Consider the following 60,948-nt stretch of genomic DNA (forward strand, 5'->3'; position numbering starts at 1 on the left):
ACCTTGTGTCTGTGCTTCTTCTTAGACATGTGTACTTGGGAGTTTAGCAGGGTTCATACTCACGCCTCATCACCTCCATTGAGCCATAGACATCTTGAATTATATAGAAGAGTGAAGGGAGCTCGAATTTATGGAGCATCTTGAGTGGATGCTGTGGTGCTCCGCCAAAATCCCACCTTCAGGCAGACGGCTCACACATCCCCCCAGCTGCTGGGGGTACTGCCTGCCAACAGCCTGCAGCTGTGTCCCTCCCCAGGACTTGCCCTTAGCAGATGGAAGCTGCCTCGCCCACACTTACACCTCCTCCCTGGAGACAGGAAGTCAGTGCAAGGCAAAAAAGGACAAAGGCCTGGCACCCGGGACTCAGGATGTCTCCAAAGGGCCATCAGTTCTGGAGCTTCCTATGGGATGGGATGGGCCCTTTGTTGCAGGTCAGCTGCTCCCTCAAGCAACCCTGCCTCCCCCGTAGGACTTCCTCTGAGAGCATTCCCCAGCACAACTCTGCATGCCAATCGCAGAATCTTAGAGTCTGTTTCCTGGAGAGTCTGAGCTCTATACACCTTCTACCTGCCAGGCACCACGCTAGGTACTTGGTATGCATAGACTCATCTAATCCTCACCAAATTCAAAAGGTGAGCCTACTTCTTGAGTATAGATGAAGCTCCTAAGACTCACAGAAGGTGGCTAATATACCAAAAACCACCCAGATGCTAAGTGCAGTGACACAATTAAAATCCAGGCCTGTCTGACCCCAAAGTTCTTTCCATCACACTATGAAAGCAGGACCACAAATCCTTCTTTTTCATTGAGGTGCAACTGATATATAACATTATATTTATTCCACGTATACAATGTAACAATTCAATATTTGTATCACTGCAAAGTGATTAGCATGGCAAGTTTATTTAACATTCCCATATTTACATTTTTTTTTCTTGTGATGAGATCTGCTCTCATAGTAACTGTCAAATATACAATACGATGTTGTTAACCCTAGTTACCAGACTGTTACACTACATCCTCCCCAGGACTTACTTATTCTATAATGGGAATTTTATACCTTTTGAATATGACTTATCTTTCTTTATCATTTCTGCATCTATTATGATACCAAATAAATATTTGCCAAGGAAATAGTTAAAATGGAGATTTGAAAATTCTGGAGGGTAGGAACTATTACTTAAGTATGTGTAACATCTCCCCTATAGCTCAGTGCCATGCTGGGTATCTGGCTCACCCAACACTGCCAAATGCACTGATGACTTCTATAGATCAAAGAAGCATGGGATAGAGTCCTAGAATAGTATTTTAGTCTTTTTTTAAAATACTAACTGTCCTACAGTCTAGTTTCCTTTTATATTTGCTCATTTTATTTTAAGTCAGGGGTCTGTGCTGTAGGCTTTTATCTGGATACCAAGTTAACATGTACTCCTCACCCTTTTCTGTGCTTTAGGGCCAGAGAGCACTTGTTCAAATGTGGACAGCTTGCCAAGATGCTCCACTGTCTTCATCCGTACCCTCCTCCACAGCTCTAAGACCTGTTTTGTTCCTACACACAAGTGCCTTATATACAGAGTTTAAGCACATCTCAGAAGGCAGTACTCAGGAGCACACCTATGGCTGTACCTACTTCTGATTTTCATCCTTGTAGATCAGTTAGCTCATCCTTCCAATTCTCACAGAGGAAGAATCTACACCAAACCTGGATTCTGCTTTCTATATCAAGTTTTATTAGATCACGACTCAATGTGCATGGTGTACACATGTGCAGTGCCTTAAATTATGAAGTGATGTTGGGAGAACATCTTCAATGAAGCTCTGTCTGGGGCCACCTCTACCCCAGGATACTATTAGGTCTGGGGCAGTCTTGCCTATATATGTGGGCAATATTAAGTGGCTCTCTAACATGGATGTGTGCATCCACTTTGCCAGCTAATGAGGCAGACAAGAAACTGAAGAATACCTGATAACTCCCAAGGAAGGGACTCATGTACTGCTGACCCCAGGAGTGATAATATGTGATGTGCTGATGTGTTTATTCAAAATAATTTCCCACTAATGTGGGTTCTGCATAACATGAACAGAAAGACAGAGTTTCTCTGGAATCTCAGGTTGTGAGATTTTTTTTTTTTCATCTATCTACAAAATGAACCACACTCCTGTCTTAATGAAAATGCTACTCAATTACTATGATTTTATTAACAAGACAAGTGTAGCTATTTAGTGTGTAACAATGCAAGAGTTATAATTCCAAGGGGATTGTCAGATGCTAATTCTAAATTCAGAATGCAATGCAAAAGTTTTATTCGCCTCTTCCCTGAAAAGAATACTTCTACTCTGTGCTGGAAAAATATTTGGATTTGGTGCCTGGGTGATTAGTCTTAAAGGTTGCTGTAGTCATCAGCACATTATAAACCTCTGAAGAATTCAACAACTGAAGATATTGAAAACTAAACCTTGATCTTGGTTTTTGCCCACATGAAGCAAGTAGATCCAAAAACAGTACATTATGTGCCCGAGACGTTCCTCCCTTCTCCACTTGGGTCATCATATATTAGGATGTAGGATGGGACTTCAACTGTCTCAGAATCTAGGCTTAATTCCCAAAGACGCATTGCAGGTTCCCCCAAACACAGGTTAGGCCTGAGCCAAGGCAAGAGGAGAAATTTTTAACTGGATGTGAAATTAAAATTTCCAACATAACCGAACTGGACTGTTTAATAACTGAAAGTGAATCTTAGTTATCTAAATAGGACTCTTTCTAAACGTGAAAGTGACTTGAGGACACAAGATCTCTCAGAGAACCTACAAAGAAGCAGTGAAAGGGATATTCGCCCAAAGATATCAGGAGGTGAGGTTGAGAAAAAAGCAAGCTATTTCCTGCATGTACCCTGTTAAGTTTAGTGCATTTAATGTACAAGTTACAGAAATAAACCAGATCCAGGTCAATATTATAGAAATTTCCTAAGTAAGAAATGTGTGTAGAGCAGAGAGCTAGGCACACAGGGGGGGGATAAAAGATGAGAAATTCTATCAGTTATAATTAAAAGTGGAAACATATGGAAATATTTAAAAATATAGATTATAGACTCTAGATAGAAAGTCTAGATAAGAAGGGCCACTCACCTGTCCATGTCTCTCAGGGCCCTGGATCTGTCCCTCTTTGCCCCAGGACCAGCATGACCCCACTTGTGCTGGGCACCCATGTGAGGGGGTCATAGTGACCTGAGAGATCTGAACACCAGCCCTGTTCAAAGCCCCTGCTGGCTGGAGCCAGAGACTTGGAGTTCCCAGCTCATGAGTGGATGGGTTCACTTGGAGTCACCTCTTCTTTCCACCTTGGTTTGTTTGGAATCTAAGTGACACAGTTTTAAGAGAAGAAAGAAGAAAGAAAAGAAAGAAAGAAAGAAAGAAAGAAAGAAAGAAAGAAAGAAAGAAAGAAAGAAAGAAAGAAAGAGAAAGAAAGAAAGAAAGAAAGAAAGAAAGAAAGAAGAAAGAAAGAAAGAAAGAAAGAAAGAAAGAAAGAAAGAAAGAAAGAATTAAAAGAAAAGAAGAACGGTTTCTTTTGACAAAGTTTTGTTATATTTCTGGCTGAAAGAGGCAGTCTGAGAAGTGTAGATGCCAGAAAACATTGAAATTTTTGTAGGATTCAGTGATTTACAAGACAGTAATAAACATCTTAATCTGTCTAGTTCCTGAAAATCTAGGATGAAACACAAGATAGGAAGAAATAACTGTCATAATAAAAAGACAAAGCAATGTGGGTTCCCAGAAAAGAATTTCAGAAACTTTCAGGAGGGAAAGGCATTTGATCTTGACCTTGAAGGATTTTAGCAAATAGAATAGAGTAGATAGAACAATGAGAAAACTAAGTTTGTAATGGGCTCATTTGTCTTCATAATGACCCGGTTGAATGAAATCCTTATTGTTTATAGCACACAGTCCACGGGATCTATTGACATGTGACTACTCAGTAAATCTCTCTAATACATAGAAAATATCAGTTAAAACTAAAGTCATTGCTGGTATATTTCAGTTTCCCCATTAGATGTTCACTGTGTCTGGGAATTCAGCTTGTTTCCTCCCTGCCACAGAACATTCTGGAATAGGTGTAGCCAAGGATCAGAGCAGCTGGATCTAGGCTCTCAATAGATCTTGGAGAAATTAGATTTGTTTCATCTCATATTTCAAGCCACCACCAAGTCATTTTGCAGTCACTCCTCCCTTCTCTATTCTAATCCTCTGACTTAGATTCCCGCCATTCTTTCCCGAATTCTGCTGTCTTTTTTGGAGATCTTTCTCCTGAAATCTGTGAAACTTATCTGCAGTTACGATGAGTGCCACGAAGGATTTGACAGAGAAATCTAATAAGATTGTAAACTCCTAGAGACAGAGGCCTTTCCTATTTAACTCCAATGCAGAGTTCCTAGTGCGTTGCTGGAACATGTGTTTAACAAAGGTTTTCAAATTAATTAAGATTAAAACTCCACTGCCGAATGGAAATGATTAATTGTGGTAACTAAGAAAAGACTATACAGGATGTATTTCAGCAAAAAGAGCTTGGTACATGCCGAATAATTATTAGGATGATACGAAGTAAGCAGAGACTGTTTTAGGGTCTGCAAAGTTGTGTTGGCCATCCCACAAGGTCAGAGCACCTCATAAAAATGATTGATGCTTTCTGCCTTCCGCTGTGCTGACAGCCCTCATCTCACACTGCAGTTTATGGTTCCTGACCCTGCATTCCGCCGCCGACCTGGAAGGGCCGTGTTTCTGCGAGCCAGCTCCGATAAGCCACCTGAAATCTTCCCTGGGAGGCAGCAGGCAGCGGACAGAAGGGGGCCGCTTGGGCCAGCTGGCCCTCCCCTGCGCCTTCCCCAAACTTCCCCAGATTCGATCATGATGTCTGCAACGGACAACAGCGCTAATCTCTTCAGGAACACCCCAGAACGCAGAGCTCATCTGTGCTTCTAGGCTGGATTTTGCAGAAAATAGGAGATGGCACCCAACCCCCTCTGGCGTGCCAAGAGTGTGGCTGGTCTATGTGATACCCAGGCAGCTGGCACGCACTGGCGCTCTCTGGGGCCACTGCAGAGGCTGTGAATCGGCTTGGTCTCCCCCAGAGTAGCCGGGGGATTGGAATCTGCATTACAATATGTGCTCTGATGCTGTGGGGAAGGATGTTACACTTTGTACGGGATGCCACTGGGCACGCAGGCCAGCATCTCTAAGATTTGTGGTTCAACATTCACCCCTAGGTCGATAGTCCAGAAACCTGCCTGAAGTCGGGAGCACCAACCACGGGCGGTGCGTCAGAGCTGTGTGATGGTCAGACTTTTCCCTGCCACTAGAGAAGGCCCCAAATGTGCCCAAGGAGTCGTATACCCCATTTGTAAAATGGAAGACACCTTGCTAATTGACAGGCCTGTGATGGTGTGGCACTTTAAATTACCTTGGCATTAATTGCCTGGACAGGTTGTTCACTCAAATTGCCCTGGCTCGCTAATAACCTGAGCGGGCTGGTGTTTTAAATGACCATGGCACTAATGGCCCAGGCTGGCTGCTATTTCACATCGTCCTGGCACTAATGGCCTGGAAAGGGGGCTTGCTTTGCAGATTAACGAGTGTCCTCCAAATGGGAAAGGATTATGGAAAAAGAAAGAAAAACAAGCATTTGCAAGGGAAATAAGAAAGAAGTTTTTACTTCTCCTCTTGCTAAGCATTAGGCATTCTGTGAATAGGTCTGGAGAGCTACGGCTCCTCCGGAAGATTACACCGCCACCTTCCTTTTCACTTCCCAAACCAACCACAGGCCACCATGACTTTAACATTTTAAAATTAAATTTAAAAGATTTATCTACAGTTCACTGAAGAAGAACTAGCACCTCCTCTGCCCTACCCAGAGTTCTCCACTTTAATTTCTGTTCATTCCTACAACCCCTCTCCCACTCATCCCCAAATCACCTGTTCACCAAGCATTGATTGACTAAGCAGTCAGCTTCCATGAACAAGGCCCCTGTGAAGTCTTTGGAGAGAGAAATATGGAACATGGACCCCACTTCTAGGAGCTCCCTTTAAGTCAGGGAAATGGAGAGCTCTTTGCCAATAATTGCATTGCAATGCAATTAGCTCTGTGACAGTGGTGCCTTGGATGCTAAGGGAGCATGGCACTGAGACTGAGAGTCTGCAGCTGAGATGAGCTGGAGAAGCTTCACACAGAGGTGAGTCTGAAGAAGACAATAGGAGATATTCCTCAAGACAAGAAGTGAGGGGAGACATGCCTTGTGAGAAAAGAGAGACAGGCACAAATGCAAAATTCATGAAAAAGCCTAGCTCAAATTGTACGTAGGGCAGGGGCAAGGCTGGAAAGGTGTAGGCTGGAGCAAGCATGCAGAAGCCTCAGGAAAAAAGGGAGGGGTTTGAGAAATATTCCCGAGATGGAGTCTCTTTGAAACTGAGCAGTGGCTGCAAATGGGCTTTGAGGAGAAGGAGAGGTGGGAGAGGGCTTCTGGCTCCCAGTATTGATAACTGGGCACGTGATGCTACCCTTCACAGACACGGGTTTGTGGAAAGGAACTGGCTGGGGTGCAGGAGGAGGGATGTTGGAATGAGTTCTTTTTGAAAGATACTGATTCTCTGTTCCTCTCTGTCAACTGCATCTAACCCAACCCACTACTTACAGGTGCAGGAAGTAAACACAATATTGGAGGTGCTGGGAGAGATGCTCTTGTCACAGAGCCTCTCCTTGGGTGTCATCTAGAGGAACTCTCCATTCAGTGGGAGTGGGTCTTCAGGTGAATCAGTTCAGAAGGGTTGGTCCCCACAGTTAACAAGAATCAGACAACATATCCAACAGCAATCCCCTCCCGTCCCCTTTGTGTTCCATTCTAGCTCATTTTCATGGCAATCCGAACTTGCAGTGGCTCTCAGGGGATGGTTTAATGATAGGATTTTTTTCTCTTTCTCTTTTCCCCACAATCAGGTGAGTAATAGAAAGAGGAGTGGTTTTAAGAAGGACAGGGTATCTGTGCAAGATTAACTGTTACTGAAAATCTAAATGCTGCCAATGTGTTTTGACAAGTGAAGCAGAAGTTTAGAAATTCTTTTGCACATCTGCAAGATTGACTGAATAAGTGGAGAGAGTGATTGGATGAAAACAAGTAGCTCCTACAGAGTCAACTGAATTGAATGGAATCGATCTGAATTGAGAACCGACCATTTGCAAAGCCCTATTCTAGGGGCTGGGGGGGGGGGTGTACAGAAATGAACAAAGTGTGGCCCCCGCTGTCAAGGAATTTAATGTCCCAGGCTGGGTTACAAGCTCTACGCATTGTATTTAAAGCTGCTTCTAACAGGAGAAAGAGCCCTTCACAATGACCAGCCTCTCCAAAGTGTGACACAAACGTTTCCCTTTGTAGAAAACACAGCTCCTTTTGGAAGAAAAGTTGTTCTTTCATCTGACCATCAATAGACATGGCGTTTGCTAAGTACAGGGTGCCTTGCTGGGCACAGAGGGGGGTTTAAGATGGTCAGCCATGGGTCCTGCCCTCCAAGGTTTTACTTGTGAACATCTAAAGCCCCTTAATGTCAGAGGAAAGGCATAGCAACTTCAATATTTTTGTTAAAATAAACTCTCCTAGGATGACTTTTAATCCAGATAATGATTCTTAACAACAACTTATGTAGTTTAGGAGCTGGCACGGAGCCTAGAAGTCTCCCCTAATCTCACATCCATTTATTAAGAGCAGATCCAGAGAGATTGGTCTGCCCAACAACACACAGGTGGTCAGTGGCAGATCCAGAACCTTGACCTCATCTAGCCCTTGTTCTCTGTAGTTTATCTCTTGTATCGACAGATGCAACAATACAGAAGCAAAATTTAAACACAGACAGAGAGAGACCCAAGAGCACCCTAGGTAATGAGAAATTCTTGGCATCTCTAGGTAGGCTCCTTCCTTCAGGAAAAGAGATTTGCAACACTCTCACTTAAGGACATGTCTTTGCCAAGTTCATTAATAACATTCATAGATACGAAAAGAGAAAGTCTTCCAGCAAAGGTAAGAAGTATGAGACCCTATAAAGTTGCATTAGTGTCAAAACCAAGGAGAAGGCAAATAATTACAACTAGCAGCCACAGATTTTTCTTCCAACACAACTTGGAGATGAAGAATGGATGTGTTTTTCCTTATGAAATCTATAAGGCATGAGCTTTCATTTTACCCCCTTTCACTTTCCCAGCCCTGATGGTCCTTCCAGACCCTGCTCACCTTCAGCTCCTTCAGGACACCTTCCCTGACCCCTCTGGACCTTATCAATGGGCTTAAGAGATGATACAGTTAGATCAGGAAGGAAAAGATTATGATAACGAAGCAAGTTTTCTACTTAAAAAAATTCTCTCACATTTCTTTGAGTCCTTACTGTAGTCCTGAGGTCATTAGAGTAGTGTTATTGTCCCATTTTACAGACAAAGACATTGAGGCTCCATGATAGAGATGGAGTTAAGCCTCAAACCCAGGCATTCTATCTCTAAGTCTGGTGTTCTTTCCTTTGTGTTGCTCTGTCCTCTCCTTCACTCAATTTCTGTGACTTCAGGCATGTCTTCTGCATTGCCTTTTTTTTTCAGTTCTTTGTATTGCTGTAAAATACATATAAAATTTACCATCCTAACCATTTTTAAGTGTATAATTCGATGGTATTAAATACACTCATGATGTGCAACCACCACCACTATCCATCTCCGGAACTCTTTTCATCTTATAAAACTGAAACCCTGTCCCCTTGAAACACTAACTCCTCTTGCCCCAAACCCCTGGCAACCACCATCCTACTTTCTACTTCTGCAATTTTGACTACTCTAAAGTACCTCATAGAAACAGAAATATACAGTATTTGTCTTTTTGTCACTAGCTTTTTTCATTTAGCGTAATGTCCTCAAGCTTCATCCATGTTGTAGCCCATTCAAAATCACCTTCCCATTTAAGGCAGGATAATATTCCAATGTTTGTATGTACCACATTTTGTTTCTAGGAATTTGTGCATTTCTTATCCATTCATCCACCAATGGACTTTTGAGTTGTCTTCACGTTTTAGCTATTATGACTAATGTTTCTATGAACATGGCTATACAATTATCTCTTCAAGACCCTGCTTTCAATCCTTTTAAATATATACCCAGAAGTGGGATTGCTGGATCATATGATAATTCTATTTTTAACTGTTCAAGGAACCTCCATATTGTTTTCCATAGTGTCTGTACCTTTTTTACATTCCCAATAGCACTGCACGAGGGTTCCAGTTTCTCCACATCCTCGCTAATATGTATTTTGTTTGTTTGTTTGTTTTTAATAGTGGCCCTCCAGAAGGGAGGCCTCAGCTCATAGTTTTACTTTGCATTTCCCTGATGATTAGTGATGTAGAGCACCTTTTCATGTATTCATTGCCCATCCCCATATCTTCTTTGGAGAAATGTCCATCCAAATCTTTTACCCATTTTTAAAATCAAGTTGAATGCTTTGCTGCTTTTGAGTTTTAGGACTTTTCTGATAGTCTGGATATTAAGCATTTATTAGACCTGAGATTTGCAAATATTTTCTCCCATTCTGATGGTTGCCTTTTTATTCTGTTGATAGTGTCTTTTAAGACACAAAATATTTTGATTTTTATAAAGTGCAGTGTGTCTATTTTTTTCTTTTGTTCCTGTGCTTTGGTGTCATATTTAAAAATATCATTACCAGACCCAATGTTGTGATGCTTTTGCCCCATGTTGACTTCTAAAAGTTCTATTAAGTCTCACATTTAGGTCTCTGACAGATTTTGAGTTAATTTTGGTATATCATGTTAGACAAGGTCCAACTTAATTCTTTTGCATGTGAGTGCAAGAATGAAGGTCCAAATTCATTCTTTTGCATCCCACTATCATTTGTTGAGAAAACTATCCTTTACCCATTGAAGAGTCTTAGCATCCTTGTCAAAAATCATTTGGCCATATACACAAGCATTTATTCTTAGATTCTCTATTCTATTCCATTGGTCTCTATATCAGTTTATGCCAGTACCATACTGTTTGGTTTGTTGTAGCTTTGCAGTAAGTTTTAAAATCTAGAAGTGTGAGTTCTCCAGCTTTTCAGGATCATTTTGGCTGTTCAGGGTCCCTTGAGATTCCAAATGAATTTTGAGATTTTTTTTTTCTATTTCTTGACAAAAAAAAAATCATTGAGATTTTGATAGAGATAGCATTGAATCTGTAGACTGCTTGGGATAGTATTGGCATTTTAACAATATTAAGCTTTATAATCCTTAATGAACATGGGATACATTTATATTTACTTATATCTTCTTTAATTGCTTTCAGCAGTATTTTGAAATTTTCATTGCACAAATCTTTTACCCCCTTGATTAATTTCTAATTATTCTATTCCTTTTAATGCTATTGTAAATGAAATTGTTTTCATAATTTCATTTTCAGATTGTTCATGGTTAATGCTTAGAAATACAACTGATTTTATGGGGTGCCTGGGTGGCTCAATGGGTTAAGCATCTAACTCTTGGTTTTGGCTCAGGTCATGATCTCAGGGTCTTGAGATTGAGCCTGGCACCAAGCTCCATGCTTAGCAGGGAGTCTGCTTGAATTTCTCTCTCTCCCTCTCCCTCCCCCTGTATCCCTCTTCCTACTTGTGCTCACATGTGCTCTCTCTTAACTAAAGAATAAATAAAAATATTTGAAAAAAAAAGAAATACAACTGGTTTTTACTTATTGTCTTTGTATCCTGTTACTTTGCTTGATTTAGTTATTCATTAAAACTTTTTTGTGGACTCTAAGAATTTTTACATATAAGATCATATTATCTGCAAACAGAGGTAATTTTACTCATTTTCTGATTTGGATTTGTTTTATTTTTCTTTCTTGCTTAATTGCTCTGGCTAAAACTTTCAGTGCTCTGTTGAATAAAAGTGACAAAGCAGACATCCTTGCCCTGTTCCCGATCATAGGAAAAACTCCGTCTTTTATCACTGACTGTGAGGTTTACTGTGGGATTTTCATACATGGCTTTCAATATGTTGAGGTAGTTTCCTTTTATTCTTTGTTTTTATCACAGAAAAGTGTAGAATTTTCTCAAATTCTTTTTCTGCATCAGTTAAGATGATCTTTTTATCCCCTTCCATAATGTGGTGTATTATATTGATTGGTTTTTGTATGTTAAATTGTCCTTGCATTCCAGGAATAAATCACACTTGGTCATGGTTTAGAATCCTTTGAATATTCTGCTGAATTCAGTTTGCTAGTATTTTGTTGAGGATTTTTGCATCTGTGCTCATAAGGGATATTAGCCTGTGGTTTTCCTTCCCTGCAGTCTCTTTGTCTGGCTTTAGTATAGGGGTAATGCTGGTCTCATAGAATGAGTTAGAAAGCATTCCTTTCTCTTCATTTTGTGGAAAATGATTGGTATTAGTTCTTCTTTGAATGTTTAGCAGAATTCACCAGTGAAGTCTTCAAGTCCTTTATTTGCTCTGAGATTTTGGATTCCTTCTTCTTCATTCTCCTATAGGTCTATTCAGATTTCCTATTTCTTCATGATTCCGTCTTGGTAGGTTTTGTTTCTAGGAATTTGTCCATTTCATAAGGTTATTCTTTGTTAGCATATAGTTAGTTGTTCATAGAACACTCCTATAATCATTTTATTCCTATAAAATCTATAGTAATGTCCTACTTTCATTCTTGATTTTAGTTATTTGTGTCTTCTTTCTTTCTTTTTCTTAGTTCATCTGGCTAAAGATTTGTCAATGCTATTAATCTTTTCAAAGAACCAACTTATGGCTCATTGATTTTTTTCTATTGTTTTTCATTCTCTATTTAATTTACCTTTTCTCTAATCTTTGTCTTTCCCTTTCTTCTGCTAGCTTTGGATTTAATTTGTTCTTCTCTTTCTAGTTCCTTAAATTATAAAATTAGGCTGTTTATTTGAGATCTTTCTTGCTTTTAATGTAAGCACTTAGAGCTATAAGTTTCCCCCTTGGCACTGCTTTTGCCATGTCTCATAAGTTGTGGTATATTACATTTTCATTTTAATTCTTCTATAAGTATTTTCTAACTTCACTGTGATTTCTTCTTTGATCCATTGGGTTTCTTTAAGTGCTCATTGTCCAATTTGTACAATTTTGTGAATTTTCCAGTTTTATTTCTGTTACTGATTCTGAGCTATCTCATTGTGGTTGGAGAAGTTACTTTGTATGATATTTTAATTTATTGAAACTTGTGGCCTAACATATGGTCTATTATGGAAAATGTTCTATATGCATTTGAGAAGAATGTGTATACTGTTCTTAGGTAGAGTGTTTTGTAGATGTCTCTCAGCTCTAGTTGGTGTATTGTAAGTCCCCTATTTTCTTATTTATCATCTGCCTGATTGTTTTATCCATTGTTCAGAGTGGAATAGTGAAGTCTCCAACTATTACTGTGGGACTGTCTGTTTCTCCCTTCAAAGGCTGTCAGTTTTTGCTTCATATATGGTCTATAGTTAGGTGTACAAGTATTTGTAATTCTTATATCTTCTTGCTATATTGAAACTTACTGATACATAATTTCCTCCTTTGTCTCTTGTAACTTTTTTTGACTTAGTCTATTTTGTTTGAATGCATTTTAATTTATTATTATTCTCATGCATCTTCTCTCCAAAATTAACTATGATCTATGAAATGCAGTTTTTTTGTATCACCAATATTTGTCATTGAATGAATAAGTGAACAAAGTACAAATGCAAACAGCTTTACATACAGAAGGCAACAATACATGAAAAAGCAATAGTGGGAAAACATAAGAGTCAGCAAATAGCTCAGAGATCTTGAAATTTAGGACTTGTGATCCTATTTGAATATATCAGTATATCATTTGTGTGAGTAAGCTATTTAACCGCTTTTAAAAATAATCAGTTCTTCAAGACACACAAACAGGCATACTCAATTGAATTTTCCATGTATGACTGTTTGAAGCATCTTCTTCTAAGTAGAAAAGAATGCTTTTGAAACAAAGTATTTCAGAAATTATATAGGCCAGATGGAAGCCATTGAGATGTCAGGCTATCCTTGTCTATTGTGTTCCCCAGTTGGTATTGGTTTGTTAGTGAAATAGTTGTATAACTTTAAAAAGAAAAAAAAAACTTTGTAATACTTCTTAGTAATGGGCTCAGCCAGCCCCCAAAGTGACTTCTGGAACATCAAATTAGCTTTTGTGATAAATATTGCCGTGAAACCAGTAATTAGTTTCTAATGATCCTGCATTTTTCATCGGCTGTAAAGCCATAAACAGATGAAGATTTTGGCTCCTTGGCAAACTCTTTTTGACACAGATACCTGGGAAAAGAAAAAAGAAAGATCTTTTGTGGTGCCCCAGGCCATAGAAATCTGGCAAGGAGCTCCTGTGCTTCCCCTCTGGAATGCACAGCAATTTATCCACCAATATTTTTAACTCCCTCCAAAATTGTGACTGTAAGCATTGCAGGTCAAGCTAATGAGTGAGTTTTTTTTTTTTCTAACTCAGTCCTAAGGAAAAATAAAAAGGAGTGTCAGGCCTGTAGATGATTCTTTGGCCTGCAAAAAAAAAAAAAAAGCTAAAGTGATAAACAGTAAACAGTAAGCCCTATGAAAGCAAGAGAAGAAAGTCCTGTTCCTTACTTAGATTTCATTTGATAAATTGGGATTTATCATAAGGACTTATTTGCTCATCTCATTCAAAAAAAAATTGGAGGATATTTTATATCCTAAACACCAGCCTAGTTGCTAGTATGCAAGCCTGAATCACATACTGTCCTGGCTCTTGCAAAGCTTATAATTTAGTTTTTGAGTGATGAGGTAGGAGAGAGGGATAAATAAAGCAATTGATGCAATATGTCCTGCATCATTATAGAAATTTCTCCAAGCACAGAGACAGAAGGAAAGAGCTACAATCTTTGCTATGAATGTTAGGAAAATTATAATGAGAAAGTGAATTTACCATTGAAATCACCTTAATGGATGAATAGGAATATTTAGGCAACAGAAATTAAGGTGAACAAAAATAAGATTGAAGGACACATTGTGAAACGGAATAGAAGTGCTTCTGGTGGCACGAGCAGGGGATGTCCATAAAAGTGACAGCAGGTAAGTTGCATAATGGGTTTCTGTAGTATCCATCCAGCATAAAGACTGACCAGTTGGTATTCCAGGATAAATATTAATGAGAACTCTATAAGCAGTCTGAGAACCAGTCACTAAGAACAGAGTCAACTCGGGCTTTGCTTTTAACAAGTAGGATATTCCAAATTCCTACTAACATCCCACTCAGAAATCTCTTTTTAGCTTTACATTCTCACCAGCATAAGTCTTGGCAATCCAGGAAAAACCACGAAAAAAAAAAAAAAAAAAACCACTGAATACAAACCAAGGGATGCTAAGTATATTTTTCCTTCTAACCTGTTCTGCTTTTTGACGTGGCATTTAATCTCTCTGAATTGCAAATTCTGCATCTATAATATGAGTGAGACCAACAGTTCTTCTTCTGGATCCCCTGATGAGCTCCAGAGGGTTCGTGGACACCCTGAAATGATATACAAAATCTTATGTGTATATACAGGTGCACGTCTTCCTGGGAGAAAACATGTAGTCTTTATGAGTTTTTCAAAGGCTTGATGACCACAAAAAACAAAACAAACAAACAAAAGACACTGAATTAAATGACCTTTAACTTCAGCTCAAAAGTTCCCTAGTTCTCTGAGCCTGTGTTCCATAGAAACTTAGTTGTAGGCCAGCATATCATCAACTTCTATAAAACAAGTAAACTAGTCATTTTTTAAAATTGTGCCATAACATATGAGAGCCTATCAATCATTTGTGAGGTAATGGGTTCTTAAACCAAATAACTTGCTGAAAACCACACAAAGATAGGCCGATGCTGCAATTTATCATCTGTACCAGTACATTTTTGAGGCGAAAGAGACACTATATGATTGGATTCCAGAGCAATATGCTTACACGATGGATGTCCGAGGCAAACCAAACTGCTCCTTCCCATGCAAAAAGCAAATACAGGCAACCAACCAAGTACTGATCCAACTCAAAATTTAAGTTAGTTCTAGAGCTTCGGATGACTTCCTTCCCAAGATGAAGTTTACATTGGCTGTAATGCTCCCTGAGATTGATCGATTGTGAAACTTATTCCATTTTTGGAACAACCAGAAATTGAAGACCTTTAACAGAAGGACGTGAAGGTGGCAGATAGGAGCTGGAGAGACATCCCCTGGAGAACACTAGCAGGCCTCCATGCTCCATCTCACAGGATGACAGCACTTTCTCCTGATCACCTCAAGCGTTCAGGATTTATCTGTAAGTTTTGGAAATCAGATTCACTACTGGATCCAGAAGTGACTGGCCTCAAGTGCAAAAGTCAAGATTCACAGAAGAAACTCAAAGGGACGATAAATAATATAAGAAAAATTACCCTCATTTGTGATCAGGAAAATGCACATTAAAGCAAAAAGTGATACCACTTTTGCTAATAAGTAGGCAAAACAAAATATTAGTAATAGTTAACACTGGAAAGAGGAGTATAATGTCTTAAATCCATATACCTCTGTATTTTGAAACTAATTATATTACTGCATTTTGTAATTTTAGAAAACTAAGTTAAAAATAAATGCAATGAAACAGAAATTAAGAATAGAGGAAAGCAAAAGAGAAAATAAAGGAAGAAGTAGGGGAAAACAGAGAGAAGGGGCAGAATCTTTGGAAAATATGAGCAGAGAGAAATTGCCAGTGACACAATAGTCATAGAATCCTTATGAACATGAACATATACAATCCAATTTGAAGTATTTTCATGCCTCTGATATAAACCTCTCCTTCAGGAAAGTCTGACACTCACAAAGATTTTGTGCAGTTGTTCTTGAAGCAGTGGGAGTAGGGGGAAAGGAGAAGCTCCAGACTGGGGACTCCAGCAGGATCAAGATTCAGGGAGAGGCAAAAGCTCAGAGCTAGAGTGACCATGAAAACCCAGGCTCCTGGGGATTTACAGAAATCTTGAGGAAAGCTTTGCAATCACCACAGAACATAGGAGAGGACATTTGTGGCAATTTCAAATCTCAAAAACCCAAATGAACCCAACTGATATCTTAGTGACATAGTGATATAAGAACTTCAGGAGTCCCTGTTTCACATTGTCTCTGTCAGGATTTCATTCATCTCTGTTCTAATCCACTATGTATTGAAGTTCTTTTTAATTCTCGGAGGGTGATTTTATTTCCACGCCCTTGGGCTGTGCTTCCCAATTGTCCCAATGCACCAGTCGTAGGCAGGGAATGCAAACGTTTGCCGTAATTAATAGCTCTTATTATCTTGTTTCCTGTAAGGCCAAAATCAATGGCAAATTAATAAAGTCACTTAAGGTACATATCTCACTGGTACCATCAGTTATTATGTGGATCTTTGAATTTTGCAAATAGAAACAATACCTGATGTTAACATAGCATCTCATGGAAGAGTTTGCCATGCACTTCAACATAGTAATTTGGTATATTTCTAAGTTGATATGTGACAGGATTGTACTCCAAGTACAACACAGGATACTAGAAGTATAAAGAGAATGCACCACTGTGAACCTGCTTGAAAGCAGGCAACAATCCACAGCTGGAGAAATAACATCCACCTAGATCAGGGTGTTACAGCACAGTAGATGATCCAAGGGGCCAGGAACACAGCTTAGCGGGGCCAATCTTATTTAGGCTGGGCTGGCTGATGTTCCTTGTCTTGGATACTCTCCACTAGCTCCCATCAGGCCCACTCCTTTCTCCCCTCTTTACTGTACCCCTCTAGGCTAACCCTTACAAACTGTATCACCCAGGCTCACATAATGTCTGGTTCCTGGTAAGGTTCCTATGAGAGGCACACTCAGGATACTGGTGAGAAAGGGAAGGGGGTACAGAGAGGGGCCTGGGTATTTCTTGTCTGTTCCCTCTCTCCTTTGACAGTACAGCCTTGGCAAAGGCTCTATCTCTTCTCTGTGGCTTCTCTCCATGGCTCGACACCATATATCCTCCTATCCCTTCACACCTCAGGGTGGTAAGGGCTTCCAGCCATCTCTAATCTCTGGTATCTCCACCTGTAATTGGTTCTTTTTTAACTGTGCACATCTAGGTAGTGTTTATACTAACCCTATTCAATCAAGCATCTGAGTAGAAATCTCGACAGACTTTGCTCCATCTATGCTGAGACAAAGATCCATTTCTCACCTGTGCTCTCTATCTGTCATGAGTTAGCAGGAAGTAGTGATCAGGGTCTAAGGCTGATGGACACTCTGACTTCTCTGTATGAGGCCTCCATAAATGAGAGGTGGAGCTGAAAGATCTAAAACACCCTGGCCAGGAAGCAACACATGCAGTTTCTCTTTACAGTCCATTCACTACTAAAAGTCATGTTTCTGGCTCCACCTGACTACAGGTAGCTGGAAAATGTGGGAGTGTATATGGGTATTTGGTAAGCAATAAATGTCCCCCAACCCAAGGCCAAAGAAAGGAGTGGGCATTCCCATTCTGGGGAGGGTGCAGTAGTGATTTAAAGCAAATCTTCAGGGATTTGGAGAAATGCGGTTTCAGAAATCTACAATATTGTAACAGTGTTTGTGAGCACATGTTTTCATGTGCTCATAAGAGATATAAGATAACTCCAGCTGTGATATGTCAATAACTGGTAATGATAGCTTCTACAAAACCATTTTCCAGACCTGTGGGTTCTGTAGATTTTGAATTTTTGAAGATGATACTAGAAGTTGCTTAATATTGCAGGGAGGCTTTCCGTCTCAAAAATAAACATCCCTTACTTCATAATTTTGCTTGGGAATAGCCCTGATTATATTCTTCCAGTTATTATTCTCACCAACCACTACAACTCTTTGGGGGGTGATAACCCTGGGTAGAGACAGGTATAGTAGGCCTGAGATGACTTTATGTAATGGAGAAACTATCCCCATAGACTCATATCTTCTCTCTAACCCCCAAGGAACCACCTAAAGGAAAAGAATCGAGTTCACTCTGTTTTCCCCAAAACAAGAGATTTTAGTTCAGTTTAGCAATTACAATTACAGATCTCAAATATTCATGCAGTTGTTCAGTAAATATTTATTGAGCTTCTATTAGATGTCAAATGCCAGGCAAAGCTGTAGATACTGAAAATACAGCAGGAAACAGGCAAACACAGTCCTCCTCAACCTGCTCTCCTGGGAAAAACACGGGCATTAAATAATGAATCACGCAGTAAGTTTTTTGTGTCACAGATGTGACAAAACCTATAAGAAGAATTGCAAGAATGGGGCGAGAAACTTAAGAGGGCCGACCCAAGATCAGGAGTTTAGAAAGAGGTTGTGGAATAGGGTACTTGGTGACTGGTGACTACCAGCCTGGAATGAAACCTTGTTGTTCAGTGAGGCTGGGAAGGGGGGGAAGAGGGAGGAGTTGGGGGTGGTCTCATCTCTCCAGGGTTTCTAATGTAGAAAACACACACCTTTGGCGTGAAAAGCCTTGGCCTTGTCGGTTAGCTACTAGAGTTTCCCAAGCTGGAAAAAACCATTCTAGCAACTTCATGGCCAAAGTCTGACAAATAGACCCCTTGACCAGTGTGGGAAGTGGTCCTGCTTGAACTAAAGGGTCCCATCTCCACTTGGGCAGGCCCACCACGCCGGACCAGCCAGCAGGGTGGCCCACTGGAAATTGATTTGCCTGAGAGACCAGGTCCCCAGGCAGCTGAAGAGCCCCAGATGGAAGAGGGGCTCAGACAGACAAGTCCTTTTTTTCTTTTGGCCTGAGAGTAAATCTTCTATTCTTCTAAGAGAGAGGTGAGTACTTAGCAGACAGGAGAATAAGAAATAAAAAGCGAAAGGTTTACTTTCTACCAAAATCCTTAGGGTCCCCATAGACCCATGTATGGCAAAGCATCCTACAAAAAGAGAGAGGCCGCATGCCCTTCTAAGGCAGGGAGAGGACACAGCACAGCCGGGGCATCGCGACGACCTGCGGTGGCAGTGCCCAGCAGTCACGGCGGAGCCCACGGCACCGGGGCTCCACCAGGGCAACTCACCTGCTGCTCGAGTCGTTGACAAGGCAGGTCCATACTCCTTGGCAGGCAGCAGAAGTCTCAGCAGCCGATATCAACGAAGGGGGCCAGAGCAGATGAGAAAAAAAATTGATGGACACCACCTGGTAGCTGACAGTAGTTATTCATGAGCACATGAGCGAAACCCCCTGAGAACTCCCAGGAATAATTTGAAGGGACTTTGTGAGGCACTGGATAACCTGCAATAATAAGCAATAGTAAGGGAAGCGAATGCCAGCAAAACACGGGTAATTAGTAGATAAGAGAGTAGATGACAATTTCTTTTGGTAACTTCACAAAGCACCTCTGGGTCAGAACTGTGGAGTGATAGGGTCTCAGCTATCCAAATTCCTCTTACAAGGACAAATTGGCAAGCCAACACTTTCGAATCAATTTTTGGAGGGTGTCGGGGGAAATTTTCTACTGTAGAGGCAGAAAAAGCCCCATGACAGAGAAACCAGTCAAGAATCTAAAAAGAGTGAGTGTGTTGGGGGCCAGGGGAGACTATAGAATCAACCATAAAAAAGGTCAGATGCCAGAATTTAAGGAAAGGAGAAAAGTCAGGGAATAAAGACAATGAACTCTAGGAGACCCGTTTTCAACCTGCTCCTGGGTTTGGTAGGAAGACTGGAAATGGGAAGAAAGGCTGAAAGACAAAGGAATTGGGAGGAGCTGGATGCTCTTCAAGCAGACAGACCTGCAGGCACTGGGATGAGCCAGACCAAGGTGTGAGGAGACCGGAAGATAGCAAGATGCCAAGTTGGCTGAACACAGATCCCTGCAGAGACCTCAGAGGCAAACGGGGCCAGATTGCTACAGAGGAGCTTAAAGAAATAGCAGGATTATATGGAGACAAGGGTTGGGGGGGTGGGGAGAGAGATTTTAAAGAAAACTTCCCAGGAAAGGAGCTTTCCCTGTAAAAGCTCAGCTGAGACCTTTCAAACCTGGCCTGACCCCGAGGGCACGTGAGATAGGGATCCCGGGCCCCTTCCCACCATCCCCAACCCCCTCAGCCCCTGCCTTGCGCACAGCGCTAGGCTCACTGCCCTTCGAGGGTCAGAGTTCTTGCAGGAAGGCAACAGAAACCAACTCAGGCCCAGTTAAGCACAAAGTTGTGGTTTTCAGACACCGGTTAGTGTTCACAGAAACACCGAAACACCTGAAGTCAAACCAGATTTGGGGGACGATGTCCAAACTCCTACCACGGAACACTTCCAAGGGGAGCTCTGCTGGCGCCACCGGGTCCAGACGCTGGGGCAGGTCCCTCCAAGGCTCCAGGCTGCTGGCCACGAGCACCACTGCCCCGACGTCCCAGAACCAGAGAGAGGGTCTCCAAGGCCCCCCTAACTCCAGACTAGGCCATGTCGGTGTCCTAGCCCCCGGGGAACCCGGGAGAACCAGTGTTTGGCACTTTCCACTTCCACTGGCTCCTCTGCCTGCCAGGAAGATCCACGAGGTGGTGGCCCCCCAAACAGAGGAGGATCCTTCAGACAGCGAGGGGCCGACTGAGGAGGGCCTGGCCTGTTAGCACCGGGCCTGATCACGAGCAGCCTCACCGCGACAGGAAAGATCGCGTCCGTCCTGTCATTTAGGGTGGCCCAGCTCCGCACACCTCCTCCCCACCTATTCAGCCCCTGGTGCTGCGCGCTTCTGCTCCTCTTCCCCGCTGCAGGGCTTCGAGGGAGGCCTGAGTAGCAGCTGAGCAGTGCTGCCCACAGTCGCCAGGAGGAAGCAGGAGAGGGCGAGGGAGGGCAAGGGAGGGCGAGGGAGGGCAGGGGGGAAGAAGCTGTCTCTCCTCTGTGCCCAGGAGGGCCTGTGGCTTCTGCCCTCCCTAGCTTGAAGGGGAGGAAACAGGCTCTGTGAACATTCCCCAAAGTACAACTGTCCATCTGTTACACTTGGATGTAATGGGGGTGTTCTTTTTTTTTTTTCTTTAATCATTTTGCTACATTTTACTGGTAGCTTCCATGCTGTTTAAGCAGGTAATCATCTATTCCTTAAAAACCCTGGCACGATCTATCAGAGAGTCTGCTTGGCTTTCTAATGAGTGATCATAATAGCTTGTGCTTGCTGGTGGCTCCTTTTTTGTTTTGTTTTGTTTTGTTTTGTTTTCAGATTTACCAAGGTCTGATTTAATTGCCATAAACAAGGAAAAACAAGATCAAATTAACAGATGAAATCATAGGCTTTGGAGCTGATACATATTAATGAGCTCTTACTTTTGTGATCTGGCTAATAATGACCGCACACCTTGATAAAATTAGCCGAAAGGAAAACAAAGATACCAAGGCACTGCGTACTTGGATGCTTCCAGGCTGGGAAGCCCCCCATGCAGAGAGCAGCTTCCTGGGTGAGCCAGAGGGAGCGGGAGCAGGGCCTGCGGGACCTACCGGCACCCTTGCCCCCTCCTGAGCCCGCCGGAGGCGCCGGCGTTGCCCACTCCCCAGGCCGCCCAAGAAGCCGAGCAGACCCCCTTGGCAGTGCCCCAGTCTGAGAAATCAGACACAATATAAGCCACTCCTCGGTGGAATTCTCCTCAGTCCTTTTAACAGGCTTGCAGTATTTTACATCCGTAGGAAACCCACCTTTGAATTAGTGGTTTTGTTCTCTGAATTGTGCTTTGTATCTGCTCTAATCAAATTCCCTCTCACCCAGATAAGCATTAAATGTGGATCACATCAGAGGCGAACACTTGCAACTCCCTGCCCGCTCCTCGCGGAGAGGAGAACTTGCCTTTGTTATGGAAATGTTTCTCCGGAGCGAGCCTTGGCGGGGAGGCCGCACAGCCGCACGCACCCTTTCCGCCCCTGTCTGGCCGCACCGCTTCCAGCCCCGCCACTGCAGCTACAGAAACACACGCCATCGGATTTGTCAGCTAGCACCTGGGGGGTGGCACTGGGAAGCGGTGAAGGATGCCAGCTTGGAGTCTGAGAATTGGGGTCCCCCTCTCTGTCCTACCACCTACAGCTGGGCATCTCAGCTAAGTCCTGCAACGTCACTAAGCCTCACTTTCTCCATCTGTACAATGGAGGTGATCGATATGTTTGCCTTCAAGGGCCGTTGACAACTGGATGAGTTAACATCCCTAAAGCACAGGGAACGGTTCTTAACACATAATAAGTACTTAAAATTTTCTGATTTTTACTGCACATGGTTTTTCTCCATTTTATCATTATCTCTAAATAAGCATTCTTGACATAGGTTTATACATTCAGGTGACGCCGTACAGTGGTGGTTTGCAAGTGGGGTCCTCATACTAGCATCATTAGTGTCTTATTAGAGAACTGGCTAGAAAAACAAATTCTCAGGATGCCTGGGTGGCTCAGTGGTTGAGCTTCTGCCTTCAGCTCAGGGCGTCCGTCATCCCGGAGTCCAGGGGTAGAGTCTCGAATCCAGCTCCCCACATGGAGCCTGCCAACCTCTCTGCATCTCTCCCTGTGTCATTCATGAATAAATAAATAAAATCTTAAAGAAAGAAAGAAGAAAGAAAGAAAAAAAGAAAGAAAGAAAGAAAGAAAGAAAGAAAGAAAGAAAGAAAGAAAGAAAAAAAAAAGAAAGAAAGAAAGAAGAAAGAAAGACAAAAGAAAGAGAAAGAAAGAAAGAGAAAGAAAGAAAAGAAAAGAAAAGAGAAAAGAAAAGAAAAGAAAAGAAAAGAAAAGAAAAGAAAAGAAAAGAAAAGAAAAGGCAAAATCTCAGGTTCTCCTACTCCAGGGGTTGGGTCCAGAAACCTACATTTTCACAAACTTGTGGGTCACTGGGGCACATACTCTAGTTTGAGAGCCATTAGTACAAGGAGAGTATGGTACAGGGAACTTCACTTAGAGGAAATGTTACCCTATAAATTTCACCAAAGATCTACTTTTTAATTTGTTGGCTATTTCTATTTCTGTTTCTGTTTCTGTTTCTGTTTCTATTCCTATTTATTGGGTTGGCATTTACAGAACTGACTTCAGTTGGCATATAATGAGAATGATAGCAAGCATGAAAATGAAATGAGCCATATTCTACTTCCCTTACATCTGAGCCTTTCCAAAACCAAGTTTCAGAGACAGTTAAAACTGTGCGTTCCATTTTGGTACCAAAGAAGAGAATCACTGAATCACAGCTCCAGCAGACCAGGGAAGTCTTGGGATAAATCAAAAAGACAGGAATCTATCTTCTCTTGACTCTGTTGGGATTTGGAACAGACAAAGAAGAAAAGGCTATGAAAAATGTAAATCTTTTTGTCCCAAAAGTTCCACAATACTAATGATAAACATGGGAGCAACTGCAATTTTTTTATTTTTATTTTTATTTTTTTAACTGCAATTTTTTAAAATGATAAAACTACATTCTAAGGTCATAGACCTTTTGTGGGGTCTATGTGCACAAAAGATCGGTATTTATAAATTTGCCAGTCAGGGTTCAAAATACAAAAGTTCATGCTTTCTTATTAGGACCCATAATACTTTAGGTTCAACAGAGGAAAATTTGCAAGTTACAGTCATGAGAACTAGCATTTTGCCCTAAGCCATGATTTTGATCTAAATATGCTCTAATTTTAAGAGTCTTTTGTTTTAGAGATTGTGTTATTATTACTGTTAAGATAATAAGTGAAGATTTGTCTTAATAATTAGGCAAAATTAATGCTTTCTTCTATTCCCAGAAAGTGCCATGGAGCCTGAGGCAGCCGGTGCCACTCTGGGGCTATCCGCAGATTTTACATCTTGAATTACTTGTACCCAACACTTGTAGCAAAAGTTCCTTTCAAGGAAGTTTGGCAACAATTATGTTCCCTGGCCAGGGCCTGACATCTGTCAATTCTATTACACTGTATGAGCTGTGACTGCTTTATGGAAGCAAATTGTGGCAACAGGAATGGGTCACATTACCGCATAGTCCCATCTCTTAGATTTAGAAGCCTTTAAAGATTAGAATTTCTCTGGCTTGCAGAACAATGTGCACGAAAACTAGGTAGGAATTACATAAAAGTCATTTTTCCCTCCACCTATATGTTAGCTGAAAGTTGTTTTTTTGTTTTGTTTTGTTTTGTTTTGTTTCCTACTGGTGGTTTCAGCCTGTACCAGGACTATTGTTTGAAATTTAATTTCTCTCTACGTATTTTGGGATTTCTTTTCATTGCAATTTTTAGTATTCTAACGATATTAGCATAGTTAGGGTCCCCAGACAATATCCTGAATACATAAATTAGTTCATGGCTAGGCTCTTAGTAACTGGGAAATCCTGTTGGTTTGGCTTCAGTTATTAAAATAATGACAACGACAAGAGTCAGTGATGGCATAGCCATGAGTCACTGGGTAGCTAGATTCTCTCCTGTCTCTAGGAGGGCAGGGAAATTAGAACAAGGTTCTAGAAGATTGATAGATAGGTCATTTAGGCCTATTTAGGCCTTGATCAAGGACCCAGTTAGTGAAGAACAGTGGAAAGCAAAGCAAGAGTGAACAGTGATGAGACATTAATGATAAACACCAGAATCTCAGGCAGGGCTATAGACTGTGTCCTTCCACAGGTTGATTTAAGAGGTGGGAAAACATGTCACTGGTCTCACAACCTTCCCCTTCCTCCCCGTGTTAGCTGTTTCCTTCTCTTTATTAGACACAAGAAGCAGAAAATGCTGCAGTTATGTATGGGGATGGTGGAATCAGGGAGACATGGATCAAGATCTTGGTTTGTACTGTCATTTATAGTTATGCCACGTTGGGAAAGTCTCTTAACTTCTCCAGGCTTCCATTTGTCATCAGTCCAGGTAAGAATTTGATGAGTGTCATCTTGGCACAGAGTAGGCACTCGGTACCATGCTTCCTCTTCCACCAAGCCCTGCTCTCAGGTTATGAATAAAGTGGGCAACACTAGCAGAGAGGCTGAGCAGAGAGTTGCTGATCGCTTCTTTGTCTCTACCCATAACCTTCTTGTATGCTTTTCTGATTACTTTTGTTTCTCTTCTTTTCTTTCCTGCATCATGATGGTTGGGTTAGGCAGCATAATGCCCCCCCCCCCCAAAAAAATGTCCATGTCCTAATGCCCAAAAGTCTCGAATATGTTACCTTACATGGTGAAAGAAATTTACAGATGTGACTAAACTGAAGATTTTGAGACTGAGACATTATCCCGGGTTATCTGGGTGGGCCCCATGAAATCACAAGTGTCCTTATAAAAGGGAAACGGGAGCGTCAAGGTCAAGGAAGGAGATGTGATAGCAGAAGCAGAGAGAGATTTGAAGATACTATGCTACTGGCTTTGAAAATGCAGGAAGGGACCACATGTCTAAGAATGTGGGAAACCTCTGGAAGGAGGAAGAGGCAAGGGAGTGGATTCTCCCCCGAGAGCCTCCAAAAGGAAGGCAGCCAGGTCAACATCTCACTTTTATCCAAATGAAACCCATTTTGGACTTTTGGCCTCTAAAACCGTAAGATAATAAACTTGGATTGTTTTGAGCCAAAAAGTGTGCAGTAACTTGTTACAGCAGCAATAGGAAACTAATACGATGTATGCTGTTGTATAATTCGACATTGCAGTAAAAAAAGCTACAAAGAGAAACAACTCTCCACCCAGTATAACTGACAGACTGATTTGTTAATTCCAGCAGTTCTGTACACTGCTCCAGTTTGGCCTTCAAAGAAGATGTATTGAAAGGAAATTTTTATTTAAAAGTGAGTGTGATTCACTTGGGAGAAGTAATCATGTATTAGAGGGGAGAACTAATTGCCTGGGATTCATTTTAAATATGGGGGAGGAGGGTTGAGTTGATCTTACATCTTGGTTTTTAAATCATTTTCAACGATTAGATTGTGGTGTTCATGGAGGAATTTACCAGAACATAGTCAACCCCTATCATTCAGCCTTCACACAGTATGCTGGAATGGGTTGAAAAAAGTCCAACAGAGCAAGCAAGCTGAGGAGAATCCTCTGGATTTCAGGCTACCACTTAGTCCCCAAGTTCCCCTGTGATGCTACAGGGTAGCATCACAATGCAACTGCCTAGTTGCTCTATGTTAAGGTTCAATCTCGCTCTCAAGATGTTTTTGCCTCATTTTGAACTCCTCTTTACTCTTCTGCCTGGCTCAGTCACCTGATCTCCACATATTTTCATTATTTACTGATGCTTTCTTTTTCAGTTTTGTTTTTTTTTTTTTTTTTGTGGAGTGGCAGAGGGGAGCCTTGCCAGAGACAGAATCTAGGACCCTCTGACTAGGTCTAAAATATCAAATCCAAAGATTGAAAACTGAGCCCTGAGTAACAGATTTAATCCCTAAATAACTGGCCAGATTTTGTTCTCACCAAAAAAGGGAAAAAATTAACCCACAAACCTCAGAGTTGGAGACCCATTTTCCTCTACCAGAAACAACTACAAGCTACCAATTTATAGCCCATAAAAATACATTATATAGATTACAACCGATCCCACCTATCAGGGTGCCCACTGCCTGGTGGGATCTTGGCCAAAATGGTCGGAGTTTTTGTAAAATCCCCTGCAAAAGCAGTGACTCACAACTTGGACGAAATGGGCTTAGGTCCACTAGCAAACCTCAAGGAAGGGGATGATGTTACACTCCTTTCTTTAACAAATATGCAGTAAGTGCCCATTATGCCTTGTGGGGAGACATTTTGGGGAACAAGTCACATCTGGAGACTCTGTGTCTTGAAAGTCTTCTCCATTCTTGATCCTCATTCCTCAAACTCCCAAGATAAGCAACCTTCCTCACAGTTCACTCCCCTGGCCAATCTTGTCTTGTGTGAGAGCACCTCCCAGTCATTTCACAAACATGTTCCAAGTCCAGGGAAACCTTTCTTCCTCCCAGAGATGAGGGAGCTGAAAGGGCCCCCAGTCCCTAAAGGGAGTGTGAGGAGCCTGAGCCCTTCCACCTGCCCCCCGGGGAGGGCATCTCTCCCAGCACCCATTCTGCTGGTCGTTGCAGCTCCCCTCCACACCCAGCCCACTGCAGGATTCCAAAAACAGATCCACTCGGAGTCTGTGCAGATTCACCCAGTCCTGGAAGAGGTTCTGGGCACGTGGAAGACAGCCTGGCTTCAGAAATGTCTTGCAGACTGTAGCTGTTAGGGCTTTCACATCAAGAAACAAGGGGGGAAGGGAAATTAAAAAAAAAAAAAGGTTGGGGTAGGTGGGGCCTGGATGGGATTTGTTCAAGACCAGATTTAAAACATTCTGCTCTTTTTGAAACAACTTACTTTGTAATCATTGCCTTGGCGTCTGGCCCTCTCTCATTTAACCTCGTCTGCCTGACTTTAAATTCATGGAACAGATTTTCACTGCCTTGGACTCCAAGCAGTTGGCTGGTAGAGTGTTCTTGGATGTTACCAAAAAAAGGCATTTGATACCATTAATCATATTGCCATATGTAATAAATTGGCCGCCTATGGTACATCGCCTAAAATTGTCACATGGTTCCAATCAGAGCTCTGCCAACTGAAAGGGGTTACTGGAAATTCTGACTCTCCCTTTCAAGCACGCCTGCTCTGGGTTCCACGGCCCCTCCTGCTCGCGCCGCACATTAATGACCTGCTGGCTCATCGCATGCACAAAGGCCAGTCCTTAGGAGGACGCACGTGTCCGGGGGTGCCACTCTATGTGGGCAACAACCTGCGTGGTATCCAAGTCACATCCTGACAGTCTGTCTTTGACAGCCAGATGACTTGAAGGTCAATCCGACATCACTTAATTTGCTGTTTTCAATCTGCCTCTACCCCGATTCTTTGTCAACCTTCTTCCCAGGCCTCTCCCCTAACTTTCTGCATCTATTGGATTTAGGGGAGCAGTGTCCCCCCAGCGGGAATGCTGTTGTCCTCATCTTGGCCCACGGGAGGGGTGCCTGCCCCACTGCGGTGGGGATGCTCTAAATCCACTTGGGAACAATGGTTTCAGCACCCGGGAAGAGGAGGTGGACGGACTGGAAAGTGTTGGGAGTATCCTGCAGCCACCACTCGCGGCCTTAATGAGTTACATTTGCCCATTAGGTTTTCCTTTCTTTGTTTTTGCTCCTCTTTTCCCTCTGGCGTCTTCAGGCTGATTTACGGTAAATAATAAGGAACTAAACATTTTCCCCAAAATCAGACCGTTGTTCCCCTTGGTTTTGAAACTTTGAAAGGCCTTTATGAAATGTTTTGGAATTCAACCCCAATTTGGGGTGGGGGGGGGATGGAAAATCCTGTGCGCATGTTTTAGATAAAATTTGTGTGAGTATACAAGATGTTTTGCCTGTGTGCGAGCATACGTGCACATGTGCCCCTTCTTTGTGCACATCTGTATGTGCAGATTCCAGCTGGGGCCAGGTACTGAAATCCTGAAATACAGTTTTTGTCTCATTTCCAGCAGCTCTAAAGCAGGAAGTACAGGAAATCTTAGTCACCACCACCCCCAACCCCCAACTCCTGAAAAAAAGTTCTGTTCTCGTGAAATTTGCAGGCTGATCTTTGCAGACCCCAGAGGTTCAGGCAGTTTGGGTAAGGTTCATATAAACATCCCTGTCACCATCTGAAACCCATAAATAAGGCCATTGTGGGGGGCGGGGGGTGAACCAAGTTTCCTCCCTTTTTCACACCACATCTACATCTTTTATCTTCAGTAAGACATTGTTCAGCGGAGTAGGAGAGCATTTGGGGAGAGGCTGAGCAAAAAGTTAATAGGTGGCCTTAAAAACAAGAGCTCCAAGTGAAACACAGAGCTAGTAGTGTGCTCCTATTCACAGAAACCCAACCCAGGTTCCAAAGTGCCTGTGAGAAAGGGAAGGTCTGGCATCCCCGCTGCTTTGACCAAGTGCCGGCCAGATCAAGACCAAGGCTCTGTTGATCTTGGTCTTTTCCCATATAGGTGGTACAGTGCACATGTAACAAGTTTGACCTCTGCTTCAGAGGAAAACAAACAATAAAAGGGAACTAAATAGCAATTTCTGAAGAGTTAGTGGTTACTTATATATCCCCTGAATTGGCAATACTCTGGGGACACATGAAAATGCAGCAATACACCCAACTGCACAAAGAATCCCCCCAGTCATTGGCTGTAGCAAAAAGTTTAAGTCTAAATATTCATCACTTATATATTCTGGCCTTTGTTACAGATCTCCGGTTTGAAGATACAAAATGACTGGCTTTCTCTATTAATTGGTTGTGTTTTGGACTGACAAGGAGATTCTTGCACAGCCCTAGATGTACTTACACAGAATTAATCAGATTTGGCACTCTATGGTGTCACACTTTACAAGAACTCAAAGCTCTTGCAGACGCCCTTCCCTTCTCCTCACGTAATCAATATTTATTGAGCATGTGGTGAAACCGGGGGTGGGGGATGGAGATGAAATCTTCTCTGCCCTGGAAAATCACTGATAGAGTTTAGTTCAAACACACACACATAGAGTTGCATCCTGTAATTGAATGTGTTTTGTGTGTTTTTACTTGTCCCAAAATTCATTTGAACGTATATTTTGTTTTTAAGTTTACAGTATTGCAGGAGCCATGCGCTTTCTCTGACCTACTCTACAAGCACCTCTCTTGTTGGGGTCATTTGTATCTATGGCCAGTGGGCTACGGTCATTGCTGATGGGACCATTCAGGCTGAACACTTGATGAGAGGGAACAGGAGTATGCATGGCTGAAAGGGAGATGAAAGAGTAGTCAAGGCAATCCACGAGGAGGACCCTCATGGACATCGGTGTCATACGTGGCTAGTGGCTAGCTCTTACCTTTTTCCTCCAACTGTTTGGTGAAGCAGTTGTCAGGAAGCCAAAGAGAATGACACAGCCTTTTTGCCGATTCAAGTGTTAAGTAAGGAAATTGAGTGGGTCATATTAAGTGGCCTATAGCTGAAGCTGGGTGTGCCAGTCATTTGTTCTGGGATCGGAGCAAAAACTGAAAGCTAAGAAAGGCTTTAACAAACCTTAGTGCTAAAGGATCATATCATGATCCAAGAAGAAACCGTAAGCCAAGACAAATTTCAGGAGGACCTGGAAGGAGCACCCTAATAAAGCAAAGGTCGGGAAATGTTTTCTATAAAAGGCAAGATAGCAAATACCGTAGGCTTTGCGACCACTTATGGTCTCTGTCACATAGTGGGGTGTGCGTGTATGTTTTACAGTCTCTTAAAAATATACAAGTCATCTTCAACTTGAGAGTGCTCCAAAGACAGGACACACACTGCATATGGCTGGTAAGCCAGATTTGCCCAGCAGGTAGTAGTATGCCAACCCTGTAAACTTCTATTTAACAAACATTTGTTGTGCACCTATTATGTGTTAGGCATTGCACCAAGAGTAGAACTATCTAGATAAATGGTTTAGCCCTGTCATCAAGAAGCCTTTAATTTTATATGCTTTAGCAATTCAGCAAAGTGTAGAGTTAGCTTCAACTAAAATTCAACTGGCACCGCCATGTAATTAGTTTCTCATCTTAATCATGGTTTAATCATCTTGGTAGCTCTATCACCTGGCACATAGAAGATGCTCAAAAAACATGTTAAAAGTACACCAAATTTTTACCTATAGAAGCTTGCTCTATGCAGTTTTTAACTATAATGCATGGCAATATTATTTAAGAAAGTTTTGTGTTTTTTTATCGAAGAGTTTACTAAAGCATTGTCTCTTCTAAGTTGTTTCTTCCTTTACGTACCTTTTACTTATCCCAGATCTTAAGTCACTAGAATAAACATGCGTTTCCATACGCAACATACCTACACAGACCTAGGTAATAGAGCTTTCCTAAAGTACAAATTTAATATTTTTTTTACCAGTTCCAAACTTTCAATTCACTATTTAGAAGCCTACAAGAAACAAAATTCAGCACGTGATTATTTTTTATTCAATTGCAAGATTGCAAGAATAGACTGTTTCCTTACAAAATATACTCATCATTCACAGATGTAGATGTGAACTTGTTATGCCAAGATGAGACAGATGTGGTTCTATCCACTTGGGGACAGGTGCTTCATTTATTCCTTCTCTGACGTTCTTCTTTTCTTTATATAGATTTCTGTTTCTGACCTATATCACTTTCCTTCCACTGAGGAACTTCTTTTTAACATTTCTTGTAGGACAGACCTACCGGTGATAAATTCCTTTGGTTTTTGTTTGTCAGAGAACATCTTTATTTCTCCTTCAGTTTGAAGGACAACTTTGTGGGATGCAGAGTTCTAGGCCGGTAGTCTGTTCATTTTAACATCTTAAATATTTTATTCCACTGTCTTCTTGAAGGCATGCATGGTTTCTGATGAGAAGTCCACTGTATTTATTATCCTTCTTCCTCTATATGTACAATGCTTTTTCCCCCCTCTCACTTCTTTCAAGATTTTTCTGCCTTTGATTTTTGGAAATCTGAATGATATGCCTAGGTGTAGATTTTTTGGAAAATACTGATTCTTGCTCTCTGAACTGCCTGGATCTATGGTTTGGTGTCTATCATTAATTTTGGAAAGTTCTCATTATCACTGCATATTCTTTTCTATTCTATTCCCTCATGCTTCTCCTTGATATTTTATACCCTTGAAACTTATCTCACAGTTCGTGGATGGTCCATTTGGGTCCCCTCCCCCCATTCCCTTTTCCATTTGCATTTCTTTATCCCCCTGCTCACTGATTCTTGCCTAGGTTGTGTTGAGTCTCCTGATGAACGCTTTGAAGGCATTCTTTATTTCTTTTATAGTATTTCTAATTTCTAACATTTCTTTTTTATTCTATCTTAGCAATTCCATCTCTTTGCTTACATTACCCATCCTTTCTTGTATGTTGCTTACTTTTTTTCCACTAGTGCCCTTAACATATTAATCACAGCTATTTAAATTCCCTGTCTGATAATTTCAACATCTGTGTCATATCTAAATCCAGTTCTGAGGACTGCTCTGTCTCTTCAGGCTATGTTTCCACTTGCTTTTTGGCATGCCTTGTAATTTTCTGTTGAAAGCAGAAAATGTGGTATTAGGTAATAAGAACTGAGGTTGATAAGCCTTCAGTGTGAGGGTCTATTTTAATCAGGCTGGGAGTTAGACTGTTTAGTGCCATAAATGTCAGAAATTCAGATTTCTCTAGTGTCCTTGTTTTGGTCTTTCTTCCAGACTTTGGGCTTCCCTATGTACTCCTTCTCAGAGAGTCTGTATCTTACAGCTTTCTCAACTGCAGGCCACTGTTATTATATTGGAGTCTGTTGGTATGGTGGCAAGGAGTGGAAAGGGGAAACATTCTATAATCTTACAACCAAATCTAAGTGCTTGTGTTTGTGTCTTGGGGCTATGACCTTCACTAGTGACTTTCCAGTGGTGTAACTTCTTTCCACCTGATCTTTTCTCCCTCTCCTGGATGTGCCATCCTCAATCTACCTCCTTGAAACTCTGACATCTGTTGACTCTATTCCTCACTCCCACTCCCTTCGGTAAAACAGGAAGTCTACAGGATGCTGGAATGGGAGGAATGCCCTTTCCTTGACTGGGATAAAATGTTGCTAAAGTCCTTCCCTCTGAAGTATAGGCCTTTATCATGGAGAAATCTCTTGGTGTATGTCTCAATGATTATTTTTCCTCTCCCCATGCCAAAGCCATGAGGGGATCTTTCTCAGATCTTCACCATGGAAATCTGGTGAGGTCCTTAGAGGTGACATTCACAAAAGTGTGGAGTCCCTTAAGACTGAGTCCTCAGGAATTTGTCACTCTCAGGCTAATCTACACTCAGCCTCCTGCAATTCATCAAAATTACTATTTCAGTGTTCTTGACAGTTCATGGTTCCAGCAACTTTGGGAACAAGTCAACAGATCTCAGCTGTATCTCCCTGGAGCTGTGCGTCTTTCCAGGTTTCAGAATGGAGGATTTTCTTGCAACCTCATCTTTCTGTTGAGCACAAGAGATGTCATTGCTTTGCAGTGTGGTCCAGCTTTTTTCTTGGTGTCAGGATGGGATTGGCAAATTCCAGGCTCTTCATGTCGCATCTTAAACCAGAAATAACAAAATGTTTTCATGAATAGATGTATGAGCAAATAAATAAAAGTAAAAACCCCATCTTCAAATCAGTCTCAAGGTTTGACTTTTCTATGACAACTACAGACCAGGACTGAAGTACCAGTGCCAACAAATTGCAGGAAATTGTCTAAGAAGCAAGCAACTATAGTCTCAAAATGGCGTAGAGAAATTACAAACTTTTTATACATTTCTTATACTCATCTTTACATATAAGAGGATTCAGTGGGATGATTGCATTGATGTGTGACTTCAACTCCTACATCTACTTAGTTATAATTTTTCTATACTCAGAAAGTACATCATCCTCATCACCAAGCAATTATGAAGAACCTATGATGTTCTAGAGTTATTGGATATTCACAAAAGATGTGATCAGTGAGTCAGGGACTAGAATGTCAGCTAGAGATGAAGAAGGTATGAATAAAGAGATTAAGTAACAGAAATTTGTATAAAAATAATGGATTTTCATGTATTGCTGGAGGATGCACATTGATTCCATGGCATGTGCAATATTTTAAATACTTATATAGTTAATTTATTGAAGTACGACTTTATAATTAAATATTAATTAAAAATAAATAACTCAAGGCACTATGTGTTAAGTACCAAATGAGTGGTAGAGGAAATTGCAGCACAAGATCGAAGGAGCTGTATATATGCAGTAGGTAGCTGGGTACGAGTCATCATCCCCCGTTTGCAGGACCCAAACATAATTTTGTTACATTAACTGGCACTACTTAATCTCAGTTTCAGCTGAGCTCCTCCCCACCAAATATATGTCATATTATAAAGTGAGGTTTGAGACCATCCAAGCAAGACTTTATGTGATCCTTTGCTGATTGCTACTTACAGTTAAGAAAAGAAATTAAAGAGGCCAAGAAAAAATGTGATTAAAAGAACCCCAAACATCCTTATCTTTCCACCAAGAGGAAGGTATAGAAGGTTATCTGGCTTTTACCTGAATAGGTGTTATAATAGGATCTCCAGCAGCTTAATATGTCCATGCAAAGAGTTCAAGGACCTATTGGGATAATGTCTAATTAATGCCTGGAAAATCTAAAGTCTGAAGACTCACAGTTTAGTGTTCTACCAATATGAGATCGTCATATTTTGCAGATTGCCTGCAAAGTTGTAGTGACATCAAGCAGGGGTTAACATGGGATTCCTAGGGCTTAAGGAAAGAACCATAAGCAACTTAGAAAATATGTGTTCCCTACATGAGAGAAACAGAGATAATTCTTAAGAACACCCTATGAATGTGTTCTGATACAAAGGGCCAACTTGAAACATTACCAATTCCAGGGATTGCCTCTGCCACCTCATAACAAGTACATAACTTTGCACTTATTCCTTCCACCTGGGATGCCTCTCCACCAGGTATCTATTAGCTAACATCCTCATCCTTTTTGGGTCTTTAATCAAAAGACATCCTATCAGTGAGGACTTATAAGGCGACATTGCCTAAAGGTGCTGATACTTTATGTTCCTTTTCCCTACTAGATTTTTCCTGTTAGCCCTTACTAAATGTTGCACTTAGACATTTGTTTTATTGCTTTTCTTGTCCACTAGATTGTAAGCTCTACAAGTGCAAGAATTTTTGTCTATGTTGTTTACTACTATATCTTCAGGACCTAGAATATCACCTAACACACAGTAAGCATTCAATAAATATTTACTGACTGACTGACTGACTGAATGAATGAATGGAGAAGTAAACAAATTGACAAGGTCTATGAGAGACAAAAGTAAATGACTTTCTGAATATTCTCCATGAGTATTCTTTATTTAATATGCTTGATTATGCTAGCTTCTGATAACCTTGTGGTGCTTAGAATGGTATATTACACATAGATCAAAAAGTGTAGGTAACTGGAAATGTCAGGAACACTTCTTGTGGGAGCTGGAATTCAAACTAGGTCTTAATTGATAGGAACTGAGAGACACAAAAAAAGGTCTTTGAACAAGAGTAAAGAATCAAGAATGTCTATGAACTATGAATAGATTCATTTGTCTAAACAGAGGATTGTGTAGAGGAAATAAGCCTTTGGAAGGATACAGAGGGTATGCAGCCACAGATGACAGAAGGCCCTAATGCTATCCTAAACCTATGTGTGGAGCTAGCCTTTGCACGTAGGTATGAACTGGCTTCAAGTTAACAGAACATGTCAGAGATAAATGAGTCGAGGCTGAGGATCAGACTATGGACCAGAGACATTGAGACCTCTTGTAGGATCCTAGCCAATGTGGGGTTGTCTGGTGACCAATGAAGGCATCTGTGAGGTCCATCATGAGATTGGGTAAGGAATTGGAATAAACACACTATATGGTCCTTGCCTCTCCAATATTTTATGACTGTGGTTTTGCTTTCAAGCAGAATCTTTCAGGGCTTGGAGAAAGGTGTTGTCCTGGGAACCCTGCTGCATTCTAACAGCCTTTGAGACTCCCAGCCTTTGACTGGCCAAGGCCAGGGAAGCCAGTCATTGCATTGTTCATAGGAAGAAGAAGGTAAAAGACCTTACCTTCTTTCTGCTTTGGGCCGGCTTACCACTGTGTCTATTTGCATTTGCTTCTGTGACTTTTGCTTAGATGTCAGCTTTACTGTTGACCAATAAGTTCTTTTACACCCTGACTCAAGACAGTTTTCTCAGTTCCAAAGTTTTCTGTAGTCTTTGACCAAGATCATCATTACATTCTGCTCATGTTAGGGTAGGACCACTTAGCTTGACCTTGCATTTTCTTCTCAATCCTTCCTTGACTCATGCATAAATGGACTTTTTGTCCTCATCTTTAATTGACTGCTGCTTATAGTCAAGCTTACCATCATTTTTTTTTAAGATTTTATTTATTTATTTGAGTGAGAGAGCGTGCAAGCACAAGCTGGAGGAGAGGCAGAGGGAGAGAGAAAGAGAGAAACAGACTCTCCACTGATCAGGGAGCCCAATGTGGGGTTGGATTCCAGGCCCTTGGGATTATGACCTGAGCCAAAGGCAGATGCTTAACTGACTAAGCCACCCAGGTGCCCTTACCATCATTTCTGATGAGTCTAGGCCTGTCTGAGAATTTTCACTTGTTAAGTGAGACTCATTGTTTTGTTTTCTAATTCTTTTGGCCAAAATCTACATTGACCAGACCCCGTTTATTCTCTTTTCAACAATTATCCTTTATAGGCCTTGTCACAATTATAGATGTTTGTTATAATACAAATATATTTATCTGTATGTGTATTTAATAGCTATGTGTTCCCTAGTCTATAAGTAACATGAGGTCAGAAGAATGGCTCTTTCGTTTACCACTATGTGCTGAGCACCTAGAACAGTGTCTAGACCCTCAAATATTCAATAAAAAATGTGTTATTGAATATATTCCCTAAAGGATAAATATCCCTTTTACCTCCTTTACCTAAACAGGTTGTTTATTTTATGGCCCTCTTCCTACCTCTGCCAGCCTATTCCTTGCTTATGTACACTCCCACTTCTTAAAATTTGACTACAACACAAAAGGTAAATAATTATAGCATAAATCATAAATAAATGTTTTTTTAACAGAAAAGGGAAAAATGTAAAAAGTATCATTTTTAACCACCACAGATCCTTCACCACTTTCCAAATATAGTCCATCAAGAGAAGGACCCAGAACATTCCTTGAATAGTGTTCTGAAGCTCACTGAGCGTGGACTGGGATAGCTGGAAAGAAGAGGGGAGGCTCCTAAATCCAGATCCTCTCAGAAAAAAGGCACTGGGGCATCTGGGCGGCTCAGTGGTTGTGTCTGCCTTTGGCTCAGATCATGATCCTGGATTCCTGGGATCGAGCCCCACATCGCTTCCCCTTAGGGAGCCTGCTTCTCCCCTGCCTATGTCTCTGCCTCTCTCTGTCTCTCATGAATAAATAAATAAAATCTTTTTAAAAAGGAAAAGAAAAGAAAAAGGCACAGCCCTTGATGGTCTTTCCCTCTGGGATCTTCAGACCACCAAAAAAGAGGGCTCTTCTTTCTGCCTGGAGTTGTTATATATTTAATAATTGTCTTAGGGGTCTGAGGAATTCATAACTCATCTTGAATCTCATGTCCTAGCACATGGTTGGTGTGGAAATTCATTTCTCCTGTGGACACATGAATTACTTCAAGGCCCCTGAAGTTGGCAATCTGTCTATAATCTCTTTAAATCCCTTTCCTGCTTTATCAGAAATGGGTAAGAACTGTATGTGTGTCACCTTCTTTCTGACTGAATAGTTCTTAGTTCCCGCAACTAGCAGTATTTCTCAGCTGCCTGGGCACTAACAGCACATAAACTTGGGCCGAACTAAGACCAGGTCTCCCAGGTTAAGAGATCAACTTCTCACACCTTCGGAATGTCTGATTCTGACTCATGTAGGGGCTCTGTTCATTCTTCTCAGTTTGAGAGCAACATACCTACAGCTCTTTCATGTAACGTTCTGTATTTTTTTTTAAAGATTTTATTTATTCATGAGAGACACAGGCAGAGGCACAGGCAGAGGGAGAAGCAGGCTCACCACGGGGAGCCCAATATGGGACTTGATCCCAGGACCCTGGGATCACAGCCTGAGCCAAAAGCAGGTGCTCAACCACTGAACCAGGCAGGCATCCCTAAAGTTCTGTATTTTTAAGTGCTATTGGATTCCTTCTCATTTCTATGTTGCATGTTTACTGAAAACTTAATAAATTACTGACACAAATTCTAGGGAGGATTTCTTCCTCAGACTGGTGTATGGCAATGACGATTCTGATACCTGTGCCTCTCCACCAGAGTTTCTGATGTAACTGGTGCATAGTCAAGTCCAGGCATCAGAACAGCTTAGAAAGTATCCAGGTGATTCTAACAGAGGAGAGAACTGTTGATCTAGAGAGGGACATCTCAAAATTTAACATATATGAGATTCACCTGGAAATCTTTTGAAACTGCAGCCCCAGTAGGGGTCTTGGGTAGAGCCTGAGGCTCTACATTTCTAACAAGCTTCCAAGTGATGCCAGTATTTCTAATCCACAGACCACATTCAAGTAACATGGTTCATTGAATAAGATATAACTATTTAAATTTAAATATGAAGTTTTATTACTCTATGAAGTAAAATTAAATGAAAGTAAAATTGCAGATCCTCAGTCATATTAGCCACATTTCAAGTGCTCAGCAGCCACATGTAGCTAATGGCTCTTGTCCTGAACAGGGCTGAGTAAAAAAAAAAAAATTCTGTCATAGAAGGGTCTATTGGACAGTGCCACTCTAGCCTCTTCATTTTCTTGTACTTCAGTTTGCAAGAGATTACATTGGCCAAGCCTATGGCTCCTGTGTTTCTGTAGCACCTGAGAGCTTTAGTAGCACATGTATTTTGTATGCATTTTTGCTTTGGACTTTTAAAGGCAAACTTCTTCCCTAAGAGAGTGGGAGGCCCTAGAAAGCTTTGATTTCAAGACCAGCTTTGGGCCTCAGTAGTTGATTTGTAATATGACTGTTTTTGTTGCTGCTGCTGTTTTAGTTAAGGCAAACTTTATTAAAGATTCGAGTGAGTTAATTTACCCTCTCTGGTTATTTTTAAACTCTTTTTAAGGAAGCCTTAAAAAAGTTTTTTTTTTTTTGACAATTTCTTTTACCAACCTCTTTTACTGACATTGCCTGAAAGCCAACTTTGTCATGGTATCTGTTTATTGTCTGTGCGCTCAGGTATAGCCACCTGCCCACCCTTCCTTTAATCCATTCAACTCTAGCAGGACAGAAGACCTGCAGCCCTGCGCTGCTCAGATGCTTGGGGAGTTACAGAAGAAACAGCCATGGCACTTCCCCCTCACCGAGTTCATAATTGAATAGAGGACCTATGATGAGACAAGTAAAACTCAAAATCTCATTAAGTTGCTAGCAGTGGCTAGCGAGTGGTAACACATTAAAACATTAAACCAGATTAGTTTCTCATATTAGCCACCTATCACTGAGCAAAGGGCAGCGGCCAATAAAATGGTACACGGGAGAGGTAGAATTAATGGAGGGAGAGGAGGCCACAGTAAGGTCAGGGGCAGGCTGAGACAGGAAAGGGCGGCACACCGACTAGGGTGCGGCCCTTCTGGGGAAACAACTTGGGGAAGGCAGGGGGCCTCAGGGGGGGGACAGGACACGGTGGGGGGTGGGGGCATGAAAGAAGCAATGAGGCAAAATGGGAAGCCAATGGAAGCGATTGACAGACTTCAGTTGTTTCAGAATTTTTTTTAAGATTTTATTTATTTATTTTAAAGAGAGAGAGACAGCACGTGGGTTGAGGCAGAGGGAGAGAATCTCAAGCAGACTCCACCCTGAGCACGGAGCCGATCTCACCCCTGAGATCATGACCCTGAACCCAAAGCAGTGGCTGGACGCTTAACCACCGGAGCCACCCCAGTGCCCTAACTGGTTCACAATTCTATAGAAAGCCATAGCCCTATGTTTACTGTACCCTCATCAGGGCAATCATACCCTAGGATGGAGAGGATGTGAGTGTGAGGAAGGAGCCAAGGATGCAGATGGGTCTGAAAGAGTGGTCTTTGTCCTGCTGCCTCCTGAGCCCACTCTGAAAGAAGGATCGGCCTGAACAAGGAAAGTAGTAAGAGAGACTTTAAGTCTCTACAGTGCAGGGCCGACAGGACTGGACTGGAAGGACTGGAGAGTCCATTCTATTTCCAGCGTGACCCGGCGGTCTTGCGGTGTTCGTGGTGCCTGGGCACCACCCCTGTGCCTGCTTCCTACAGAGTGGCTCCATTTCTGTCTGTTTACCTATCAGCTTCCAGATACCACTGATCAACACACTGTATTTGTTAGAATCCTCCCAGCCATTGCCTCAGAGCCTCTCCTAACCCTTAAACCCTTACATTCATCTTAGAAATTAAAAAGTGTGAGAGAGGAGGAGGTGGAGGGAGGGAGGTATGCGGGTGGAGAGAGAGAGCACACACACTATGGCCCACCTGGGGCAGAAGAGGAAGAGACTGGACGTCTCCACTACACCAAGCCACAGAGAGCCCTTTCCCAGAACTCATACTTGTTAATGAGACGGGGTCATGAAGATCACCCACCCAGCTTTGCACAGGAAGCTTATAAAGAAAGTTGATGGATCAAAACTTGTACATCCACATTAGCTATCATTCTGGAAAATGGCCCACATACTTGAATGACATTGACTTTGTTCAGCCACTTTGGTTCCTTAAAATTAGTGCCCCATTAGGTTCCAAGCATAGTTGTCCTGAACCTCCATGAAACTTTGGTTTCCTGAGCAATTGGTGCTCTGCGGCACACACCTCTGGAGTTAATGCCCTGCTGTGGGAAAAAGGTGAGGCATGTTGATTTGAAAGGCAGGTGGGAGCCAATTCATAAGGCTTCAGCTTATGTACCCAGGGTCATCACCTCTGGGAAGGACTAGCCCTCCTGACATATGCCCTTGGCCAGAAGGTCAACACAGAAAACTCTTCACTCTGAAAACAGAGCCCTCCGGCTGAGAGAAATAACCCAACCATGATTTAGAGAGAAGCGTATTTCTCTTTTCAAATTTTCCAACTTGACATGTTGCTGTAGTGCACTTCACATCTGATTACATTAGTCACATCACATTATACCGTATCAGATGTGACATGATGCAAAGGGACTGTGAACTGTGTATAAAGATGTACCAGCAGCCAATAACTTCAACCCATTCCTGATGTGGGAGCTGAGCCGCCTACCTTGCCTCTGTTAATTCAGATAAAGCATCTGATTCTTTTGTCAAAGGGCGGGGGCCATAATCCTCACCTGCGTTATCCGTTAGAATAGAAATGCTTCTACATCTCTTGCTTAAATCAGGGCTGTTTTTCCCATCCTAGGACCAAATCTAGAATTTCATCTCTTCTAAAGTTCCCAAAATGATCTCCTATGCATCTCACACATTCCAATTTGCAAGAGACTTTCAAAATCACCATCATCTCACTGATATTCCATATTCTTAGAAGCCAAAATTTAGTAGACTTTTCCACAGTTGGCTAGGTGATTTAGAGTATTCTGACCAGAATCGCAAGGGTGGAGGATGGGGCAAGATATAGCCCACTATCTGAGACTCCCTCTTTCTGGCACAGAAAAACCAGCTGGCTTTTGCCCCATATGGCCTGTGTTGTCATGACAGGCTGCATTTGGTGCTTGCATTTGGTGTTTAAATTCATTTAGTTTTATTTTAATCTAAATATTTATTTAAAGGAAACTACTGGAGACATATTACAACCCTGGTAAACCAACTTCAAGATGAAAATTAAAATATTACCCTGGTTTCCCCAGAAGGAAGAGCAAAGAAAATGACACATAAGTCTGACCAGCCACAGTATGGTGAGAACTAACGTAATCCAAGAGTTGAACTTGACTCTTAGCACAGGTTGTCTTTCTTTCCTCATTCTCAAAGAGGCAAAAGAGAACTCTCTGTTTCAGAAAGGGTGGTTTGGGCTACAAGCATCAGAATCTGTAATAGATAGCCTTAAAAAAAAAAAATAAGGAAATGTAACAAAAGAAGAAGTCCCAGAAGTGGAACAGCTCCAGAATCAATTTCTTCTGTTGGTGAATCTTGTCATAAAGAACCCAATAGTGTGGCTCTAACTTCAGCCTCAGGCCATGGAAACACTGTTACTAGAGCTCCAGACTTGATATCCCGATACAATGACTTCAGAGGAACAATATAGGCTCTGTCTTCCTTTCTTAGAAGGGGGGAAACTCTTCCAAGAACCACTTTACCCTTACCCTAAAAGACAACCCCTCGAACGCATCGGCCAGGATCATGCCACATATACTTGTTTTTAAATCAACTTTTGGCAAGAGGAACAGGATCACTATAACCAGACAAGGGAAGCAACCACAACTGTCACGATGTTGCAGCTGCTGCCTCAGAAGCAAACACTGAGAAACACCACTTAGACATCAGAAGTGGGAAATAGCAGTGGGATGCGGCCAGCTGGGGAAATGCTCTGGGTGAAATTCAGCCTGGATTTATACTCCGACTCATGGTGGGAGAGTCCAGAACCAGGGGTCCACCATGTAATTACCACATGCCACCAACTACGATGGGCTCTCCCTACCACCCTGCTCTGGCCTGCCTCTATGTCTGGGAGACAGTGAGTGTTCAACTTCCAAGAACAGCATACTCTCTCCCCCACAGGGCAGGTCATCACCAATTCTTATTTGTACGATATAGATGTATTCTGACTTTTACACATCAGATACGTATGTATGTTTGAAAACAGCTGCTGTGACTCTCCTAGGATGATTCTTGTCCAAGCAAAATATCTCCGGTTTCTAAAAACATCCCTGCTATGCATAAGGTAGAACTTCCTCTTGGCTCCACTCACTACAACTCAGGCCTAGGCTGGCTAGCTGCCCTGAGTTGCTAGTCATTGGCACTTTGGGGTGCATTAATTTCATCATATTAAATTTTTCCTGAAGTTTCTGAGAGAGAACCAGGAGACAACGAGGAAAGAAAGCACGACTAGAGTAGGCTGACATTTTTAAGAGACTTCAGAGAAGAATGAAGCATTGAAGGCACACCTTGTGATGACACCAACCTCCCTAAGATGCATGATATTTTTGTGGTGTGTGCCAGCGCAAGAGCAGGCCAGGCAGCCTAGGCAAGCTGGGGTGAGCTGAGATAGGTCCATTTCTCAGAAAATGGGGCTTGCCAGAAAACACTGGAAAGAAGTCCTGAGTAGCAGATAAAATGAATTCATTCATTCACCAAAAGTCTGTTGAATGCCTACGATGGTCCAGGCACTCCACTAAATGTTGGATATGTAGTTTGGAAAGTGCCCAACAATAAACATTTGTTTGTCTAAGGGTATTAATGAGAGGAAGTGGGGGCAGGGGCGGAGGAGGGAAAGGTGCACAACTCAAAGGAATGAGGGTATCTCAATATCCATTTGAAGGGTGGCATGAGGAATAGAAACAGGCACTTATCCAGTCCTACAGGATGTAAGTTATAACGAAGGCTATATGCCTCTTGACTTTGGGTAGAGGATGACAACGGAAGACTTCAGTTCTAAAAGAACAAAGTAGTTCGAGAACCACAAGCAGCAAGACAGGGACCCAGCTACCATGATTAGGACACAAAGAGGAGACTGGATCTTCTGCCCTTGAGAGAAGTACCTTTATGTAAACTGGAGTTCAAGGTCACAGCCAAGTGGGTAGCACGATTGACATAGTGCTGATCCTCAGAGTCAGACCATAAAATCCTCCCAGGCTGAGATCAAGATTGGTCCTGGAGCCTAAGGCCTGGAGCAGAAGTGAACCTATATATAAGGGTCACATAAGGGGATCCCTGGGTGGCGCAGCGGTTTAGCGCGGCCTTCAGCCCAAGGCGTGATCCTGGAGACTCAGGATCGAGTCCCACGTCGGGCTCCCTGCATGGAGCCTGCTTCTCCCTCTGCCTATGTCTCTGCCTCTCTCTCTCTCTCTCTCTCTCTCTCTGTGTGACTATCATAAATAAATAAATAAATAAAAATTAAAAAAAAAAATAAGGGTCACATAATTCCAGAGGTCAACATATCCTCATCATAGGCCACCACTTCCCCTCTCAACTACTCCTCTTCCTTGATATGCCAATCTTCGTTTCTTCAATTTGGGAGCTGTTGTGGCCCATTAGATCAAGCAGAATGGAACAATCTGCTTCCTCGGGGCTCCTTCTCAGTAATACTAAGTTACACTTGAATAAAACATTTTGTTTCTCAGCATTATGGGAACTACTAACCAAGGAGAGGTACAATTACTGTAATCCAAAATTTAAGATGCACACACAATGCCTAAATGGACAGCAGATCACTCAAATCTAAGCAGAACTAAGATAGTCATATAATTTAGTTGGACTTACCTCTGAAAGGTGGAAGGCAATATTCACCCCAAGTATAAGATGTTTGATAACAAAATTCTTTCCTCTTTGATCACCATATTTTTCCTCCCTTGTAAGCATGTCAATAGTTGCAAACTTCAGGCAACTGGAAATTTTCTAGCCACACGACATTCTAGAGTGTTGCATAAAATGCTTAATACTAATCAATTTTAATTAACAGCTTTGGCTCATTTGATTATTAGATTCTTGGAATTTCTCATTTAAATACCAGCCCTTCATTTTTAAGATAGAAGGATATGGTTTCTCTTCTAACCAGAGCAAATTGCTCCATGGTATACAAATAAATTCTCTGCTTCCCAGAACCGATGGCAAATTCACAAAGCTCCATAAAACTCATGCATGACTTGCTGCTGCAGCTGCATAATTAAAAGAAAACTAATATATTGACTAGTTCTCCTCAGAATAGCATTCATAAGTCACTGCTGCTTGAGAAAAGCTTGTCGCTAAAAGGATTATGGCCAATATCAGTTTTATGATTAAAGAGAAAGCATGACTGTGGTCTGTCTTGTCCAATCTTCTCCCAGATATCCAAAATGCTCCACTGGCTGATTTTTTATGTAAGTCTTGAACCATCATGACAACCATAAGGAAATAGTTATCCAATGTACAGATTTACCACCAGAGTTATTGCCTTATCCTCGTTACACAGGCCCTCTGCCTCCCAAATCCAATCCATAGAAGGCATATTTTTAGCAGTGACTAAAGGACTCCATGCTCTAATTTATGCACACATATAAAATCAATAATTACTTAGTCGACCTTTTCATTCTTCTAAATTTGGCCTGGCATAATGGAAGCTGCCCACACAGTTCCCATTGAGAATGATAAATAGGAGATAGTGGTGCATCTCTATCTTCTCTCTAAGGGTCAGATGAAATCAGAGGCAGCTCAAACCTCAGGCAGTCCTTGAACGGAGCCACATAAACTTCTGTTTGAAGTAGATTTCATTCTGTTGAGTGTCATGCTACTTTTTGAAGAGGAACTTCCACTACAATCCACTCTGGCTAGATGCAAGACTCATGCCTTAAGTGTGTTGGCCTGATTAATTAATGAGAGCAGCTCTTGCAATGAGTGCCAGTGGATAAGGAGTACAGTGCCCAGAATGGACACAAGGCAAGAGGATGCTCCCACGAAAAGTTAGCTACAGACCCTCTTGTGCAAGATGTGGAATAAAACATCTGTAAGTCCAGATAGACTTCTAGAAACATTTCTCCATACCCAATTCCTTCCAATTCCCCCCTCCCTTGCAGTTTTGGGGGTCTTTTCAATATTGTCCAACACTTCTGTAAGGCTGGCTTCCTACTAAATGAACAGTAATTATACCCTTACTTTGTTTTTAAAGACTGGATTTCTGGCTTAGAGTGTGGCTCTTTTCTTTTTCCTGAACTTGTTCAGAACAAGAAAGTAATTTTCTCATACTAGCATGATTTGGGGCAAAGATTAGGATTACACTCAGTAGCAAGCTTAGATTCTAGATTGGACTTCCCTGTTATCAGGGCAGAGTGGAGACCTCCATGCCTGTGACTGGAACTCCATGCCATTGTTCTCATTGGGTGGAGTATTTGGACATCTTTACCACACAGCTGGACCACACAAAACAAGGAGCTCTCCCTCCACCTCGCCCCCTACAAACTGGACCCCAGTAAGCCTAGAACTTACACTGGGACTTTCAGACTGTTCCCTGTATTTACCAGTTGATGACCTTGTCTAGATCCACTGAAGTAATTAAGTTATAGATAGGCACTGGTGAATTGGTAAGGTGCCAAATAATTATGATCGTAACAATGTTGGTATTGTGACTACCCTTTAGTTTTATTTATTTATTTATTTATTTACTGATTGATTGATTGATTTTAATATTTTTTTAAAATTTATTTATTCATCAGAGAGAGAGGCAGAGGCACAGGCAGAGGGAGAAGCAGGCTCCATGCAGGGAGCCCATCGTGGGACTGGAACCCGGGTCTCCAGGATCAGGCCCTGGGCTGGAGGCGGCACTAAACTACTGAGCCACTCGGGCTGCCTTATTTATATTTTTTTAGTGTAACTACCCTTTATTGAACATTTATTACGCACTTATCATTTGATAGGTGCTTAAAGTTCTTTATATGTATTGATTCCTTCAATGTTTATCACAACCCGAGTGCAAGAACAAGTAGTGTTTCCATTTTGTTGATGAAACTACTGAGGTACAGAGAGGACAGGTGACCTTGCCTAAAGCCACAGAGATTAGTAAGTGGTAGAACTGGGCTTTAAACCTAAGCAGTCTTATTCCAGGGTTCAAGTTCATCCATGGAGCTCTCACTCGTTTAGAATTCTGCATGAGTTACCTGACCTAAGCCTCATAAGAGACTCTGCTCTCCCATCCCTGTTTTTGAGCCGATACGCTATAGTGCCTCTTTGTATTTTCTGCCTGGTAATATGGGACTTGTTCAGAAGGTTGGAACAAAGGCTCAGCTAGGACGGCCTACTAAGTACCAGACATTCTCTGTCACCACTCCTTGTGTTTATCAACCACTTTTTAGGAAAGTTCAATATTCCTCGGCACGGATGCCTGGCATGGAAAAAGCACAGAGCGCATCCAGCAAATGCCGACACAAGGGAGTGGTGGAGAAAAGATCACACAGCCTAGAAGCCAGGAGGGGAGGGAAAAGAAGGCAGAGAAGAGGCTCTGGAACACAAAAGCCCCAGACTCTCAGGGGCTTGGTGGCCAGCTGCTCACATCTTTGCATAAAACATGGGCACAGGGCTGTCAGGGGACACAGTAAGTATGGCTCCCAGGGGCAGCCAGCAAATCAGAGAATGTGCCTTGGTGAAGAGAGGAGTTCAGGAAAAAGGGTAAAAAGAGGCTTTCCTCTTGCCTATGCCTAAGAAATGTATATTTTGCAGAGCTAAAGGGAAAATCAGAACAATTCAAGTGCTAAGGCACTGCCTATGTTGCTTTAAATTCTCCTGGCAACATCTAACATCCTCACCAACACAGAGGGGAATCTAGCCACCTGTCAACCCCAAGACGCACTACCGACTGTTCGGGGAGATATTCTAGACAGGAAGGAGCCTGCCACAATAATTACAGCACATCGCGATGGCCTCAAACAGTACCACACTCAGTGCATTATGTAAGACCCTTTGTCAGCCCCTCTGAAAGCCATCAGCTAACTGGGCATGCTTTATTGGCCAAAGAAACTGATGTTTGGCTTTGGGTGATTTGTGGAATCTGAATTCTCATTATTCTAAAAGTATTACAGTCCACAATTGAAAACCTCCAAGGAAGGCATGCCAGGTGCCAGAAATGACAGAGAAATCTAGGGACACTAAGATTGTTTAATTACACACACAGGATTTTGTTTTAATGGATTCATTCCACTCGAGGCTTGTGCAAGTATTTTAAATTTTTAAATTAAAAATAAAACCTTAAATACTTTTATTCAGTGAGAGAAGAAAGCTTAAGAACTTGACAATTATTTACAGTATAATTAAAATAGAACCAATGAGTGAAAAAGAAGTCTGCAAGTTTATGAAATGAACATTCTGGATTAGATGACTGGCTGGAAATGAGGGGACATAGGTCCTATTCTCAGGAAAACAAGGCTAGAAGAAAAATGTCCTGTTCCAGCTTTCTTCATTCTTATGCAGAGAGAAGACAAGCTATTCCAACCAGGATGACTGGGAAGTTCAAGAAGTTGACCTACGGGGGTACATTAAAATAATTAAATATATACAGCATGGTTAAGTGATGACTGGCGGGGGATATGACATGTCTGTTAAATTTTGAAGGTATGAACACTAAGAATATAAGGAATTGTTTACTCTAATTCAGGAGAACAAATTATTAGGAGTAAGGAAATCTAAAGATTGAAAATAGTCTGGAAGTGGAGTAATCCTTCATGATGGGGCCTGGCTAATTTATGATTAATCTCCCAGAGGAAAGTGGTGGAGATGTATCAGTTGAGACTCTTAAATGAGGCTTGTCAGAATGTTCTCAAGTCACATCAGTGGTCCAAACCCTGAATGCACACCAGAATAAAGATGGACGCTCTAGCATCACTTTGGAGATTCTGAATCAGTAAGTTTTGGTAGGGTGTTAGAATCTATTTAAAAAGCTCTTTAGGATTTCAACAAATCATAAGTAACAAGTATCACACTTACCTAATCATTATCATCAACTATAAAACTAGACAATTCAGACATTTTACAACATAACAGAGAATGGGAAAAGCAAAAAGGTGAGCTCCAGATTCACCTCAGGTTTCTGCCTTGGGGCACTTTTTAAATCAGCCAGGGAAAATGGATCCTAATCACAGGTCTTATTGGGATGAGTGTCATGACCATTTAAGTGAGATAATCCATGTAAAAGAGTCAGCACAGTGACTAATATATACTAAAATTTCATATTGTAGTTATTTTTAGAATTCCTCTGCAAATTAATGTTTTTCCCAAAAAGAGCATTGACATCTTGCAGACTTCAGAAAAAAAAAAAACTATTATTAAAGAGACAGAAATGATATTTGAGTTTTTATAAGTATAGAATTATAATTCATTTTGTTTTAATTGTTATATTGCCACTTATTTAGGGTATCTTTTATTTCCAAGTTCAGTTAGAGTCTGAGGTTGCAGAGACAGTTGGAATTTGTCGGGTGGAAAGCAGGAGAGGAGGTAACTGTACAGAGAAGGACCCCTTCCAAATAGAGATTCCCTCACATCTTTGATCAAACATTAATGTGCACATAATGTGCCAACAGAATTAGATTCTGTGACACCCAGGAGAGAACAGCTACTGGGGAGTTGTGGGCAGAATGGACATTTTGAAAGACTGGGAGCTGTTGAAGTTCTGACCAGTCAGAGTGGAAAGAAATCTCTAAAAACCCCAGGCATTCAATTAGGACTCCAAAAGGTGACACCTAAGTAGCAGGATTATTCTAGACATCTCTAACAGGGCCTGAAACCAAGCATCAACAGGACCATGCTGCATGGGAGAACAAAACTAAGCTTTCCTTACAGAAAGCCAAAAAGATATATTTTCAATAATATCATATTCACAATGTCTAATACAATATAAAACTATTTGATATCAATAAAGCAGGAAAATATACCCATACCCAAGAGAACAACCAATTAAAAACAGACCCAGAGATAATACAGATATTTATTGGAGCTAACAGAGGATTAACCCTTACACAACTATTATAAATATATATAATAATTTTTTAATTTTTATTTATTTATGATAGTCACAGAGAGAGAGAGAGAGAGAGAGGCAGAGACACAGGCAGAGGGAGAAGCAGGCTCCATGCACCAGGAGCCCGACGTGGGATTTGATTCCGGGTCTCCAGGATCACGCCCTGGGCCAAAGGCAGGTGCCAAACCACTGCGCCACCCAGGGATCCCACATATATAATAATTTAACAGAAAAAAATGGACATATGAGTAAATAGATAGGGATTCTTAGGATAGTAATGGGAACTATTTTAAAAGAACAAAGTGGAAATTCCAGAATTAGCACAGTATCTGAAATTTAAAGCATCAGTAGGTGAGCCTGAGAATGCATTAGACACTGAAGAAGAAATGCTCAGCATATTTAGGACAGGCAAATAGAACTTTACAAACCAAAATACTAGAAGAAAACGTCATGAAAAAAATAAATCTCAGTGACCTAATAGACAATGTTAAATAAGCTAACGTATGTGTAATTAGAGTGCCAGAATAAAAGGAGAGAGAGTGGGGCATATTGGGAAATACTGGGTCAGAAAAAACCATATTTCAAGAAATAATAACCAAATATATTCCAAATATGATGTCAACCCACAGATGCAGGAAGTCATAATAGACTCCAAGCAGGATAAATATAAAGAAAAACCTATGTAAGCATAGCATAGCAATGTTACTGAATACCAAATATAATGAAAAAATCTTAAAAGTAGTCCAGAGAATAAAAGACATGTTACAATGAGGGTAACAATGATAAGAATGAAAGGTGATTTCTTTTTAGAAATAATACAAGGCAGGGACTCCTGGGTGGCTCAGCGGTTGAGCATCTGCCTTTAGCTCAGGTTGCGATCCTGGGTCCTGGGATCGAGTCCCACATCAGGCTCCCTGCATGGAGCCTGCTTCTCCCTCGGCCTATGGCTTTGCTCCTCTCTCTGTGTTTCTCATGAACAAATAAATAAAATCTTAAGAAAAGAAAAGAAAAGAAAAGAAAAGAAAAGAAAAGAAAAGAAAAGAAAAGAAAAGAAACACAAGGCAGAAGTGATATCTTTAAAATGCTAAGAGGAAAAGAAATAAATAAAATAAAATAAAATAAAATAAAATAAAATAAAATAAAATGCTAAGAGGAAAATAGCTATTAACCTAGAGTTCTATATCCAGCTAAATCAGCCTTCAAAAATGAAAGAAAAAGACATTTCTCAATAAACATAGGCAGACAAAATTCATCAAGAAAAGACGTGCACCACAAAAAAACAGTAGAGAAATTCTTCAGACTGAAAGGAAATGATACCAGAGTTCAGTCTTACATGAAAAAAATGAAAAGTGCTAGCAACAATAAATATGTGGGTAAACAAAGTTTGGCTTCCTGTGATTTTCATTTCTTTAGTAGACAGTTCATTTTTTTTAAGCAAAAATATTAACAATATATTTTAGAATTCAAACACACATAAGAGAAAGTATATGCTAATAAAGGCAAAAGGAAGTATATCATTGTAAAGTTCTTATATGTGAAATGGTAAAATAAGGAATTCAAGGTAGGCTCTGATAAGTTAAGGACACATATTATAATTCAGAACAATCACAGACTTGAAGAAGGACCCAACCACATGAAAAGAGATGGATTTTTTAAATACAGAGACAAACCCTGCACCAGGCAGGGGGCAGAGCAGCTCCCCCAAGTGCTAACACCTGAGAATCAGCACAACAGGCCCCTCCCCCAGAAGACCAGCTAGAAGGACAAGTTCCAGGGGAAGTCAAGGGACTTAAAGTATACAGAATCAGAAGATACTCCCCCGTGTTTGTTTGTTTGTTTGTTTGTTTGCTTTTTGATTTCTGTTTGCTTCCCCCACCCTTTTTTCCCTTTCTTTTTCTTTCTCTTTTTCTTCTCTTTTTTCTTTTTTTCTTCCTTTTTTCTTTTTCTCTTTTCTTTCCTTCTTTCTCTCTCTTTTTCTCCTTTTCCCAATACAACTTGTTTTTGGCCATTCTGCACTGAGCAAAATGACTAGAAGGAAAATCTCACCTCAAAAGAAAGAAACAGAAACAGTCCTCTCTCCCACAGAGTTACAAAATCTGGATTACAATTCAATGTCAGAAAGCCAATTCAGAAGCACTATTATACAGCTACTAGTGGCTCTAGAAAAAAGCATAAAGGACTCAAGAGACTTCATGACTGCAGAATTTAGATCCAATCAGGCAGAAATTAAAAATCAATTGAATGAGATGCAATCCAAACTAGAAGTCCTAACGACGAGGGTTAAGAGGTGGAAGAACGAGTGAGTGACATAGAAGACAAGTTGATGGCAAAGAGGGAAACTGAGGAGAAAAGAGACAAACAATTAAAAGACCATGAGGTTAGATTAAGGGAAATAAATGACAGCCTGAGGAAGAAAAATCTACGTTTAATTGGGGTTCCCAAGGGCACCGAAAGGGACAGAGGGCCAGAATATGTATTTGAACAAATCCTAGCTGAAAACTTTCCTAATCTGGGAAGGGAAACAGGCATTCAGATCCAGGAAATAGAGAGATCCCCCCTAAAATCAATAAAAACCGTTCAACACCTCGACATCTAATAGTTAAGCTTGCAAATTCCAAAGATAAAGAGAAGATCCTTAAAGCAGCAAGAGACAAGAAATCCCTGACTTTTATGGGGAGGAGTATTAGGGTAACTGCAGACCTCTCCACAGAGACGTGGCAGGCCAGAAAGGGCTGGCAGGATATATTCAGGGTCGTAAATGAGAAGAACATGCAACCAAGAATACTTTATCCAGCAAGGCTCTCATTCAAAATGGAAGGAGAGATAAAGAGCTTTCAAGACAGGCAGGAACTGAAAGAATATGTGACCTCTAAACCAGCTCTGCAAGAAATGTTAAGGGGGACTCTTAAAATTCCCCTTTAAGAAGAAGTTCAGTGGAACAATCCACAAAAACAAGGACTGAATAGATACCATGATGACACTAAACTCATATCTTTCAATAGTAACTCTGAACGTGAACGGGCTTAATGACCCCCATCAAAAGGCGCAGGGTTTCAGACTGGATAAAAAAAGCAGGACCCATCTATTTGCTGTCTACGAGAGACTCATTTTAGACAGAAGGACACCTACAGCCTGAAAATAAAAGGTTGGAGAACCATTTACCATTCAAATGGTCCTCAAAAGAAAGCAGGGGTAGCCATCCTCATATCAGATAAACTAAAATTTACCCCGAAGACTGTAGTGGGAGATGAAGAGGGGACACTATATCATACTTAAAGGATCTATCCAACAAGAGGACTTAACAATCCTCAATATATATGCCCCGAATGTGGGAACTGCCAGATATATAAATCAATTAATAACCAAAGTGAAGAAATACTTAGATAATAATACACTTATACTTGGTGACTTCCATGTAGCTCTTTCTATACTCGATAGGTCTTCTAAGCACAACATCTCCAAAGAAACGAGAGCTTTAAATGATACACTGGACCAGATGGATTTCACAGATATCTACAGAACTTTACATCCAAACTCAACTGAATACACATTCTTCTCAAGTGCACATGGAACTTTCTCCAAAATAGACCACATACTGGGTCACAAATCAGGTCTGAACCGATACCAAAAGATTGGGATCGTCCCCTGAATATTCTCAGACCATAATGCCTTGAAATTAGAACTAAATCACAACAAGAAGTTTGGAAGGACTTCAAACACATGGAGGTTAAGGACCATCCTGCTAAAAGATGAAAGGGTCAACCAGGAAATTAAGGAAGAATTAAAAAGATTCATGGAAACTAATGAGAATGAAGATACAACCATTCAAAATCTTTGGGACGCAGCAAAAGCAGTCCTAAGGGGGAAGTACATCGCAATACAAGCATCCATTCAAAAACTGGAAAGAACTCAAATACGAAAGCTAACCTTACACATAAAGGAGCTAGAGAAAAAAACAGCAGACGATCCTACACCCAGCAGAAGAGACTTAATTAAGATTCGAGCAGAACTCAACGAAATCGAGACCAGAAGAACTGTGGAACAGATCAACAGAACCAGGAGTTGGTTCTTTGAAAGAATTAATAAGATAGATAAACCATTAGCCAACCTTATTAAAAAGAAGAGAGAGAAGACTCAAATTAATAAAATCATGAATGAGAAAGGAGAGATCACTACCAACACCAAGGAAATACAAACGATTTTAAAAACATATTAATGAACAGCTATACGCCAATAAATTAGGCAATCTAGAAGAAATGGACGCATTCCTGGAAAGCCACAAACTACCAAAACTGAAACAGGAAGAAATAGAAAACCTGAACAGGTCAATAACCAGGGAGGAAATTGAAGCAGTCATCAAAAACCTCCCAAGACACAAGAGTCCAGGGCCAGATGGCTTCCCAGGGGAATTCTATCAAACGTTTAAAGAAGAAACCATACCTATCCAACTAAAGCTGTTTGGAAAGATAGAAAGAGATGGAGTACTTCCAAATTCGTTCTATGAGGCCAGCATCACCTTAATTCCAAAACCAGACAAAGACCCCACCAAAAAGGAGAATTACAGACCAATATCCCTGATGAACATGGATGCAAAAATTCTCAACAAGATACTAGCCAATCGGATCCAACAATACATTAAGAAAATTATTCACCATGACCAAGTAGGATTTATCCCTGGGACACAAGGCTGGTTCAACACTCGTAAAACAATCAATGTGATTCATCATATCAGCAAGAGAAAAAACAAGAATCATATGATCCTCTCATTAGATGCAGAGAAAGCATTTGACAAAATACAGCATCCATTCCTGATCAAAACTCTTCAGAGTGTAGGGATAGAGGGAACATTCCTCAACATCTTAAAAGCCATCTATGAAATGCCCAGAGCAAATATCATTCTCAATGGGGAAGCACTGGGAGCCTTTCCCCTAAGATCAGGAGCAAGACAGGGATGTCCACTCTCACCACTGCTATTCAACATAGTACTGGAAGTCCTAGCCTCAGCAATCAGACAACAAAAAGACATTAAAGGCATTCAAATTGGCAAAGAAGAAGTCAAACTCTCCCTCTTCGCAGATGACATGATACTCTACATAGAAAACCCAAAAGCCTCCACCCCAAGATTGCTAGAACTCATACAGCAATTTAGCTGCGTGGCAGGATACAAAATCAATTCCTAGAAATCAGTGGCATTTCTATACAGTAACAATGAGACTGAAGAAAGAGAAATTAAGGAGTCAATCCCATTTACAATTGCACCCAAAAGCATAAGATACCTAGGAATAAACCTAACCAAAGAGGTAAAGGATCTATACCCTAAAAACTATAGAACACTTCTGAAAGAAATTGAGGAAGACACAAAGAGATGGAAAAATATTCCATGTTCATGGATTGGCAGAATTAATATTGTGAAAATGTCAATGTTACCCAGGGCAATTTACACGTTTAATGCAATCCCTATCAAAATACCATGGACTTTCTTCAGAGAGTTAGAACAAATTATTTTAAGATTTGTGTGGAATCAGAAAAGACCCCGAATAGCCAGGGGAATTTTAAAAAAGAAAACCATATCTGGGGGCATCACAATGCCAGATTTCAGGTTGTACTACAAAGCTGTGGTCATCAAGACAGTGTGGTACTGACACAAAAACAGACACATAGATCAATGGAACAGAATAGAGAACCCAGAAGTAGACCCTGAACTTTATGGTCAACTAATATTCGATAAAGGAGGAAAGACTATCCACTGGAAGAAAGACAGTCTCTTCAATAAATGGTGCTGGGAAAATTGGACATCCACATGCAGAAGAATGAAACTAGACCACTCCCTTTCACCATACACAAAGACAAACTCAAAATGGATGAAAGATCTAAATGTGAGACAAGATTCCATCAAAATTCTAGAGAACACAGGCAACACCCTTTTTGAACTCAGCCACAGTAACTTCTTTCAAGATACATCCATGAAGGCAAAAGAAACAAAAGCAAAAATGAACTATTGGGACTTCGTCAAGATAAGAAGCTTTTGCACAGCAAAGGATACAGCCAACAAAACTAAAAGACAACCTACAGAATGGGAGAAGATTTTTGCAAATGACGTATCAGATAAAGGGCTAGTTTCCAAGATCTATAAAGAACTTCTTAAACTCAACACCAAAGAAACAAACAATCCAATCATGAACTGGGCAAAAGACATGAACAGAAATCTCACAGAGGAAGACATAGACATGGCCAACATGCACATGAGAAAATACTCTGCATCACTTGCCATCAGGGAAATACAAATCAAAACCACAATGAGATACCACCTCACACCAGTCAGAATGGGGAACATTAACAAGGCAGGAAACCACAAGTATTGGAGAGGATGCGGAGAAAAGGGAACCCTCTTACACTGTTGGTGGGAATGTGAACTGGTGCAGCCACTCTGGAAAACTGTGTGGAGATTCCTCAAAGAGTTAAAAATAGACCTGCCCTACGACCCAGCAATTGCACTGTTGGCGATTTACCCCAAAGATTCAGATGTAATGAAACGCCGGGACACCTGCACCCCGATGTTTCTAGCAGCAATGTCCACAATAGCCAAACTGTGGAAGGAGCCTCGGTGTCCATCGAAAGATGAATGGATAAAGAGGATGTGGTTTATGTATACAGTGGAATATTACTCAGCCATTAGAAAAGACAAATACCCAGCATTTGCTTCAACGTGGATGGAACTGGAGGGTGTTATGCTGAGTGAAGTAAGTCAATCGGAGAAGGACAGACATTATATGTTCTCATTCATTTGGGGAATATAAATAATAGTGAAAGGGAATAGAAGGGAAGGGAGAAGAAGTGTGTGGGAAATATCAGAAAGGGAGACAGAACAAAGAGACTCCTAACTCTGGGAAACGAACTAGGGGTGGTGGAAGGGGAGGAGGGCGGGGGATAGGGGTGAATGGGTGACGGGCACTGAGGGGGGCACTTGAGGGGATGAGCACTGGGTGTTATTCTGTATGTTGGCAAAGTGAACACCAATAAAAAATAAATTTATTATAAAAAATAATAAAAAAATAAAAAAATAGAGACACATATTGATTAAAGGTTAAAAAAATAGGAAGTATATATTACGCAAACACTAGTCATAAGAAAGCTGGAATGGCCATACAGTTATCAAGGTATGCTTCAAGACAAAATAGAAATAAAGAAGAACGTTTCATAATAATAACAGGATCAATTCATCACACACACACACACAAAAAGCCTAAACGTGTATGTACCAAATCGCAGCTCCAAAATACATGATGCAAAAGTTGTCAGAAATAAGAAAGAAATAGACAAATCCACCTTTATTGCTGGAGATTTTAGCACTCAAGTCATTGATCCAACAAAGGTAGACAAGAAATCAGTAAAGATAGAGATAGGAAAAACATTATAAAACATTCCTGCGTGAATCTAAGGATGCCCATTCCTGGACTTACATTCAATAACCACTGATTTGCTCCATCTCTTTAACTTTTAGCAGAATCATAATAGCAAATTCATTCCAATCAGACAATTCACTAGTTTATTTTTTAACTAGGAGGATAAATCCAGAAACTCTTCAAAGTATTACATCTGGTATCTAACCAGGAAATTCTTTCTTTTTTATAACCTGAAGACACACGATTCTGTTTAAATCCATTCTCTTCCCTGTGGTTTTATAATAGGCTTTTTGAAATGTAGAGATTCTAAAGATCACATAACTCAAATGTTCCATTTTACAGAAAAGAAACACCACTTACTCTTTGTGGCCCAGTTTCATTGCTACATCCCCATTTAAAGATAAGAAAGCAGTGTCTCAGAAAGGATAAGTAACCGGGCCAGGATCAAGTTGCTAAGTGGTAGAGTGTAGACTCTGACCTACACAGTCTAATTCTAAAGCCCATTATCCTCATAACAGACTTGCTAAATGCTTACTGAATTAGGATAACAACTTAAGAAAATCAAGATACCATAAATTCTAATGATGTGACTGCTTCAATATAGATTACTATGGTTGGAGCCAACAGTAAAACCCACATCTTCTGAACCCTAACATCATCTACTTCCCACATTGTTTGAGAGAAGGGAAATTAAAATAAGGCAATTTGTTTTTAAATGTCGTTGATTTCAATCTAATCCCTAGTTTTTCAGCTTAATCTCTTACAACTAAAGTTGTGATTGCTTCCAATCAGATAAATTCACTCTGAAGCACAAGAAAATGTGTGGCATCCCAGTTTTCCATTTTAACCTCATTGTACCTAAAATCTAACCAATGACTTGAAATGAACAAGGGAGTACCTTGCTAAACAATAACACTACTATGGCTTTTCAATGGCAATCAAATACAATTTATGGTTGCCTAGTCTGAACTGTTTTTAAATAAAGCTGTTTTATTTGTTCTCCACCTTGTCAAATCTCCATTTCTAGTCCTCAGTATCCCAGAAAAACCCATAGCTTTCCAGGTCTTTTCAGTTATTAAATACTCATTCCATTATAATCTCTTCTCCACTTTAATATTTAACATTTCCATTTATTTAGGGGCAGCTAGTTAGGCTTAGGACCAAGAGGAGAGATACATAATCTCAATTCTCTTTTTCCCCAGTGTTAGAGTTGAAATCAGGGCAGAGTCTTCTCAGAGATAACTCAAAATCCCCTTCCTTCTGGATATCTCGCCCTTTCAGTGTGCTAAAGCAGGGAACTAGAATAGAAAAGATGTATTGTCTCATACAGTTAGCTGACTTCTGGGGTGGTCTTCCTCTGGCTTGATCTGGTTTCATCTACTGTGCAATGATCCCTGATATGTTGATGGTGTCCATGGTTTTCTTGAAACAGCCCACAATGTACTGAGGACCCCTTCAGAGAGGGAGAAGTCATTTCTTTTTGGGCCCCTGCCACTGCTTGGTGCCCCAAAATCCGTCTCTGGGCAAGCAGGAGGGGCTAAGTCTTGTTAGTTGCCTGAATATTATATGATTCATGTTTCCCTTTTGATTCCTACTGGTTCTTCACTTGGGGTCTTTAGAACAAAGAGAATTTTCTATGCCCTTTAAAGTCTTCAGGAAATTTGCACTTGGAAGTCCCCCCCCCCCATTTCCTTAGTACAGTCTCTTTCTGCACTTTATTCCAGCAAGTTTCTTATTTTTGAAGATTAAAGAATTATCAAAATGGGCATTGGTCATCAGGATCATGGGTGCCTATACACTTCAGGAGAAATAGCAAACTGTCGCAAGAAGTTTCTCATCACGCTTGACTCTCCTTCACTGGGAAGCACCAGGTCAGATTCTGGTAGTATCCGGCCAGTGACAGAGATGACAGTTACCTTCTGTTACAGGCACATCAAATCCTCGCAAGTGATTCCCTTAGCACTTCCACCATGTGCATTGGAGGTAAAGAGAGTAAGCATGCCATCCTCTTCTTACTCCTGGGAAGGGAAGAGAAAACCATTGGCCACAAATACTGACCCCTAGTTGATCACCGCCATATTCCCTCACTCATCCACCCAGTGATTTTTCTCATACAGGTTTTTGAGGTGGGATGATTGTGAAGGTAGCAGAGTATGCATGACCACCTTTTCGGAAGGATGCAATTGTTAGATTCTCCTATAAGCTGAATTGTATGCCCCCCTCCCAAATTGTATGTTGAAGTCCTCACCTCCAGTAGCTCAGCATGTGACTGTATTTGGAGATACGATCTTGAGGAGGTAATTAAGGTTAAATGAGATCATCCGGGTGGGCTCCAATCCAATATTACTGGTTTCTTTATAACAAAAGGGATTAGAACAAAGACATATACAAAGGAAAGACACAGTGAGAAGATACCCATCTACAAGCCAAGTAGAGAGACCTCAAAAGAAACCAACCTTGCTAACACCTTGATGTCAGACTTCTAGCCTCCAGACTGAGAAAATATATTTCTGTTGTGTAAGCCACACAGTATGTGGTGTTTTCTTACAGCAGCACTAGCAAAGTAATATAGAACCCTTTAGAAGATGGAGATGATTAATGTCAATTTGTCCTCAGGATTAGAGTCTAGTTCTAATCTAGAGGCCACAAAGAAAGTCCCACTCAATAATCAAGCATAAGAAATGTAAGCTAGCACATCAATGTTGGAGAAATACAGGAAGATGTAGCCAATTGCACAAAAGGAATGGCCAAAAGAAGAATGATAAACTAGAAGAAAGACTGGGCCTAGTTTTAGAAGAATATACCAACAAGACAATGGAAACATGATGGTAATCAAACCACACTCACATAATGAAGCCAATGCATGAGGTGAGACCACTGGTGAAGACTCTGGTTGTGTCAGAATAGAAAAGTCCAGGTAGGGTTGCCGGGCGTCTCAGTCAGTTAAGCATCCTGCCTTTGGCCCAGGTCATGATCCCAGGGTCCTGGAATTGAGCCCCACATTGGGCTCCCTGATGGGTGGAGAGTCTGCTTCTCCCTCTGCTTGTGCTCTCTCTTGCACTCTCTCTCTCTCAAATAAATAAAATCTTTTTTTTTTTTTTTAAAGGTAAGTCCAGGTAATTCTAGGGCTGATAAATAGGGGTAGCTTGAAGAAGTCAAATGTGTTAAACCACATAGAGCATCAGAATCACAGAAATCAGGACAGGCAGAGAATAGCACAATGTCACCTAATGAAACAAGAATTCTGGGAATAGCAAAGCAACCACATTTTCTTGGTCATGATCTGGTCTTAGTCAAAACAGGATCTACGATTAAAGACAGAAGAGTCAGTCCTCCATGTAGCAGGATTTGAAGGACCCCCTCCTGAGTCTGAATTTGATTTGATCAGAAAAGATCTTCCCCATAAATCTGTCTTGAACTGAAAACTTAACTCCAAAGTGTTATATGTGAAAAGAGAACTTTAACTGAGTTTAAGAAATTATGTAATTTTGCAGTGATTACATTTAAAGCTATTTGAGCATGGTCCCTGAAGTCAGACACACAGAAATTCCAATTCTAGGGCAGCATGGGTGCCTCAGCGGTTTAGCACCGCCTTCAGCCCAGGGTGTGATCCTGAAGACCGGGGATCGAGTCCCACATAGAGCTCCCTGCATGGAGCCTGCTTCTCCCTCTGCCTATGTCTCTGCCTCTGTGTGTGTGTGTGTGTGTGTGTGTGTGTGTGTGTGTCTCATGAATAAATAAATAAAATCTTTTTTTAAAAGTTCCAATTCTGGCTCTACTCCTTGCTTGCTGTGTGCCTTAGGCAAGTCACTTAGTCTATAGGAACCTCAAGGTTCTCATCCGTAAAATGGGGATAACTCACATGCCTATCTGTGACTCCAATGCAATAATACATATTCCTTCTTAAACACGGACTAATCACCTACATGTTATTATTCAATCGATATTAGCTTCCTGTTCCCCTTCCATCATCAAGGTGGCAGAAATCGGGGCTTTTAAGGGCTAGGACAATGGATAACTAGATTTTGAGGCAAAAGGAAGGAAAGATACAGGAGAGGATGGAGAACTGGCAGGAGAAGGTGATTAGGGGTCAGGGAGAGGAATACCAAAATAAATGTTACCAGTGTCATCTATTTCATGATCTTATTTAGGAAAAATGCAGTTGGAGAGTGTTTCTTCCACAGTCATTGGGCAAACATGGCCATCAGGTTTGGGACCCTAACTAATGACACAGGGATTGACCTGAGAAGATAGCACACTTTCTGCTGGTCAAGCTGGCTAGACAGGCATCCCTTCCTATTCAGTGTGCTGTGGGCAGACAACTCCCAAATCAGCACCTTGCACCGAAGTACATGCACCCCCCCAACCCCGATAAAGAAAAGCAGTTCTCCACTCTTTTATAGAGAATGGCTGTCCTTGTCAGCTAGAA

General features: G+C 41.2%; 1 long non-coding RNA gene across 1 annotated transcript; it reads right to left on the reverse strand.

The window, feature by feature from the left end:
* Positions 1–30,892: 30,892 nt before the first annotated feature.
* LOC119872700 lies at positions 30,893–58,557 on the reverse strand. The gene is made up of 2 exons (XR_005361714.1): positions 58,436–58,557; positions 30,893–33,028 (listed from the first exon to the last, which is right to left on the reverse strand). It is a non-coding gene; the product is annotated as an uncharacterized LOC119872700 (long non-coding RNA).
* Positions 58,558–60,948: the final 2,391 nt, after the last annotated feature.

The sequence above is a fragment of the Canis lupus genome, chromosome 7 (assembly GCF_011100685.1).
Source record: "Canis lupus familiaris isolate Mischka breed German Shepherd chromosome 7, alternate assembly UU_Cfam_GSD_1.0, whole genome shotgun sequence".
Taxonomy (NCBI): domain Eukaryota; kingdom Metazoa; phylum Chordata; class Mammalia; order Carnivora; family Canidae; genus Canis; species Canis lupus.